The 63,848-nt window shown below is 44.2% G+C and overlaps 3 protein-coding genes, 2 long non-coding RNA genes and 1 pseudogene across 10 annotated transcripts in view; 3 read left to right on the plus strand and 3 right to left on the minus strand.

The window, feature by feature from the left end:
• The first annotated feature begins 1,968 nt into the window (after positions 1–1,968).
• Positions 1,969–3,219, plus strand: LOC310830203 (serine/threonine-protein phosphatase 6 catalytic subunit pseudogene; annotated as a pseudogene). Its single transcript has one exon. The product of its transcript is annotated as a serine/threonine-protein phosphatase 6 catalytic subunit pseudogene (transcript).
• A 2,076-nt stretch (positions 3,220–5,295) lies between these two features.
• Positions 5,296–8,604, minus strand: LOC310830291. Its single transcript, XR_014557548.1, has 3 exons — positions 8,465–8,604; positions 8,020–8,101; positions 5,296–5,998 (listed from the first exon to the last, which is right to left on the minus strand). It is a non-coding gene; the product is annotated as an uncharacterized lncRNA (long non-coding RNA).
• On the plus strand, positions 8,594–41,891 carry NFE2L1 (NFE2 like bZIP transcription factor 1). 5 transcript variants are annotated; one of them, XM_083709327.1, is made up of 7 exons: positions 8,594–9,069; positions 15,502–15,687; positions 15,995–16,506; positions 34,711–34,926; positions 36,883–36,972; positions 37,384–37,545; positions 38,651–41,891. In XM_083709327.1, exons 3-7 carry the CDS (start codon positions 15,997–15,999, stop codon positions 39,965–39,967), a joined length of 2,295 nt encoding a protein of 764 aa, XP_083565453.1. In that variant the 5' UTR covers positions 8,594–9,069; positions 15,502–15,687; positions 15,995–15,996; the 3' UTR covers positions 39,968–41,891. The 5 variants fall into 5 exon arrangements, with proteins under 5 accessions (XP_083565453.1, XP_083565455.1, XP_083565454.1 ...); XM_083709328.1 differs by lacking the exon at positions 8,594–9,069 and adding an exon at positions 12,943–13,055; XM_083709329.1 differs by lacking the exon at positions 34,711–34,926.
• Positions 41,892–42,183: 292 nt separating this feature from the next.
• CBX1 (chromobox 1) lies at positions 42,184–51,345 on the minus strand. The gene is made up of 5 exons (XM_083709960.1): positions 50,275–51,345; positions 47,504–47,674; positions 46,139–46,316; positions 44,301–44,395; positions 42,184–43,570 (listed from the first exon to the last, which is right to left on the minus strand). The coding sequence occupies exons 1-5, from the start codon at positions 50,280–50,282 to the stop codon at positions 43,426–43,428; spliced, it is 597 nt and encodes a 198-aa protein (XP_083566086.1). The 5' UTR covers positions 50,283–51,345; the 3' UTR covers positions 42,184–43,425.
• On the plus strand, positions 43,537–49,602 carry LOC310830343. The gene is made up of 3 exons (XR_014557605.1): positions 43,537–43,617; positions 47,143–48,935; positions 49,459–49,602. It is a non-coding gene; the product is annotated as an uncharacterized lncRNA (long non-coding RNA).
• A 6,763-nt stretch (positions 51,346–58,108) lies between the features above and the next one.
• The window catches only part of SKAP1 (src kinase associated phosphoprotein 1), a 344,210-nt gene continuing 338,470 nt past the window's right edge, over positions 58,109–63,848 (minus strand). Inside the window, exon 14 of the mRNA XM_083709712.1 lies at positions 58,109–58,251. The gene's annotated coding sequence lies outside the window, so the exon portion shown is untranslated. The remainder of the gene's footprint in view (positions 58,252–63,848) is intronic.

Genomic DNA, 63,848 nt, shown 5'->3' on the forward strand with positions numbered 1-63,848 from the left:
CTTCTGAGCATGTGCAGAAACCCCATCCTTGATTCTCAGTGCTCAGTGACTGCATCCAGGATCTGAACTTTGAATGTGAGGGTGTAGCTTTAACCTAAGTTTGATCTTTGGCACTTTTCTTTCTGTTTTGTAATGAATGACCTGATTTAGAGTTGAGTGAGGATCCAGGTGTTTTGAGGAGTGGCTGGAGAGGAGGGTTAAGGACTACGGCAGGTTGCTGGAGGCAGGAATGGTGAGTAAGGAAGGCACAGAAGATATGCAGAACCTTGAAGCATGAAGCTGTTATTTTATTAGAGTTTTTTTTTTGCTTAGCTCAATATTAGATACCTACCTGATGGGAGAAAGCAGTAGGGTTGCTGTATTTCAAAAAGTGAAAACCCTTTAAAAAAGTTTTTTAAAGTTGTTTGGGTTTTTTTGGGGGGGGGGGAGTTGTTGAGCTTTTTAAATTTTTGGCCAAAGTTGTTGATCTAAGAAAAGAAAGAAGTTATGAGCTATTTTAAAGAGATTTCGCCAGAATATACACTTGCAGCATGGATTGCCATATGCCCGATGTTTTCCTCCCGGACGTTGTTTACAAGGGCAGAATCCTGGCTATGTCCGGGAAATTCCGTATGTATGGCAACCCTATAGAGCAAATCCAATATGGGACAGGCATGGAGCCTCTTGTTGCACTCCATTAAGATCCACCCCCTCCTGAGTTTCATGTTTCTTTCTTCTTTTTAAGCAGTGTATTATGTGCCACTGTAATCCAGTTAGCAGCTTTATTGAGCAGGTCACACCCATGTTTATGCAGGGACTGTTTTATCCAACACACCTGTTCAGGCAACTGGCTTCCTCTCCCTCTCTCTCCCTTTCTAAAACCCAGCATCAAATTACCCTGATAAATAGATCTCGTGATGCAACAGCTTCCAAATGAATTCTGCAAGCGCTGCATATGGAATGTGGCAAGAGCTGGTCATTCTATCTCCTGCAACCAGGTCATTAATTGGGGGTGCCTGCGTGAGATGACTTATCGCAAGCTAGCTATCATTTAATATGCTTTTAGTGGCTATTTTAGGATGTCTCTCTCACTCTTCTCTTGATATGTCTTTAGTATTTGTACATACAGAAAAATGAAATCTGGATTGAAGTTCCAGAAGAGCCTTCTCTGGAACTTCAGAGTTCCCAAGGCTTTCTGGTGACTGCACTTGCGTCTCCAGAAACAAATTGGGAGTAACAAACAAGTGGGGTGTGTGGCAACCTTTTGAAACATCACCACGTCCGATAAACTGCCTGTCCCAAAACCAAGTGCTGAGGAGCCTCTACACCAGCAACAATTTTTTGCAGAACGGACTAGGATCTTGGAGACCATGGTTTAAATCTCCACTCAGTCCTTATGTACACTGAGTGACCCTGGGCCAGTTGCTCTTTTGGGGCAAGACAGTTGGCAGAGGGGGGGGGGGAGAGAGAGTGTCAACCACCATACCACCAGTTTTCAAAACCTTTAGTGGAGCTGACCAGCATTAACTGATCTTCACAGAATTGTCCTGTTTATGCTACAGTGGTACCTTGGTTCTCAAATTTAATCTGTTTGATTCCCAAAATGGTTTGAAAACCAAGGCGCAGCTTCAGATTGGCTGCAAGAGCTTCCTGCGCTCAATCGGAAGCCGCAGAAGCCACGTTGGACGTTCGGCTTCTGTAAAACATTCACAAACTGGAACACTCAAGCGCTTTTGTAACTACGTCTGTGACCTTCTTCTAGAACAGGGGTGGCCAAATTCCAAGAGACTGTGATCTATTCACAGAATTAAAAACTACCCCCCTTTTTAGGGGTTCAGGTCAAAGTTGTGGAGCTCTTTTTTGGGGGGGGGCCTGGCATTTTTACATTGTTTTGCGGTCAAAGAGGAACAGCAACTCACCAAAGGATCACTGGGATAAAAACAGCCTCGGTTTGTAAACTCCGCCTTCCATTCTCCAACAATGGAGGGCGCGGGAAGGGGGCCAGCAATCGACCAAAACCTCTCAGGGATCGACTAGTAGATCACGATCGACCTGTTGGACATCCCTGTTCTAGAAGAATCTAATGTGCAGCCAGTTTCTACACCAGTTACAGTCTGTGGTGACATACATGGACAGTTTTATGATTTATGTGAATTGTTCAGAACTGGAGGTCAGCTTCCTGACACAAACTATATATATTTATGGGTGACTTTGTAGACAGAGGCTATTATAGCCTTGAGACGTTTGCCTATCTTCTTGCCCTGAAAGCAAAATGGCCTGATTGCATCACACTTTTAAGTAGGAATCATGAGAGCAGACAGGTAACTCAAGTGGGTTTTATGACGAATGCCAAACCAAATATGGCAACGCTAATGCCTGGAGATATTGCATCAAAAGTTTTTGACATGCTCGCAGTAGCAGTGTAACTAGATGAGCAAATCTTCTGTATACATGGGGGCCTATCTCCAGACATAAAAACACTGGACCAGATTCAGACCATTAAGTGCAACCAAGAGATCCCACACAAAGCAGCTTTTTGTGACCTTGTTTGGTCTGATCCAGAAGATGTGGACACCTGGGCCTTAAGTCTCCGCGGATCAGGCTGGCTGTTTGGGGCAAAAGTCACAAATGAATTTGTCCATATCAACAACTTAAAGCTCATCTGCCAAGCCCACCAGCTGGTGCACAAAGGTTATAAATTCATGTTTGGTGAGAAGTTGGTCACAGTGTGGTCTGCTCCGAACTACTGCTATCAGTGTGGAAATATTGCCTCAATCATGGCATTTGAAGGTGCAAATACAAGGGAACCAAAGCTCTTCTGTGCAGTTCCAGACTCAAAACGTGTGCTTCCTCCAAGAACAACCACACTGTATTTCCTCTGAGATGTGGCTTTGCTGTCACATACCCTTTACTTTTGTGACGTACCTTTTTAGCACTTTGCTGCTGAAATGCTGCCTCTTGCCTTTTATATTTTTTAATTATCTAAATGTGTTGTATATGGTCAATAGGGATGCATCTTTCAATCTCTTTCTCTGTCTCTCCTCTTATCGCTACCCTACCTGTCTTGCCAGCTTTTGAAATGTCTCTGAACACCTACCTAGCTGTTTTGTAATACTTGTGATTTGTTTATTTTTAGTTCAGTTCTTTTTTTAAATAGGGACACTGCATTTCCCCTTTAAAGAAATAAATCCAAACAGCAAAACATCAGAACTAGTTGGATCTTCTTTCATCCAAGGGGTTGATTTTTTGGGGGGGGGGGCTGTTGTTTTTTTGAATAAGCTGTTAAAAAATTCCAGCAGCAAAGTTGTATTTGGTGTGCATAATGGGACTGTCCAAGCCCTGCTAGTGAGCACATTGCCAAGACGTATAAAAAATGTCCTGGTTTATATTTTGTTTTAATTCAGCATAAATACATGGTTTTAATGGCTGCCTCTGATCTCCCGTCACCCGTTGCTTTTATTATCTGTTTTATTTTTTAAGATTTAAACTAAAATGCAAAACCTTGTACAGGTATTTGGATTTGTACGTTGAAATAATGGTTCTGATTTTTCTCGGATACCTTGTCTTTTTAATAAAGTCATATCCTGAACTCAAGTCTCTAGGTTAAGCATTCAAAATAAAACCCTACATTGTTGATGTGGGAAAGATAATAATTCAGGATGGCTCCTCAAGGTTTCCAATGGAAGCTATTAAATCTGTGAGGAGGTAGAAGCAAAGGGGGCAAGCTGTATCTCAACAAGTTGTCCCATCTGAGTTTTTCCCCATTCCTCCAGTACCTGCAAGAGAGTTGACTTGAGAAGGGGATGTTCACTAATATACCTGTTCACAACTCATCAGATAGAAGCCAGTAACCCTGCACTGGGGACCATGCTCTGGATGTTTCAAGTGCTGCAAGGCTTTGCCCTCTGGTCTACCAGAACTACCCTGTTTAGTTCCCAGAATATTAGCTTCTCGAGAGCTGGCAATCCTGCACTTGCTTCCTACTCCACTACAGTGAAGCATGGGAGGGAGTAGGCTAGACCAGAACCTTTCTCCCTGCAGTTTCTGGGAGTTTTTTTTTTTACTTGCAGGTGGTATTTGTTATGTACTGAAGTTATCACCTTGGGCCAGCAGGGGGATACTGTAGATAGTTATGCAAATGAAGGATCGAAAAGTGACGTTCAGTGATTGGATAGTTTTAGTAGGCAAATGAAGGATCGAAAAGTGACGTTCTGTGATTGGATAGTTTTAGAATGTTGTTACAGTAACAAGGTACTGGAGCTCTATATAAGCAGGCTGACTGAGCCCCTCAGTTTAGTTCTGTTCTGACATCTGAATAAAGAAGAGCTGTTTGAAGAATGGCTGTGTCGTCTGCTATGTTCGCCCACAACTTAACAGTCTTTTATTGGTGTGGGTGCATTAAAATACGGCACCCTTGCAGCCGTGAAGTGCTACACTGCACTCTAATTATACAACATGCGTTGACCAGGCTGCATTCTCACAGAGCACCTGTTTTCATGTGACTAATATCAGCTTTCATTTGTTCCTGCTTGTCTTTGTTTTGTGAGCCTCTTCATTGCTCATGTACTGTCTCTGACCTGTCAGCCTGCCAAGCATTATCTAACATCTCTGTCCTTTTGAAACACGGAATGGTGTAATCTTAATTACTATTTATCATCGCTCAGATGATTGTGAACTTTGTACCCGTTCTCCTCTGGCCTAGCTCTGGCTGACACACCTTGGTACTGCGAGGCCTTGAAAATCCGCCCCAGAGTTGGTATCTCCACCCTCCACAAGAGAACTGTGAAGCCATTTATGCATGGTAGACAAGCAAGCTGAAATAGAACATCTTTCCGTCCGACTCTCTATCTCTGGCTTTATGATTCGAACAGATCCTTAGGGAGCGTTGTACAAGGCACCTCTCCTTTAATGGTCAAATTCAGGGCTTGATTTGAGGGGGGCTCAGCAGAACTCAAAGAATTATGTTCTGAGCATGTCACAATCTTGACTGGAAATCCCTACACATTTAGCATCAGGAAAACATCTTACCTGAAAAGAGGGTCTGATTTCCAGACAGGTTAGAGGCTCCTCTCATTTCATAACCTAAACTTAGCACAGTTTATACTCCTTAAATCAACAAAAATTGCATACTTGGCCATGAATTTTAAGGCTGCAGCCTCTTGCACTCTTACTTGGGAGGAGATTACATTGAGCAAACTTTGTTTTATTTACTTATTTTATTTTTCATCCTGCCTTCATCCAAGTTAAAGCCCCAGGTTTCTGAAAACAATAACTTTATTAAAGATTTTTCAGACTGTAACAATGGAATCATAACACAGAATTGGTAGAGTACATATTGTAAAATATCTGAACAACAACAACAGAATTATTCACTCATCATTGCACGTCTTCATGTGTCTATTGTAATAAACTGCAGGGAATATTCAGGCCACACCCAAATGCATAGCTCCTCCACAAATTAATCTGGGACAATCTGGCCTGCATTTGCTCTTTATTCCAGTTTTGAGAAGTTAAGAATGATATCCAAACAGCCTCTAACTGGTCATTTTTAGCATACTTAATCAGCTCCCAATTTATGTTAAACATTCAAGTAATGCCATTTCCCGAACATTATCCAGTCAGCCCTTTACCAGTTTTTGTAAGGATATGTTTGTACTGTTTCAACTACAAAAATAGAATAATAGAAAGATCATATACCTAAAAATAGAGAGTAATCGGCAATATCCCTCATCCAATAGCTCATAGCCATCTTATCCTGACAGGTTTCTCCATCAGGAGTGTCCAGAACAAGTGATATTTTTATAGGATTTTATGCCCAATGTGTTATGTACTGAAGTTCTCACCCTGGGCCAGCAGGGGGGATACTGTAGATAGTTTTCACTCAGGTCCACATATGCAAATAAGGGATTGAAAGTGACGTTCATTGATTGGATAGTTACAGAAAGTGGTTACTGTTGCATTGTAGTGGAGCTCTATATAAGCAGGCTGGCTGAACCCTTCAGTTCAGTTCTGTTCTGGCCTGTGAATAAACAAGAGCTGTTTGAAGAATCGCTGTGTCGTCTGATATGTTCACCCACAAATTAACACAATGCAAAAGCCATTACAAAAACCAATCGCTTGCAAAGTCGTGGCTTAATGCTTGTGCTTGTTTTGCTAGCTACTTTCATTGCACAACCTATTGGTATGCCATTCCATTATACTTCCTCCTTCCCCAGATTTCCAATTCTTCTCAACCACCTGCTTTACAAATTTTCCAGTGACTAGCTAACTCCAAATGAACAGCTGTGAGCAAAATAATTATTAGGTCTTGGTGAACTTATATTGGTGCTGCACTATTGCCAGTAGGGCCGAGGCCAGGTCAGGTGGGATTAATTGCCCTTTAATGTCTGGAATTTTGTAAATATCACTTCCCAAAAACCTTGAACATATACTATCACATATGGCCCATATGCACGGGTTTTGAGTTGTCCAAGGCAAGAGCTCTCCCTCACATTTTTTTTTTAAAGTAGGTTATCTTTCCCAAACTGCATAACCCCTCACCCCAGCTCATCTGACCTTCAGTATTCATACGTGGGCAGTGATTCCAACTAATATATAGAATGATGAAAGATAATGAGATAACATACATAATCTTAAACTTTTATTTTTCTTATTTGAGCGATGCATATCGTACCCCTCAATAAAATTCTTGACAGGTATTTTGGAGTGCTTTGGGACTAGTTTGACAGGTAAAATACACTTTATCTGTATTGTATATTAATTGCTGCTAGTCAGATTGACTATAGTGTTTCTAAACTGTTGTGACATATTTGACACCTAGCTAAATAAAAAAACAAGGGCACTATATTTGAGTTATGCTGGCTGAATGATCTTAGGAAGTGGCTAAGTGCTCTTAGCACTGCTTTGCCAGTCCAGATGGAATTACACCTCCAGCATGACACTTAAGCTGATGGAACTCTGCTGGTATGTTGGCAGAGATACTGCGCTGGCAAAGTGACAGTGGTAGATAGGACAGGTGCGGTGGGGAAAGCAGAATGGGATAGAATCATGGGTGTGCCCTGAGCAGGGCATAGTTACACCTCTTCATTTCCAAGACATGTCCATTTGACAGTGGAGCATTATGCCAGGTCTGAGGTTGGTGCAAGTAATTTTGCCTCCCATAGAAGTTAACAGGGAGGGGGGAATTACATATAAAAATAGCAGCCCTCCCACCTCCTTCCCCACTCACCTCAGAATGATAAGAGCATACAGGAGACAGCAAACCTTTTCAGCAGGGGGCCGGTCCACTGTCTCTCAGACCTTGTGGGGGGCCGGACTATATTTTTTGGGGGGAATGAACGAATTCCTACGCCCCACAAATAACCCAGAGATGCATATTAAATAAAAGAACACATTCTGCTCATGTAAAAGCATGCTGATTCCCGGACTGTCCATGGGCCGGATTTAGAAGGCAATTGAGCCAGATCTGGTCACCGGGCCTTAGTTTGCCTACCTATGGCATAGGATATGCCTTCCACTGGCATATCTGTAGCATGGTGTGAGTAGAGGACTGTTTTGCTTTGGTGTAATCCTGTACTCGCCTAGGAGTAAGCCCAGCTGAACTTAATGAGACTTCAGAATCGCTATGTATAGGATTGCAGTTTAAAATGTGTCTTTAGTGATAATTTCATCCTTGGTTGGGTGAACAACAAGATTTTAACAGAAGGATTTGCTTGTGCAGAGGGGCGAGGGCGCAGATTATAATAGTTTTAAAGCTTGATACGGAAGGGGGTTTAGCCGTAACAAGCGTAACATGTAAGCATTGTGTGATCCTGTTTTGAGATTCCAAGGTGTTTGAGAGGCTGTTCATGACCAATAAACAAATTTGTGTTTTTGAGTATTGTTTTAATGAAAGAAAGGTAAATAATTGTGACATAACTCAAAACCCTAAGTTTCTGATTTAACTATTTGGCTTTTGAAACTTCCAGGTTCTGGTAGGTAAAATTCAAAATTGTGGCATTTTGAAAATGGGCGTTTTGAAACAGAGTGCAGTATACTTACACAAATTCTTACATTTTGGCTCTAAAGCCTTTCTGTTACTTGATGTCATTTTCAGTTTCATACAATATCATGTTTGGAATACCTGCAAGTTTAAATTATTGAGTGAATTTAAATTATTGAGTGAATTTAAAGTTTTATTGGGTACGAGGAAACCGTGTACATTGTCAAATGTGTTTCCCAAATCCCTCTATTTTATCCTTCTCTAAACTGTAAATTACAAATCTGAAATTCACAAACTGAATGCTACATAAATTGTAAAACTTTTTTTTGAAGGATTGGAGAAAAGATTTTTCATCATTCCTATTTTAAAATCCAAAAGCTCCTTTCAGGTTTGAGTTCAACACTGGCGAAGTGAGAATTTAAAGTTTGGCAGCTGCCATTCCCACAGGTTCCCTCCCCTCCCCGGTCTCTGAGGTTTCGTCCTTGGTTGCCCGTAGCAACCCACCTAAGATGTCGCTCCCTCATAAGGTGAGACGCAGGCCGCTAAGAATGTACGGAGATTACGTATTGGGGTGGGAGGGGGAAGGGCTAAGGACCCGTTGCGGATGGCAACACCGTCCAAAGACAATGGGAACGACCGTAGTAGCTATTCGATCGGCGGTTGGTTGCTACCTCCGTCGCTCAAACCACATAGCGCGGGGGGGGGGAGCCTCGCGAGCGTTTAACGGATTGGCGAATTTGTGATGTCAGTCGGCGCTCAGTCCGGCCGGCCCACTACTATAGCGATTGGGACTTTCCCCTTATCAGGGTCTTTTTTTTTTTTTTTAATACCATCTACCGTTTTTTCCCCCCCTGAACGCGCTCCGATTGGCCGTTATGATGTCACTTGCTGGGAGGTTTGGAGCTGGGAGGCCTGCTTGTCCTCTGATTGGGCAAACGAGCTGTCGCTCGCCCCCGTCTTAGAGGAGGATTGGACGAGGCAGCGCGGCGGGCGGGGAAAAGAGTGGTGGTAGACGGGTGCTGCTGTTTGGGGCTCGGGACCGGCTCCGGGGCAAGGCCCGCCTGAAGGCAGCGGCGGGTGCTGAAACAACGGGAGCTGGGGAAGGGAAGGTATGAAACGAAGTGGGGTGGGCAGGAGGATAGGGCTATATGAGGGGAAGGGGGTGGAGTTAAACAAAACACGGGGAAGACTAAAAGGGGGGGAGGAAAGCATAAAGCGGAGGTGGGGGGGTGGCGAGGAGAAACTGAGAGAGCAATGGGGTCCGCGGTAGACAAGTGGGACCTCTAACTGGGCCGCTGGTGGAGAGCGAATTTAGGGGAGGGGGCTAAAGAAACGGTGGCCTTGAATAGGCCAGGTGGGAGGGAAGCGGGTAGGAGGAAACGTGGGCTGGGCGAGCAGCGGCGAGAGCAGGAGAAGGCGGCGGGGAAGACCGAGAGGAGCAGAAAGCTGAGGAGAAAGGAGCCGCGTGTGGTGCGCTGGTCAAGGGAGGCTGCGGAAGGTTAGGGGGCAAACTGAGGCCAGACCCTTGCAAGCGGCGGCTGGTGGGCTGAGGGAAGTGTGGGGGAAGGGCCTGGAAGCTGTGGCGTGGGGGGGGGGAGGTTTGAGTAGGGTGTATCGGGGGTCTCGAGAGCTAAAGGGCAACCACGTGGGCTAGAGGAGGAAAGGAAAGGGGTTGGTGGGCTTGGGCTGTGTGGAGGGGTTAAACGTTAAAAGTTGGCCTGGAGAAGTGAGGGCTGGGGGAACTCCCTTTTCTGGTTTCCCCGGTGTTGTTGGGAAACGAAGCAACCTGAAGCAGGGACTTGGTAAGGATGGTGCAGGTGGATGTGGGAGGGGTTACTCCACAATTCGGGGGGGGGGTAGTTCGGGAGCGGAGGGTCAGATTGGATGAAGGATTCTTGGAGTGGAGCGCGACTTTCATTGTAGGTTTGGGTTGTAAACCACATTCGGTACAGTAGGCTAGAGTGGTGGTATGCAAATTTTAAAAATCGAAAGAGCCTGTGAATTATAAGGGCTGTTTGGTGTTCTGAAGAAAAGTATAGGTATGCTTTATTATGCAACAGTGATTTGGGGAAAATATTGCCCTACCTTACAAGGTTGTTGTAAGAACTGCTGTGTAGTGTTTGAAGCTCCCATTGTTCTAGGAGCATTTTGCAACGGGGAATTTCATTAGTGCGAGCAGTTTCTGAGCTCTGGGTGCAGTACTGTGCCTAAGATTTTAGATTAAACTGCAGGGTGGGAGGAAAGGAAGATTTTTTTTCTGCCTCCCCACTTCCAGCTACTCTCTGAAGACTGGAGAAGAGACCCTCTTAAGAATATTGGGGGGTGGGCAGGGGAAGGACTAGACCGTGTGAAAAATGAACATAATACTTTAGCTGCAGTTCATTCTTTTTCAGCTTTGTATCCTTCTTATTAAAAAATTGTGCCTAGACATTCCATTGTTGCGTCCATAACCTAGGTTCAAAGTACCATTTAGCTTCTAGCATTTCATATCTCAGTTTCTAACATTGCTACTGTGATAAAGTATGTCAGCAGTCCCCAGTTTGGTCCCCTCCATATGTTTTTGACTGCAGCTCGCATCTTCCCTGATCACTGACCATGTTGTCTGGAACTGATAGATGTGGGCACCCAGAAAGAGCACTGTAGGAAAGCTAAGTAGTATCTATTTACAGGCTTCCCATAGGCACCTGGTTGTCTGCAGTGAGAACAGGATGTGGGACTTGACTGGCCTTTGATCTGATTCAGCTGAGCTCTTGTATTCTTAAATGGATGCATGGTGAAATGTAGATGGGGCTGTAAGCATCAGTGTACTTCACTATCTATTGAGTATAGTTCTGTTTCCCAGTAGAGTGCTAGAAGCCTGGAGGAAGATGGTAGTGGGTGTGGTATAGTTATGGTCAAGATGACCAAGAGCATAATGGGTAGTTTGGAGACTAGCAGATTATTGAGTGGGGAAAAGAGGTGATTAGAGAACCTTTGAATAGTATACAACTTTATTTATTTCATAAAATTTATACACTGTTTGATTGTAAACAAACAAACCTCAAATTAGACCCTCTTAAAAAGGATTAATTATGAAAAGTTCTTGCTTTCTGATCCCATGTTTGCAATCTTCAGAAAATGAATTGAAATCCCCATTTCAAAGAAGGTCTTTTAGGTTTTGTACACCATGTTTTAACTGGGTTTTTTTTGACTGCAGACGAATTCTGGAGGTTGAAGTCTTGTGCATATTTACCTGGGAGAAAGCCCCATTGAATGTAGTGAGACTCATCCTTAAGTAGACATGGATTGGATTGTGCTCTTAAATTGTGATAATGGATAATAATAATAATAATAATAATAATAATAATAATAATAATAATAATTTATTTGTACCCCGCCCATCAGGCTGGGCTTCCCCAGCCACTCTGGGCAGCTTCCAACAAAGATTAAAAGTACATTAAAATGTCACACATTAAAAACTTCCCTGAACAGGGCTGCCTTCAGATGTCTACTATGTGATTCAGGGGGTGCAACTTTTGAGTGGGCTATTAGGTAACTGGAACAAGAAAGTAATACTTTCTAGAAGGAGGAGACAGCAGGGAAATTAATGGCAAGGCACTGTTTTATGTGTGGCTAAGAGTGTGTGAACACCAAGTAGGGTAGATTGATTTAAATCAGGAAGAATAAAAGACAAATTTAAAATACTGATTTTAAATTGTTTCCCATTGATTCTACAAATTATTTCTAAAACTATGGTGTAAGACACCAATAAACTATGTTATTTACACGGTTTAATTCTTTCAACCAGGCTTTACACCTCTTTGTCATGTTGTATGTACATTTTGTATGCTCTCCTTTCTTACCAGTACAAAAAATGTCTTTAAAATATTCCCGTATGGGGCCTGTCATAATCAGGTTTCATGATTGTTTGGAGGTTAATAAGCATTTCTTCTCAGAAGTAAGTCCCATGGAGCTCAGTGAGACTTACTCCTAGAAAGAGAGTATAGAATTGGAACCTTAGCACGAGAATATTGGAACATGCAGACTGGACAGTTTGTCTTCTCTTCTTCCCAATGTTCTTCCCTGCTTCACCCTGCCTTTGCCCATCCCACCCTCACAAATAAAAGGAAAAATAAAATACACATGAATGATATGTCAAAGCAAGGCTTCATAGTTTGTAGGCAGACTAGAATAGATCTATTTTCTTCAGGTGAAAATGCATGTATATGTTTGGCAGATAGTGTAAATACTCATATTTGAGAAATTGTCAAATTGGCCTTTTATGTACAGAAGCCTCATTTAACTCAATGTATATGACACTGATTCTGTGGGGAGCTGGAGGACTAACCTGCCTTTATTAAGATTTTTTAATATTAACCTAAATTATTTGCAGTTTAAACAATATGTTTAAATATATGCATATATATATATATATATGCTTTCGTAGATTTTCACGGGTACAGGAATGCAGGTTTTGGTGTCCTCGGGTGTCTTCCCGTGTAAAAGTATATATATATTACCTTGCAAGTAGGAAATATTTCAAAAACTTGCAAGTAAGTCTAAATAGAAAAACTAAAGGGAATTGTTCTAGTATAATGTGAGGAGAAGATGACATTCTCAGTTGAGAAAAGTGTTTAAAGAGTTGAGCGTTGGGGATGGGGTTGGTTGGGGCTGTGGATTTCATAATGGAATTTAAAATTTTTGAAAGCTCAGAACTGTTAGAGATGTGCATCCTTGTGGGGCTGTATAAATAAGTACAGGCTCTCTGGTGGTCTGAAAAAGGATTTTATGGTAGTGACTGGCCTAGGGGGAATTCTCCAGGCTGTCTCCCATGTTATCTGGATGCATTTTGAGAAGGTTTAAAATGAGACTGAAATGCGAGCCCAGAAAGTCATAGTGACAGAGGTTAGGATTAAAGAGGGGGCAAGCATGCCGGAAAACATGTGTTGGGGGATTCTGGCTCTCCTAGATCTTTAAAAACAACAACAACAACAACAACAACTTTGAAATCACATGTCTCTGATGGAAAGGAAAAGAGAGGGAGACTGAAATGTGATAGTAGGCCAGAACAGAGATTGGGTTAGGATGAGTAGATGATTGCACTTAGCAAATCAAGGTATGGATTTTGAAATTTCTTGTCCCCCCCCCCCCCTTATTGCTGGTGGTGACAACTGATTGAACAAAGATTAAGAGTGGGTTACAACAAATGTTACAGGTTAAATGAGGCAAAAGTTGTGTTGAAATGCTACAGGAAGGCAAAAGTTGTGTTGAAATGCTACAGGAAGGCTATCATCTTTCTACTTAAGGCTCATATATAATTCTTATTTTAAAAAAATCAAGGATGCGTTATGGATATGTTATGATGTGCACACACATTTTCTCTCTCCTGCAGTTTTGTGATGGGCATGCTAAGCCTTCCCTATTTTCATGTGGCTTAATTGCAACTGTCAAAAGTGGGTTCGTAATAGTAATTTAATGCTGTACATGCAACCTCATGTCCTTGGGAGTTTGCTAACTAAGAACTTGCATGTGAGTCATGGGCATAGCTAGGATTTATGTTGGGGGGGGCAGGACCTTTGTTTTTTTTGGGGGGGGCAGAACTGAGCTATCTGCATCTCATATTATTAAGTATATTTATTTACCTGCACCCCCCCCGGCAATGCCCATGGTGTGAGTGTGAATGAGTGTGTGAGTGCTTTAGGGGCTGCTGTGTTACACTAAGTCAAATCATTAGCTCATTTAGCTCAGTATTATCAACACTGATGTATTATCAACATCTCTCCAGGTTTTAGACAGGATACTTTCCCAGCCCTATCAGGAGACACCAGGATTTGAACCTAGACTTTTTGTGTGCAAAACATGTGCTCTAGCCTTTCCCCTTTGAATTAAACTCTTAGGAACTTTGGCTCATTACTTCCTGTCCATCCGTCTCTCTACAGTTTCCATGGTTCCTTATAATCACCAGAGGGGTCAAGGTAGATTAAGGATAACAGGGAGTGGTCAGATTTTTCATACATAAGCTCAGGATGACACACATGAAATACCCTAAATCCTCCACAAGCTCTTTCGTGGCAGCTTACAAGAATGAAGAAGAAGAAAAAAATAACATTAGTATAACCTCTAAAAACATTAACAATGCATTTTGCAGAACAAAATGAGGACTTTAGACCAAATGAACCTTAAAGCTCAGCTACTCTGTAAGAATATTTACCTTCTGGATGTTAAATGACCCCTAATAGTTAAACACTCCCTGCCCCTTTGAAACACAATGCATGTGTATTCTGTAAGCATTATGATGCTATAAACGTGGTAGGTGCAACTTTGTGGGGAAATGTTGGGGGATTCTTTCAAACTGATGTGTATATACAGTAATTCAGAGTTCTGTAGCTAATAATTGAGGAAATATGAACATTCCAAAGTGGGGCAAGGCACCATGGAAAAGAAGTGAAAGAAGCTGGTGGGGTGGATAGTGAGGTTATTTGGCTTTCCCACAGTATCACAAATATACATGTTAGGTATCTGTGACTGGAATGGAAATCAGAGGATTTGGCAGTTTCTGGAGCAGGGACAAAATTAGGGGGAAGTGAACATGTTAAGCAAGAGCTTAATAGTATTTTTGGTTCTGCATTTGTTGGATAGATGTGGGTTTTGTTCTAAAGTGCCAGCAAGCTCTGTGTGTGAAGTAGGAGAAGTAGCTGCAGAGATGTATGTTGATGAATAGGTAAAGGTACCCCTGACGGTTAGGTCCAGTCACAGACGACTCTGGGGTTGTGCGCTCACCTCGCTCTATAGGCTGAGGGAGCGGGCATTTGTCCACAGACAGCTTCTGGGTCATGTGGCCAGCATGACTAAGCTGCTTCTGGCGAACCAGAGCAGCGCACAGAAATGCCATTTACCTTCCTGCCAGAGCCGTACCTATTTATCTACTAGCACTTTGACGTGCTTTTGAACTGCTAGGTGGGCAGGAGCAGGGACTGGGTAGCAACGGGAACTCACCCTGTTGCGGGGATTCGAACCACCGACCTTCCGATCGGCAAGCCCTAGGCTCTGTGGTTTAGATCACAGCACCACCCACATCCCCATGTTGATGAATAACACCCTTCTAAAACCTGAAAGCCAGGCTTCACACTTGTACTTAATGTAAATTGACCAGAAACTCATACTGAATAAAAGCATAATCAGCATACTTCAAAATCATTGGCTGTAAGCAGCTGGGATAGAGGATAAAGGGTGGTTGAAAAGCGAGTAGGGCACTAGTTTTATTTGCAAGGTTGTTATTATCAGTTGGTTCTTTGTTGTGTCTTGCTGAGGAGTCAAAGGGGAGTGGAGAGAAGTGAAAGATGATGTTGCTATAAAATGGAGGAAGATAAGCAAACCAGGGCAGTATTGACCTAAATATAACTTTGTGTGTGTCAAGATATACTTGCTGGTGAATTATGTAGACTCTGTGCACACTTTTTTCTTTGTGGCCCATAGGTAACAAAGTGTTTCAGTGTTGAGCAGTGTCCAAAGGGTGGTGTCTCTAGTGTTTTATCACCTTCATTTTTTTGGCTGTGTTTCAGTTTCTGACGAAACCCAAAGCAAGCAGCAGAAGAGTCTTTGAACATTTTCCTGCTCTGGAATCTTGGACTAGAGGAAGGAGGAGGGGAGAGTGAAGTTGCAGCTGTTCCAGAGGACTTGTCCCATCTTGTAGTCCGTGTGGGAAATTAAGACTCAAGGAAGTTGCTGCATGTGGACTCTTTGAGACAGTAAGTCACGTGGGTTTATATGCAACTACCTTGGCTTAGTTACAAAACAGTTTTTGTCTCTGGATAGGCAGAGAGGAGCAGAAACAGGAGTCCTCCTGCTGGGAGACAGCTTTCTCTCTTCGGGAGATCTTTAGAACTTTAACAACTCTCTTGGTGGTAATGATTGCTTTTAGGTTTTATTTTTTAAATGGGGTTTGAACATTTTTTAATTAGATTTTTTCTTTCTTTAAATAACTGTGGAGAGTTAGCTTGATAGTGTGAGTTTTAGTACATTTTCTGCTACATGCATTTGCTTTTCCTTTTCCAGAAATGCTTTCTCTGAAGAAATATTTCACTGAAGGACTCATCCAGTTCACCATTCTCCTCAGCTTAATAGGTGTGAGGGTGGATGTAGATACTTATCTGAACTCGCATCTTCCCCCTCTGCGAGAGATCTTTTTGGGCCAGAGTTCTGCTTACACCCAGACACAGTTCCACAACCTGCGGAACACTTTAGATGGCTATGTCATCCATCCAAAAAGTGTAGATCTGGACTATTATTTCACAGCTCGACGGCTTCTTAACCAGGTGAGGGCCCTGGACAGGTTCCAGGTGCCCACCACAGAAGTCAGTGCCTGGTTGGTACACCGAGATTCTGAAGGTTCTGTCTCTGGTGCCCAACCCAATACAGGCATTGCCCTTGAGAATGGCAGTGGCTTGCAAGATGGAACTATTCCAGACAATGAAGTGAGGGAAAATGGAGCAGAACAAGGATTTGGTGAAGAATTGGAAGACCTAGGTGCTGTGGCTCCTCCAATGAATGGTGATCTAACCAAAGAGGTAGGTTGTTACTCTCAGGCACAATCTGTGGGCTGATGTGGTGGGGAAAAGAGAACTATTTGAGTATTTATTTGTGACTTGCAGCTATAAAAATGCTACTTATTGTCAATAGCTTAATATTTCAGTGATTTGGGTAGGATACTGGGAAATTTCTCTTTTTGGTCAGATGTTTGTTGGTCTGAAATTAGAGCAGTTCTTTTGTTGCAGCTTTCATGAGGCATCTCAATAACACCACCTGCTTATTTTGCAGCATTAGGTAATAGTCTCAATGCACGTATCAAATGGATAGTGATTTACTCAGCTCCGGAGTACTTCCAGGAGATTTTTCTACTTGGTTTTCAAGGGAGCAATGAGTAAAGCAAGTCTCCTGCTCTGTCCTAGTTTCTAATTCCAGTGTACAATGACTGCCTAGTGCCTTCCTTTTCGCACCCCTTACTGTCTCATAAGGTTTTCTTTATGAAAGCCTGTTCTGGTTTGACCTGTTTGTATTGTGCCTTGCTTAGTGATGATTTGAATTAGCTGGCTTGTTTACTTGGATGCTCAAATCCCTCTCCCAAATACAGGGTGGAATGGTCATGGAGATTCTCTTCCAGACCACCCTTAATCCCTGATACTTTGTGTTGAAAATGGACAGTATTACTAGAGCCAGTGGCCAGGCTGGGAGTTGCTGAAACAGCTGCTGTGGCTGCCTACCGCTCTTGTCATGTTTTCTCATCCTTACAATTGGCAAAAATAGGCTGAAGGTTTCTGAGATCTTATCCTTGGAAACTAAAAGTGAAATATCTCAGTTTGCGGGGTTCCCCCTACAGAAGAAGTAGATAACTGAGAAATGGAGAATGACCCACTCAGATAGGAATGTGTGTGAGGGTGTGCATGTGCCTGTGGGGTGCTTGGAAGAGGAGATTGCAGCTAAAGAATTGAAGGTTTTTTGTTTTGTTCTGGTAAAGCAGGGGATACTAGGGGGGAGTCTTGTTTGCATCCTTAAATACATCTTTTGTGTTCTGGATTATTGTTACTGGAATGAGGAAGAAGATGGTTGTACTAGAATTTCTCATATTTTAAGACTGCTATCTTTAAAATATACATTTTAACTACCCATTATTGTAATTTTAAAAATGAGAATACTGCATTAAAAAGTTGAATAGCAGTTTTTTGTATACGGTATTTAAAAAGTTCTATAAATTGTGACTTGCTGAGATGTGCAAAGCAATTTGTAAGGGAAGTGTGAGGGTTGCTGATACACTGGTGCCCCGCAAGACGAATGCCTCGCAAAACGAAAAACGTGCAAGACGAAAGGGTTTTTCGGTTTTTGCGTCGCTTTGCAAGACGAATTTCCCTATGGGCTTGCTTTGCAAGACGAAAACGTCTTGCGAGTTTGTTCGCTTTTTTCCTAAAGCCGCTTGAAGAGACGCAGTTGCGACGGACCGTGCTTCGCAAGACGAAAAACATCGCAAGACGAAAAGACTCGCGGAACCAATTATTTTCGTCTTGCGAGGCACCACTGTACTTTCCTTTGTGTGTGTATGCACACATGTACTTTCTATTGCTAGGGTTACAATGTAAAAAACACAAATGTAAGACTAGGGGTTTTTGTGGACAAGGACAATCAGTAGGCTCTTCAACCATGAATCTGAAGACCAACATAATATAAAGGCCCCCAAAGGGTGAACAAGTTTTGTGTTGGTCTCATGGCAATGAAAAAGTGGGAGTTACTGAGGCGTGGCTGATTCTGACTTTGATCAAGGTGTGTGTGTGTGTGTGTAGGACAGGGATAGAAATTGTGCAATACAGAGAAGCTCCTATTCTGGAGCAGCCTTTAGGGTTAATTCATTTTGCTTCCTAACTTTTTGTGCTGGTCATGTGTGATCCGGGGCTGGAATGGACTTGCCATGGGTTCATTAGAAGTATATAATATTTCATACTGCACTTAAGTACTTGCAGCACTTCTTGTTCATAATGCTACAGCAATGCAAGGCACCAAGCCATTTTCCTATTCCATATTGTCAGTTGTGGACTGAGTAAAGTCTGATTTGTCTTAGTAAATTGATAGCTGAGACTATATTTGAATTGGGTTCTTTCCCATTCATGGCTCACTTTGTTAATCGCAATGTTAGACCAATTATGTGCTTTCACTACTGATGTGCAGATACTGATCATGCACAAAACTTCAGGGTCGTGGTGGGGATAGGGACATAGTCACTTTGCTTGTAATGAGGTAGTGAGTCACTCTCCTTTTTTTAGTTGTGCAGAGAACTTAAATTCAGACACAGGCTGCAATACACTCTGGATATGAGAGAGATGATACAAGCTTTGATGGTCCCCAGCGGCACTTGTTCCCTCCTAAATGGGAAGTCCCTGAACACAAAAGGAGGACAAAAAGGAAGGGTTTGGTAGACATGTAGAGTTGTATATATGCACAATCCCACTAAATGAACTCTTACGGTAGAGTGCTCAAACTGCCATATAAAGGCTACATATCTTCTCGTTATGCTAGTGGTTTACTGGGTGATGCACAGATTAGAAGTAGGCTTAGGGTTTGCTTTGGATGGACAATACAGGGTTTATTGGATATAGGTGGACAGGTATTATGTCTGTAGAGGAGCAGCTCAAGTGAAGATAATATGCTTCAGGAAAGGCATTGTGAAGGGAGGTTTGGCTCTGGTTTGTGTTTAAGCAATTGCTAGATGCAACGTGGATAGAATTTTCTGAGCTGTTTGCTATAGTGTTAAGCAGTTGTGACTGCTTAACAAAAACAACCTTAACATATTTATAACAAGGAAATAAGTTTTTCAGCTGAAGGACTTCCTAAATGATCAGGTTCTGGCCAAATGCCTAAAACACTGAAGTGTTATAGCAGTAGTGATTATTGCAAGGTCAATTGTGAATGCCATGGAGGATGACGAACAGAAGAAAGGGCTGCCATGAGCAGTTTTGTGCATTGTCCAAAGTTGTGAGCAATAGGTATGGGAAACCATGTTCAACTGATCACGCAGCTCTAAAGCTCATTGGGTGGCTTATGCAGGTCACCATCTCTTAGCCTGCCCACTGATTTTTGAGAAGCTAAAATGTTTGTCAGAGCTCTTTGGGAGAAAGGCAATATATCTTGTGATCAGGGTAGCAATGAGGTTCAGCTATTATGGCCCTCAGCCCTGTGATTAGAGACTTGTTTCTGGAAGAAACCGCAATTTGGACCATAGATTTACTGTACATCATTGGGCATATCTTGCTCTTTTCTACAAATAAAATGGGAATAGTTGCCTGTCTCACAGGGTGGCTATGAGGGTGAATATTATCGGGAATACAAAGCAATTGGTATGAGTTTTGGAGTCCCTCACTCCCTATAGAAAAGGAAGGAACAGCAGAAGTAGCAGTGGCTTGTGAGTTTGTTGAGAAAGGAGAGGCTTCAGCAACGTGAAGGTTTTTTATGTGTAAGTGAGCTGTGTAGGACTTTGGTTTATCCTATTGTATCTGCAGAAGTGGTTATAAATGCTTTGCGTATGAAAATAAGGGCCAGGTGTGAGTAGCATGAGACCACTTTTGTGTTGTGTAGGGCTTTCCTTTTTTGCATCATAAAATATCATGCAACTCCCTAATGCGTTGCTGAATTTGTTTTTTATTTTAAGCCCCATTTCTCAGCATATGTTCTTTGCTCACTGGATACAGTGAGTCTGTTAGGAACCCTAGCTGGCTTAGACTGGATCCACTGCCGGGAAGAATTTGGGCTAATCCAAATACCAGCTTGTGTGGGAGGTAAGCATTGCTGAAACCCTCAAAACACTTTACCTCCCTCACCCCCACGCATGCAAATACCACAAACTGCTTGCTATGGGGCTACACCTCCTCCTGCAGCAGCTGCACAGCCACTCCCTGCCCAGACAAGCAAATGTAGTATCCCCTGAGCAGATACATTATGTATTTTTTTAACTGTTTGTCTGGAGGTGATGTGAGAGCTGGGTTTGCTAAGATTCAGCATGGGACATATGAACTGGTAATGAAGAGCTTCTGACTCTTCATTTCACCATGTGATAACCACCAGTCAGGCTCTATCTGATTACCAAAGGAATTGTTTTATTTGTATTCTGTTAAAAACATACAAACTCTCAACATGGCTCTGAACATAAGAAAACATTAGGACCAATCAATAAAAGCAGTATAAAATTTTAAAATATGTCCAACCAATATAAAATGCATACCTTTCCTTTATGTGTGATCTTCAGTCACTTCTTTTTTTGAAATTATAATATGGGACAGCTTGTGAGGTGAGAGGACTACATGTCCTGCAGCTCTTCTGTTCTTGGTCCACAGGATAATGAATCACACAACAAAAGGCTAACTCTTCCGATGGGAATTTAGCCCTTTGCTGTCTGATCCACTCCTTGCTGACCAGAAGAATATTTCCTTTTCCTTATCCAATGACTATTCATTCAAAAGTAGTGAGTGATCCTTTGAAAGCAGGTGTCTGTACCAATCTAGCAGTTCTTAGTGGATGGGTTGGGGAAGATATAATTTCTCCTTGGGCCTAGTCAGTACAGTGGATGCTTCTGCTTTTCTCTGTTACTGAGTTGTGTATTTATCACTGAAATAAAAAGTTGCTTACCATATCCACCAGACCATTGTCTAGCTTCCATAACTGCAATAATGATTCTCCTAAGAACTACCCCCCCACCTGTATGCATATTCATGCACTTACCCAAAACTGCTTGCTTGTGATGTGATGTGATGTGTAATCTTAACTTCAGAGCAATATTTTGGCTTTGTTTTTCTTTCCTGAGTGACCTGAAGCACTTGCAGGGGATTTTGAGATGTTAAGGGGCTTTTTTGTGTTAATAGAGGTAATGTAGAAGGCATGCTGTCTGCCTTTGAGTAGTGTTGCATTAGTGGGAATTTTTCCCCATCTTCTGCCATCTACGTAGAAATACTGTGGCATTTTAAAAGTATCACAGGCACAAGACATGCTCCTAGGAGCTTTTCTATCCAGCCACAGCAATTTGATTTTCAAAGTTTATTGAGTGGGTAGAATAGACACTCTAATGCTTGGAGATTGATTCTGTGGATAAGTTATTTCCATACCTGGGAATTGGGAAGATGGCCTGTTCTGGACAGGCTTGTGCTTCCTCTGATGGAGTTGGGTGCATGGTGTGGGATGCTCTCGGATTCATCTCCATCACCGGAAGCACCTTTTTTGCTAGCTTGTTCCTGGAAAGAGAGCCTGACCACAGTGATCCATGCTCTGGTAACCTGTAGATTTGAATTCTATAATGTGCTCTGTATGAGGTGCTTTGGGAGCTGCAGCCAGCATTTGAAATTAGCCAGGCGCCAGTCTCATTTTGCAACTAGCAACCAGCTTTTTGCAACTGGATGGAGATATCCAGGTGCCACCTCTTGACTCCTAGCATCTCCACCTGCTTGGCTGCAGCCAGCTGGTCTGCTGGGCACCGCGGCAGCAAAATTCATGTCTTTTGGTGCCGTGCTACCCTGCAGACTACCCAATTTGCCTGGCAGCAAAAATAAGTAAAGTTAAAATATTTTTTTGCTGCTGGGTGAATCAGGTGGTCTGCAGGGTAGTGCGGCAGCAAAAGACACCCTTTTTAGCGGTGGCTCCCTGGCTTTGGAATTCCCTCCCTCTTGAAATCTGGTTGGCACCAACATTGGTAGGTGTTTGGCACTAGCTAAAAACTTATCTTTTTAAAAAGTGGATTCTTGATATATTAGGCAACTGACTTTTTTTGTACTGATAGGCCATATAATGTGTAGTTGTTTTTACTAGAATTGTTGTGTTGTTAGTTTGATGTACCCTGCCTTGAGATCACTTGTTTGATGAATAGCGGGTTAAAAATGACATGGATTCATTTATGTATTATAGCCACTGTTTGTTTAAAACTGGGGCAGATTTACTAAATAAGAATGTTTGTGTCTGTCTTCTGATGTGTAATCAAAGTATGGATTTTTCTTGTTACTCTATAATACAGCTTTTCCCTACTTCTCCTTGCTGTCCAAGGTTTGTGTTGTTTTACATGGGATATTGTCTTTAGATTCTGCCTAGTTTCTTATTTTAGCAGCTGCTACATGAATGACTTTATATTAGTCTTCACTTCCCACCTTTGTGGAAACACACAGCCTGTTGCTGTTAGCTAGAAGTGGCTCTAAAAATGTGAGTACTGGGGTTAAAGCTTGCCTAAAACTTGTCTGCTCTGGAGAGCTCTTCCTCTCTTCCTTGCTGTGTTTTGGGTCGGGGTTGATTATGAAATAGTGAAATAAAGGTACTCTGCACATGCTCAGAAGCAGTTTATAGATACTCCATGCTGAGCCTTGCCTCAAGGTAAGAACTTGTTTCTTACTGAATGCTGCCCATGACTGGGGCCAAAGGTTAAGAGGGGGGGCAATTCTAAAAGTATGAAGTATCTTTCCAAGTTCTTTGTGTACAATAATGTCTCGGTAATCCTTATATCAAGATGTCAGAATAATAACATTTGGCATTTCACAAGTAGGTTGCTGAGACTGAAAAGAAAGTGACTTGTTTGAAGCCGCTTAGAGGGCTCATAGTATAGAAAATGAACTGGGGACTTCCAACTCACTCTTTGTGTTCTTAATATTATGTCACACCAGATCAGTATGCTGAGATACACTTTTGTAGAAATACCTGGTATCCTGGAGCATCCTTGTTAGTCTAAGTAATGTAGTATTTTGATTCCATATTAATTTCAAGTATCTTGAAATAATTTTTTAAAGCATATGTGTTTGGGAAATCCACACTCCCAAGTGAGTCATAAGCTATGGATGAAAGAGATTGTGTAGATTACATTTATATGCTTTTTTGAACATCATCCACTTTGTCATCTGAGCTCCAGCATTGTTCCAGTGGATCAGAGTGCCAAGCCTTGTGCTTCAGATTGTTGAGTGGGGTAGCTCTTCAGCTGTAACAGCTTTCATACCAAACTTGTTCTTTCATCCCTGCAAGGCCGTATAAAGTTCTTACGGCTGTCTTGTATTATTGGCCTTGTCTGTCAGTGCTTGTTTTTCAACTTTGTCCTAGAATGGGGTGCTTTGGTTGCCCCACCTCATTAGCTGTGGATTTTGTAGATTGTAGACAAAAAACTTCATTGAAACTTGCATGTGGGGGACTATAGGAACATAGGAAACGACCTTACTGAATTAGGCCCTTGGTCCATCTAGCTCAGTATTGAGTACACGGACTGGCAGTGGCTCTCTGGGCAGTCTCTCAGGGCAGGCAGGGGTTTCTTCCCATTCTATGTGGAAATGCCAGGGATTTTACCTGAGACATTTGGCATGCAAAGCAGAATCTATGACCCCTCCCCAAATACTTGCATTCTGTCTGCCTGAAACTTTCCATTAAGCTTGCTGCCTCCTCAATTATCTGCCCTCTTGCCTGGCCTGGTCTCCTTGCACCTGATTTCATCAGACATGATCCTTCAAGATTGCTCCTGTTCATGCCCTGGCTAGTCTTGTTCAGTCATTTCCTATAAATGCAACATTGAGTGACCATAAGAGAGATGGGTAGCTGTGATGTCCCTGGTCTCTGGCAAGGTTTTGGAATTGGGTGAGAGCGAGGGATGCTTGTACAATGGTACCTCTAGTTGCGTGCACCTCTGGATACATATCCTTCGGGTTATGTATGCGGCAAACCCAGAAGTATTTTTGCATGTTTTGCCGTGCGCACATGCGCAGAACGGGCACCTCCAGTTGCGAAAACCTTGGGATCCGACCGGACTTCTGGAACGGATCCTGTCTGCAACCAGAGGTACCACTGTATTTAGGAGTCCAGAGTCTTGATGCCTGCTGTGCAAGGATTCAAGAACAGTGCTTGTAAAAGTGGCAGAGTTTGCTGTTAATTTCTCTAGTATTTTTCCTACTTTATGATTCTATAGGCTTGAGTTGTGTAGGCAGCTTGATCTTCTAGAAGGACTTGTTCTCTGGATTATGGTGCCCTTGTATTATATTTCCACAACAAGGGTATAAAAATAAATGCCCAGCTCAGGCAACATGTGATGAGAGCTGAGAGAGTTAGTATTATTCCATCGTGACCCACTCCCACCCCAAGCCTGTCTCTACTCTGGCAACATATGGAGAAGATCTCCTTACCCTTTGCTCTGTCTCCCCCCTCCCCTTGAATGCTGGGGTGGTGGGGAGAGAGTTGTCCCTTAAGCAATTCCTGTAAACATGGGCCAGTTGAGAACATACTGTTTTCCTCAAACCTTAAGAGGTGAAGGGAAGGGTTCCCCCTCCCCTTTCCAGACATGAGGGCTAATGGAGTTTACAGGAACTATTCTAGTATGTGCGCAGATATTTTTCAGTGTGATACTAGACTGCTGGCCTTCTGAACCTGGGCACTCTAGAACAAGACTGGACTGTTCAGAGCAGACTTGCATAAAGTAGGCACTGCAAAACAGGCACAGGACTTCAAAGCTGCTGAGCAGCATTCTTATTAGGACACAGCAGACTCCTGTAAGATTATACATTGCTTCTGAAAATGGCTGCTGTCTGCTAGTAAGAATGCAGCTCAGCACCCTTTAGCCTTGTCTCTGTGCTTCATTGCATATTTTAGCATTGCCCTTGCTGCTTTTCCAGGCTGGTTTTAGGTTATCTTCATTGGGCAGCTACTGTGCCCCAAGGTACTTAATGAGAGGCTTACTTATTAACTCCTAACTTGCCCTAGTGCCACCTCTCCCTGTTTCTGGCTCACTGTGATATTATGATTATCATGTAATTATAATAATTTCTGTCTCACCATTTCTACAGCCTGGGACTCAAAGCGGCGCTTACACAGATAAAATAGAACAAGCTAAAAACATAGAAAAGACAATAATTAAAATGTAATTAAACACTAATTGGGTGCATCCACCCTTTAGCATGCACCACCAATAGTGGGAGCATTTTCTGCTATGATTTGCTTGCCACCAAGCAAGCGGGGAGTGATGCCTGATAGGAACAGCAGCTGCCACTGCTTACTTGCCTGCCTTTTCCCACTTACGATGGCAGCAGCAAGCAGTGACCACTGCTGCACTGCCTACTCACTGGCTGGTACGTGGAGGGGGGAGGAAGAAGAAGCCACTGTCCATTATGGTGACCTACCTCGTGGAGGCGGAGTGGGTGAGCAGGGTCATCTCACCAAATGGTTTGCTATCAATAGTCCCTCAAAGGCTGGAGCCTGCCCCAAATGTCTTTTCTTGCTATTCAAAGTGTTAGGATTTGGGCTTGATTCATGTTACCTTGGTCTGCATCTCTGATCCATCTGAGCCTTTTGTTCTCTGTACTTTTAGTTCAGGCATAGGCAAACTTAGCCCTCCAGATCTTTTGGGACCACAACTCCCATCATCCCTAGCTAACAGGACCAGTGGTCAGGGATGATGGGAGTTGTAATCCCAAAACATCCGGAGGGCCGAGTTTGCCTATGCCTGTTTTAGTTCAAGTTCTATCTTTAATACTGCTATAAGCCTCTTTCCCACCCCCACCCCTCAAAAAGTGATTTATTACTTAGTCTGGACCAGAGGCTTAAGGTGAACTATAGTATTCACATACAAATCTCAAATCCATAAGATCCAGCTCTTCAGGGAAATGTTTCTCCCCTGCCTCCTAGACCTCCTCCCCATATTGTTGGCAGTGGCAGAAACAAAAATAGTGTTGACATGATATTGGAGTGGACACCCTGTTGGGGATGCAAATTGTCCCCTTCCCAATCATCCAACTGGCCACTTGAGGTGGGAGGGGGTAGTTAGATCTTCATGGCTCAGCTGAAGGGCAGAGCACTGTGTCTTGTACATGGGTTTGCCCTGTGTGTAGGTTGTGGTGAAAAGTGTGGTGTTACCATTGGTGTGCAGACCTTGGAGATCTCACCAAGGGTGAATGTGGGTCTTGGACCAAGAAAGTTTAGCTACCTCTGGCCTAAAATATTTGTAGGTATGTCACACAAGTCTGTTTCTCTCTCAAAAAATATTGATACCAGCTCTGTATAGGAAAGTCAAGTATTGCACAATAACTTAAGATTAAAGTGCACAGATATTTTGTTACATGTTTATGCATGCGTGTTAAGATAGCAGGAATAGGGCCCCTGAGTATGTGTTTGCAGAAGTGGCCCCTAGAGGAATTGGCAGTAGATGAGAGGTTTGGGACAGACATGGTCCAGGGGCAGACATAACTAGGGTATGGGCATTTAGTCTCAGAAAGCTGGGGAGCAGGGAGGCTCGAGCTGTTCTGCTTTCTTGAAAAGAAATTAAGGACTGTTTGTAGAAAACTGGCTGGTTGAAAAACACAACTTGCCCGCAAACTCTGACACTTTTATGCCCACTTCTTATTGCTTCCAGCACAACTTCTTCCTTTCCTTGAGAAGCTGCAGCTATTCTCCAGTCTCGCACTTCTGTTTGTACTCAGGGCCCCCTAAACCTGGGCTCATTTGTGTGAAAGTAGGACCCTTTGCAACCTTTAGGATTAGGAGGGTTTGAAGAGGTTCCGCCCTGTCAAATTAAAGGAACAAAATGCTTGAGCTGTGTTTATTTTTAACTGTAGCAGAGTATGTTGCTGTTGTTTTTAGTAAGCTTGTCTTTCCTGGAATTACAACATGAATGCACTGGGACTAGATCCATACACATTAGTTTGGCCTGAACCCTTGGGAAATAGCCTGACTATAAATGCTATCGCCCATCGTTCACCACCACCCTGTTTCCTGGCCAATCTTGTTTGCCTTGACATGGCTACCAAAAAGCTAACTTTTGTTGGAGATTAGGCCCCAGAGTCCTGGAGCTCTTCAAACACCATTTAAAGCAGTAAATGCTGCTTCAACAGAACATACTTTAAAAAGGGGTGAGTCTTATAACATCGTCAGTTTTCTTAAGCTGTCATGTTTATCGCCCACATACTGGGTGTTCGCCTGTGCTTACCTTCATCGTGATTACGTGTTTATATATGGATGGCAAACTGGGGTGTAGAAGATCTAAGAGTTGCCAAAGTTTTCTTCGGAAATTGTGATGCAATGCATGCAATACAGTTTTTGGCTTTTGATGTCATACTTTGACCTCAGTTTTGTAATGGGGTGACTTAGGATGCAGCACCCTTGGAGTCCACTGAATGCCAACTTTTTATTCATGGTTATATATCTATATATCTATCTCTGTTCTATACTCTATTTACTCTTTCTGCATCTTGCTTTCCTCCCCTGTTCATTTTGAATTAGATATATACATAGCAGGATGCCATTCCTTCATCTTCTTTCCCCAAGACCTGCTTTTATTTCTCATCACACTCAACCATAAACTTTTCCCGCCTGCTCCCAGGGTGATCAGGGTGGATTTAAAAAAATAATCATTTTTTTTAAGCGACTAGAAGTTTATCTTAAAGAACAACTAGGTTGATCTGCATGTTAGCACTATAGTATGCCTTTCTAATGATTTAATTTTTACCTGCTAGCATTGGGGCTTGCCTATATCTATATCTATGTCTGAAGATCCAATTTGATCAAGTATGAATATTTGCATTCAGCCTACCAAAGTATTTGGTATTTATTTACCTAATGAAAATAACCCAGTAACTAGCAAACCTTACTTCCATCTTTGTTACTTTGTTTTTGTGAGGGCGAGGTTGGGCCGAAGCAGAGAGGAGGAATGCTGTAAATAAGACAACAAATTTACCCAGTGGTCAGATTCCTATATTTTTATGCGTAACCTCACAAACTCTCATGGCTATTGGTTGTAAGCAAACCCTAAAGGGGAATATTTTAAAGGCATTCCCTATATAGCTAAAGAAAAACCTACAAACCTTGCTACAAAATGTATACAATGCAAGATGCAGGACATGGTTGTAAGAATCAAAACAGAATAAACAATACTCTATTTAGACAGGAACCATAGAATACGTTGGAGCCTCATCTCTGCAGAAACACCCAGTGTCCTGGCCCTGCCAGGGGGCTGTCAGGCAAGGAATGTCCAGAGTGAGGAGGTAACTCTTTATTGTCAAAAGTACACTTACAAGTAGGGAAAAGGCATGTCTATCAGTACTACATTGCTCAGCTACTCCAAGGTGTGCACCCGATGAGGCAGTTGCAGTGACAGAGGCCTGGCCCCTGACCTCAACTTATGTATCTTCCCCATCTGCATGTAACCTGCTTCTGCTCCTCCCTCTTCAATCCTTGCTTGGTCCTGGGAGACAGTGGAGCAGGAGAGATGGGGCAAGAGGAGGAGGTGTGGAAGCCCTTGACCAGGGGTCAGCAAACTTTTTCAGCAGGGGGCCGGTCCCCTGTCCCTCAGACCTTGTGGGAGGCCAGACTATAAGCCCCCCCCCATCCCTTCTCCACAGTACTGGACGAGCCCTGGTGGCTGCTTACCTGTGTCTTGCGAGCGGCAGGACAATGAGCAGCACACGAAAGGGCTCCAGAGAGGGGCTGCTTAAAATGGTGGCTGCTTGAGCGCTGCTGACCCTGGCACCAACAAAGCCCAGCCCCCTTCCTCGTCTAGGCAGGGCAGGGAGAAGCCAGGAGGAGGGAGGGAGGGAGGAGGCGCCAGCGCTGGAGCTGCCGTGTGAGGGAGAGGGAAAGAATGCATGTGCTGGCAATCCATGCAGTGATTCCCAGACCATCTGCGGGCCAGATCCAGAAGGCAATTGGGCCTGATCTGGCCCATGCTCCTTAGTTTGCCTACCAATGCTCTTGACTCTCCACCAGCCTGGCCTCTCCCTCCTCCTCAACCTGTTCTTCACTCTCTAATCCTGCAGCTTATCTTGCCTGATTCTTGTCTCCTGTCTGTTACAGGCTCCCCCAGATCGCTGTTCCCTTCTTCCAAGTTAGTCTCTAACCCCCCTTCTCCCTATGGTGCCCACTCCTCAGTATCCAACCACCACTCCTCAGTGCCCAGCCAGCTCCTGTCACAACATCAGGTTTGGGTTTGAAGAATTCCCAGCTTTCCTGGCCACCCAACCTGTTCCCAAACCTGGGAGAGATTTCAACTAGCTCAGGATGTTTCATAAATCACTCCTTCTAAATCCCCTTCTTTTATTCCCAATGACAGGGAAATAGTTTTATGTATTTTTTTAAAGAGAAAATTCCAGAGTGAGTGCAAGTTAAAGCAGTTCAATCACCTTTGGTTCCCTTCCTCTTTGGATTGCAGCATAAACTGTAAATGAATATGGTTTCATGATCAAATGTGCACCATTCTTTAGGAACTATATGAAGAAATAATAATCATTTATTTTAAATCAGCTTGATTTAAATCAAACCACCGTATTGGTGATTGCAGGCTTGTTTGGGAAAAGTCTAGGTGGAAATGGGTGGCAATATATTTTGAGGTCAGGGTTTTAAAAATTCCCACATAGTGGCTCTAGGCTCTGACTACACAGTGAGCTGAGCACACATTGTTGACTGACTGTCTGGCCTCTATGTTGACTACTTTTAGTTAGAGCTGTCATGAGGTTTTTGTAAGTAATTTTGGTATATGCTTTCACTCTTGTCATTTATAATGTAGAATGGGGGAAGTGGAACATGTGTTTGTAGTGTCAGCTACTCTGTCTTAAAGAAGAAGATGGGTAATAAACTATTTACAGTGTAATTTTGTACATGTCTACTTAGAAGTAAGTCCCACTGAATGTAGTGAATAAGTGAATGTAGGATTACAGACTTAAGTTCCCATGTGCCAGTAAAAAATAAAAAATCATATATGTTCAAAGGTCCTGGGATTTTTTCAATTCCTACTTGAACTATATTCTGCAAAATACAATGGAGACAATTGAAACCACCAGGTTCAGCTGGATTGAACAGTTAGAACTTCCACAGCTAACAGAAGATAGAATCAACAAGAGAGCATTGAAACATGCAACTTGGGATGGCCTATAATATATAATATTTTGTGGCATTAAGATGCTGCTCTGTTCCAAGTACTTGCTGTGAATCTTTGACCTTTAGCCCATTGCTGTCTTAACTCATTTCAGAACACAATGTAGACAGAATCCTACCTTATTAATTTCACTGTATAGGATGTAAATGTGTAAGTAATAGAATGGCAGATAAGGTTAGACTGGACTGTTTGTGGGGGGGGGGGGGGAACAGACATAGAAGTCACTGGTAACTGTCCTGATCCAAAGGGATGGTATAAATATTTCTGAGAGAAAAGGAGCCCTGTCGGATCAGACCAGTAAAGGTCCATGGTAGCCTCCAGGGAGGCTACAAGTCTCCCCTGTTTCTTCCTCAGCAGCTGCTTATGTATGTAGAGGTTCCATTTTACTGTCATGGTTATTGGGTTTATTAATGGCCATCTTCTATTAACCTGTCCAATCCCTTTTTAAAGCTTTCTAAAGCAGTAGCCAGCACATAATAAATATAAACATAAATATCCCTTCCATCTGACTGGGTTGCCCCAGCCACTCTTGTTGCGGCGAATTCCTTAAATTGTGTTCTGTGATAAAGTGATTTTTAAAAATCTACTCATTGAGTTATTTGTTACATCAGTAGAGGAAAATATTTCCTCTTCGCTTTCTCCACACTTTGAATAATTAAAAAAGTTACTGTCATGTCCCTTGATCTTCCTTTTCTAAACTGCCAGTGAAATCCTATGCATGTAAATACAATTGATTAAGATGGGACTTTTCCTGAGATAAGAGTGCATATTAGAATCACAGGTTTAAAAGTCTCAAATGCTTTAGCATTGGGGAACATATGTGAAGTGGCTACGGAAAGGGGTGTATAAATATTTTGTGTTTTATTATTTGTAGAATGCTGCTGATTGCTTGTGTGAGTGGATGTGGTAGTAGTAGAATCACAGAATCATTGTAGAGTTGGAAGGGACCCCGAGGGGCATCTAGTCCAACTCCCTGCAGTGCAGGAATCCTGGCCACAGCCAGGTGGGCTCAATCCACCAGCCTTCTGGTTAACAGCAAGACGCACTGACCCTCCTCTGTCCTGGCACTCTGTCTGTGTCTGTTAACGCTGCTGTGTAAGAACCCATAGACCCTGCCCCTCACCATATTTGTAAATGCTCGTTCCTAGGGCTTTGCGTAGTTTGAAGTGTAGTGCAGCAAAATCTCAGCAGCCGGAGTGGGCTTCAGCAGAGCTTTTCTGGCGGTTGAGGGGCTTCCATACCCTTCCGTGCGGCCATAAGACATAAGTGTGGGGGTGGGGATGAAATCTGTGTTGATACGGAAGAGGGAACTTTTGGTAATCTCCGGCAGGCTGGGGAAAACATTCTAGGCAAGGGTGCTGCCTAGCAGGACTGATTTTGGTAGGTGATATGCAAGAGCGAAGGAATGTTGTCGGCATTTTATTCTTTTCGGTGTTCCCCGAACCGCTGTGAGCATCACTGCCTGGCTTGGGTGGGGCATCTTGGCGTGGGAGCTTCTCAAGGAGACAGAGGCCCAAACACTGCTGCAGCTCCCAGGGCGACCTGGGCGGGGTGGAAAAGAGGAGCAGCAATTGGCTCTCCTCTTCGCATTCTAGGTGACGAGTGCGAGGAGGAGCCCTTTCCTCTGCATCCTCAGCAGGGACCTGAGGCCTGGGATTGGTTCTTTCTGCAGCCTAGGTAACCAGCACAGGGCGGAGCCTGGCTCCCTCTGCATCCTCCGCGGTGACCTGGGGGAGGGGATTGGCTCCGGCTGCAGCCTAGGTAACGGGTGTGTGTGGTGGGGGGGTGTTGTCTCAGTCTCGCTGCAGCCTCAGCCCGGCACATGGGGTGGGGATTCCATATCTGCAGCCTGGGCATTGAGCAGGGGGTGGGGATTCGCCGGAACTCCTCTAAGCAACAAGAGGAGGAGCGCTGAGGATTGGATCTCATGCTGGGGCGGAGGGAGGAGGGCTGGCGATAGCACAGCACCTGTGGGTCACATGCTGGCAAAGGAGGGGGGCTTCTAAACAACTCGGGGGCGGCTGGCAAGCTTGCCAAAAAAGAAAAGAAAAAAAGAGCAACTGTTAACTGAAACCAGAGATGTCTGTCCAGCACCCTGCCTGGGTCACCCAGCTCTGCCTGCCCGGAATTTGCGCTCTACATAGACCATGATCTGGGTGGACAGCTCTGGGAGCGGCAGCTGGGGACATGAGAAAGGTATCCCTTTTAACCCTTTTCTTGCCCCTCCTTCAAGCCTGCTATTAGATTGTGGCTAGAGCAGGCCAGATCTCTTCCCACCAGGCACCTTGGAGCTAATAAATCTGTAGGGGGGAAAGGATGTGTTATATCGACTGGAGGAGGGAGAGGCTCTGAGAACAAGAGGAAATGGGTTGTGTGAGAAATGAATGTCCTGAAGTGGGGGAGGGTGAGCGGAGTCTTGGAATGGGGGGGGGGTACATCTGGGAAGAAGCAGATGGTCAAAATGAGGGTGAGGGGGTACAGACCAAAGACGCCTTTGACCCATATGGGTATCCTGGCCTGTTTACTGAAAGGTGCAGGTGGGGGGGCAGAGATGGGTACCTACTGGCATATCTCTTTGCCCACACCATCTGATCGCCCCGAGACCTGAGAAATCTTCTGTGTGTAACTGGACAAGGCATCCATCCAGATTGTATTATTTAATTTGAACGGGTTTTTCATGTTAAGGAGCACACTGCAGGAGAATAACAAAGTTGGGTTTGGTCAAGGTACCCATTTTGTGAGATGGGGAAGAGAGTTGTCTAAACTTGTTTTAGTTAATTTGGGGTGAATTCAAGAAGTGGGGGGCGGGGGAAGGTGATCCAAATAGTGCCTCCGACAAATTAGGCCCTGAAAGAGCATTTGATTCTGCTGGGGTGGGGATAGTGAGAGTCCATAGCAGAACAGGACTGGCAATTACAGAAGAGACTGATTTGTAAGGAGGTCCTGAAATATTTGACCAGTGATTGAAGGTGATACCAGAATTTGCATATTCAAGTTAGAGCTATTATTGACAGGAGGAAAATTCTGAATAGTGTTGCAACACAGAGCAACCTTATGCTCTGACATTGGGGGTCGGAAGGTAAGGGGAAATCACGACACTTTTCTGTTTTCTTTTTGGTAGTGCTGTGAAAAAAGAGGGCACTTTACTCTGCTGAGTTCTTGTCTGGAAGAAAGAAACAGCAACTTAAAAATTTGTGTCTCTGGCAGCCTGAATTCTGGATCCATATGTAACCTCTGTACATAGTAGAATAGTAGTTTGGGGTGGGTGGGTATCTGTTTTCCTTAGGAAATAGGTTTGTGGAGGGTGGGGCCAGAAGTGCTGGCTGACAGTGGCGCTTAAAAAACTGCATATGCCTTGTAACGAAAAAGAACAACCGCCTGTGCCACAGGGTGGGGAGGTACCTCTGTGTGGTTGGCAGTTCTAGGGCTGGGCCTGGATGAAAGGAACACACTCCTGCAGTGCGTGAATAAATATAGCCTGCCTGTGGGGGGTGGCTTAGCCTTGGGAGAGGCCTGTCCTGCAGAGGAAGAATTTTCAGGATATTGTGGGGGAAGGGAGAGGGCATTCCAAAGGAGAAGCATGTCTAGAGTCTGGTCTGGATGAGGGCTGATCACTGCTTTGCGGTTGGAAGAAGGCAGTGTGTTTTGGATGCGTTCAGCAGGGCAATTTGCTTTCAGTTTGAAGGGCTGGTTAAGGTAGGCAGCTCTGCTGTCTGGAGCAGAGGGAGCTGGCCAGGCAGAGCACGCATGGCAAAGCCGGGTTCTTGAGTTGCATCAGGTGGCTGAAAATGCAGAGAATCCCCACCCCTTTATGCAAATAGCCAGAATGGCACCACAGGCTGATGCAAGCCCGCTATGGAGCAGCAATCCAGAATGACAATTGGCCCTCCCTTCCCTCCCTCCTTCCTCCCCTCCCTCCTGCCAGCCAGCCAGCCGTCTGAGCGGTTAAAGCTGCAGACTCCCTGCTGCCTGGACAGAGCGAGCACTGCTGCGTAGCATGGGCAGCGACAAGGAGACAGCTCTGTTGCTGTTCATGGAGTTCCCGGTCTGTGCCCCGGAGCAGCCTCGTTGCAGAGCCGCTCTTGGCCAGCTCCCAGTGCAGAATGGCTGTAGGTGGGGGGAAGGTATCTGGAGCCCCACGACATCAGGGATGGTCCAGAAAAGGAGCAGGAAAGGTGGGGCTGCACCACATTCAGAATGAAGGGCGGCACTTGGAGGTGAGTAGGGTCAAATGGTGGTGGATGCAGTACGTCACAATGGAGGCTGAAGTTGCAGGGGAGGGCATCTCCAGAGAAAAGAGGGCGGCAAGGAAGGAAGAAGCCTTATTAAGAGTTTTTAAAGTCCCCCCCCCTTGTTTTTCTTTTGTTTTTAGGACATTGATTTAATTGACATCCTGTGGAGACAGGATATCGACCTTGGAGCTGGGCGTGAGATTTTTGACTACAGCCACCGCCAGAAGGAGAACGAAGTGGACAAAGAACCAAATAATGGGGAGGAGTGTGGGGATGGCTGGAGGAGCAGAGGGGGCGATGTCGCTGACAGGGCCTTGCTAGTGGATGGCGAGACAGGGGAAAGCTTTCCTGCGCAGGTAAAAAAACAAGAAGTCGTCAACTCCCTAGTTGGGTAGGACAGTTTTCTTATCCACCATCCTGGGATTGTTCTTTGTAGCTGTTCAGTAGAGGAAAATCTGCTGCTCCCTCTCACTGCATGCTTGGGTAGGCCTTGGGAAGAAAATAGCTGTGATGCTAGAAAATGTCCTCCCCTTTTCAAGTTCAGACACAAATCTTAAAAGGGAATTAGTTCTGAAACACTGATGTTCAGTGTTGCTGATCCTGCCCAGGAAGCAGGCAGGGCTGCTTCTCTGTTTGCGTTGTTGGGTTTGAGTGCATAGATATTCATTACCTTTCCGTGCTTGGTTCAAGGCCTTGGTCTGTGCTCTGTTGCTTTGTGGTAGTCCTCAACATACACCCCTTGCTTCTTCCTAGGCTTCACACCACCACCTTCTGATCCTTCTCTCAGCATCCTGGCTTCTTCTCACCTCTGATCTGTGAGAATTGGGCCTTCTCCCATGTCTTATTTTTGGTTGCAACTGTTAAGAGTATGTTATTTAGTAAGAATTTTTAAATCTCTCTCTATAAATCTCATTAGTTTGGTCCTAGCCAGTCTCCTTCCAAATGGGGCTAGGATTTATCAGAGAATCCTGCTAGCAGATGCTGTGGGGAGGCCATTTCCCCTTATTTCTCTTTATAACACCTCACACACTGCTCTGGAGCCAATTTTGTGGGGGCAAAGGGGACAGCAGGGGGAATAGGTAGAATCACCATGAGATTCCCCCCAACATGGCAGGAGCATCTTGTGAGTCGGATTCTACTTGGGGTTGCTCTTGCTTGGCATCCTAGTCTATATCTCTAATTTGGTGAATCCATCCTGAGTCTTCAGAGTAGGACTGTGATATCCTATCAAAGCCAGTTAATAAACTCTTGACTCTGGATGGCTTTGAGAACAGTTGTTACTGGGCACATCAGATCTCCAGATTCAGTTCAGTCAGTACCCACTTATAAGACTTCAGGAATGCAGAGTAGGTGACAGCCTCTGGAAAGGCTCACCCGTTAGAATATCCTCTGGAAGCAGGGCTTCCCTTCTTGGGGGCTACATCTAATTCTGCACCAAGAGAATTTGCATTTGATTAAATTTTACTGTGTGACATAAACCGTTTCTTGACTTGAGCATTTGAAATTTTGTCAGAATGCAGGGTGTTTGAGAAGAGACTCAGGGGTGTCATTGGAATAAGTAGTGGGGTGGTTGTGGAGGGGTTGTGGGACAGGGAACTGGGTGTGGTATTGGAAACTGTGCCAGATAGACAACCATGTAGCTATTGGCCGTTGAGGTGAGTTTTTAGGAAACTATGTCTCTTGGTCAGGACTACCTGGTTCTGAGCATTTAGCCCTGTCCCAGGCTGTGCACTGGACTACATCACTGGGTTTCGTCTGTGTCTGAGACGGGTGTCACCTCAGCATTAATTACATTTATCTAAGTTCAAGAGAAGAATAAAAGTGAGTGGGGCGAGGAGGAAAGATAAAGGTTAGTTTAGATTATTCAGCTAATAGATTGCTTTACACAGCCAAAAGAAAAGGAAGTCTTTGTGTGAATTACATAGACAGTAACACATAAAATACAATACTTTTAAAAGCAATGCAGATGCACTATAATGTGCATCTACAACATCAGCAGCAACATAAAATAACCACCCCATCCACATAAAAATGTATACACACAAGCACACACAAACACAGCCACTATTAATGCCGCTGAAACGTCAAGGGGAATAAAAATGTGTGCCTGGTGCTGGAAGGATGACAGAAAAGGGCTATTTTCTCATTGCCACCCTCCAGATATCTCTTAAAGGAGGCACACAAAGAATAGGAGAATGTACAGGCTTTTTAAAAAAAGTATATTGCCGGTGGAGGTTGGTCTGAAAAAGTTGAAGGGCACGGGTATAGATGATCTTACAGTAAAATGACACTTGAATTATTTGCTCTTCCAGGTGCCTGGTGTTGAGGACCAGACAGCCTTGTCCTTGGAGGAGTGCCTTAGGCTGCTGGAGGCCACGTTTCCCTTTGGGGAGAATTCGGAGGTGGGTCAATGATGGCCCTTGGGAAAGGGAAGACTTAACTGCTTAGTAGTAACAGCATATGGCATTTCTATAGACGCATTCAGTGTAAAAAATGGACTTGGACAATCTTTATCTCATGCCCTTGCCATAACCTTGTGAGGCTGTGAATTCTTCCAAATGAAGAGAAAAGCTTGTTCTTGTTCCAGGCACAAGGCCAGGTAGATTAGCAGGAAAGAAGTGGCGAGAATGCCACCCCTCCCTGCCCCTGCAAATGCTTTAAAGCCCCCAATACTGTGGTTGCAGGGAACCTTGGGAGTGGGGGGTGGCTGTTACAGTCTGCATCAGAAGTTCATGCAGAGAGGAAGCGGGAGTAATGATTTGTTGCTGACATGACGCTTCACTGCCACATACTGAAAGGTGTTTTGCTTTCAGTTTCCAGCTGCAGATGCCCCCAGCCTAACTGAAGTTCTGCCGAGTGAGAGCGGGCCTTCCACTGTGCCAGACGGGCTTCTGTCTCCCCTACTAACAGGGACAGAGTTGCCCTTCGACCTGGAGCAGCAGTGGCAGGACCTCATGTCTATAATGGAAACGCAGGTGAGGAAGGCTGGCTTCTACCCTTGTTTATTTTTCTAGGTCCTCCTCTGCTTTCTCTTCAGGTGGGTGTACCATGCTACTGTTTAGTGTTTTGCTAGGTTTCAGGCAAATGTGAAGGTTGTTAACATCTCTGTTTTGTGAATTTCTCCTTCTGTAGAAGAATGATCTTTCTGCTGCTGCTGCAACCATCTTTCCTATAACAATAGGCAGGAGCCTAGAAGAATTTGCAGCAAGTGGGAAACCAGAGCTGCAGTTAGGTGACCATCTAGTTCAAGAGTCGTCAAAAGCAGTGTACACACTGTACCAAGTGACTGCCTACAACGTAGCAGGGCAGCGATCCCCTGGGAAGGGCCAAACAAAAGACACCTCTCTCTTCAGGGTCATAATAAGCCACTACAACTTGGGGACAGTTCTTTCCCACCCTTAAAACAATATAGCATCTCTGTCACAGGATGCATGCAGCCTATTCATTATCCTTGCTGGGAAAATGTTTTGCCTCTGCATACCAGGTATTGATTTTTTTAAAAATAAATTCCTCCACAAATTGCACAGCCACTGCTCCCGACCCTGGTTTTTTCACCTCTGGGCTGCCAGATTGGTGGTCAGATGACACTCTTCAGGTGGCCTGATTTTGTCTAAGAACAATCAGTTTCTGAATGTTTGTCTGCTGTCTGCTTCCTATACTAGACAAAAAGATTTATCAGTGGCGTGTCTCAGATAGGAGCCATTTCTGCCCCCCCCCCGGACCCACCCCAATAACTAGGTAGCTAGCTACAGAGGAGTATTGAGTAATGCAGGATGCAGACCTGGCTTTGGTAGATAGGGCACAGTTGCTAGCAAGCATGCTGCATTGTTATGCAAGTTCCTGATTTGTTGCAAACAGAGACCCGTGTCCCAGTTCTCCACACGTGCAAGTGGAAGGGAAGTGAGTTCCCTTCATGCTAACATACTTAAAACTTCGGAATGATTGGGTCTTTGGTTTTCTTTGCTCTCTCACAGGGTCCTCTTTGGAGGACTTGTTTTGTGTACCTGTTTATTCAAGTTGTGTTCTAGGAGGAAAATAGAGACACCTAGAGTCTGAAAAGTTTATCTTTCCCCTTTTCAGGGTATGGAGGTGAACAGCACAGCAGCTACAGGGACCCTGTACGATAGCACAGGTGGAGACATTCTGAATGCCAACTACAGCCTTGCTCCATCCACCCCAATCAACCAGAATGTCAGCCTGCATCAGGCGTCACTGGGCAGCTGTACACAAGACTTTGCTTCCTTGTTCAGCTCTGAGATGGAGAGCCTCTCAGTAGCTGGCAGCTCAGCTTTGTTGCAGCTGGTTCCTGACAACTCCACTGGCTTCAACACCACATTTGGCTCTACCAACCTGAGTGGGATCTTCTTCCCTCCCCAGTTAAATGGCACTGTAAACGAAACATCTGGGCCTGAGCTGCCAGATCCTCTTGGGGGACTCCTTGATGAAGCCATGCTAGATGAGATTAGCTTGATGGACTTGGCCACTGAAGAAGGCTTCAACCCAGTGCAGGCTTCCCGCCTGGAGGAAGAATTTGATTCAGACTCGGGGCTCTCCTTGGACTCGAGCCACAGCCCTGCTTCTCTCAGCAGCTCAGAAGCATCGTCGTCATCATCTTCAGCTTCCTCCTCCTTTTCTGAGGAAGGTGCTGTGGGCTACAACTCGGACTCTGAAAATGTGGACGTTGAAGATGCAGAAGGGGCAGTTGGGTACCAGCCAGAGTACAGCAAGTTTTGTCGTATGAGCTACCAGAACCCTTCTCAGCTGCAATATCTGCCTTATCTGGAGCATGTAGGTCACAATCACACCTACAACATGGCCCCCAGGACCTTAGACACTGACGAGCCCCAGCCAGCCACCATGGGGAAGAAGAGTGCCAAGGATAAACAGGCAGACTTCTTGGATAAGCAGATGAGCCGAGATGAGCACCGGGCCCGAGCCATGAAGATCCCTTTCCCCAATGAGAAGATCATCAACTTGCCTGTAGAAGAATTCAATGAACTCCTGTCCAAGTACCAACTGAGTGAGGCCCAGCTGAGCTTAATACGGGACATCCGGAGACGGGGCAAGAACAAGATGGCTGCCCAGAACTGTCGTAAGAGAAAGCTGGACACTATCCTCAACTTGGAACGGGATGTAGAGGATTTGCAGAGAGACAAGTCAAAGCTGCTCAGGGAGAAGGTGGAGTTTCTCAGGTCCATTCGTCAGATGAAGCAAAAGGTGCAGAACCTCTATCAGGAGGTATTTGGCCGCCTGCGTGATGAGAATGGCCAGCCCTACTCCCCGAATCAGTATGCCCTACAGTACGCCAGTAATGGTAGTGTTATCCTAATACCACGCTCCTTGGCTGACCAGCAGGGCAGACGTCAAGAGAGGAAACAGAAAGACAGGAGGAAGTGAGAGGTGATGAATGTTGGCAGGAGAGTGCAAAACTTGCAGAAACTGCATCCTGGAGAATGGGCTGAGCCCTGAAGAATTTGAAGGAACTTTCACGCCTTCTTATCCAATATATCTTCTCAAACCATGATAGCTGCCAGTCAGTGTATAGGAACAGACTGCTGGGCGGGGGCCTACAAGTCTTGAGAGGCAGAATGGCAAAGCATGTAGGGAAAGACCTGTGCCCCCAGCAGCCTGGAACCCATTATTGAACGTTGAGGGAGGGGGGACAAGCTGGCATAATGTGTGTGGGGAGGGGGGTGAGTCTTGGCAGAGGATAGAAAATCTGAATTGTTAAAGCTGGATATTTTTTTTTAAGGAAAAAAAGGTTAAGTGGACAGACTGAGCAGGCTTAAAGTCCCCCCCGCCTTCAAACTTCGATATTTCAGATAGCTGGTTTTGTTTTTTTCGAACCAGTTTTGGCATCAGTTGTGCGCGATTTGACAACATGACTGAATCCCATGACATAGCCGCCATCCCTTCCTACATCTGTATGTATATGTAAGTGCAGGTGGAACACATTTAAGTTGTGTTTGTTTAGGGGAGAAGGGTGATTTTTCTTAACCCTTTTCAGTTCAGGGGAATGGAGAGATCTCCACGCAAGGAGTTACCGAGTACAGCCTTTTGGGTAGACTCTTGAGTTAATCTGCCATAAAGGTTGGAATGGTAGGAGTGGAAAGGGTTAATAGAATTACTATGGTGATGCATCTTTCCACCACCCCTCTCTTCTATTCAAAACTCACTAAGCATGTCACTGCCCACAGTGAGGAGCCAGTGTTATACTGGGCTACCATCAAGGTACATTACAAGATGGCGCATGGTAACTGCATGCTACAGTGCTGACATTTCTCACTGATTTGGCTTGAAGAGATTCATTTTGTGGACAAAAGGGGGTGTGAGGGCCAGGTGTGAAGGCTGCACTTTCATTTAGCGGAGGCTGCAAGGTGGAGGGGTCTGGTGTGTGTGATCACCACTTGGTCTACAGCACAATGGGTTTTGCCCCCATAAAGTGGGCATGTTGTGTAGAGCAAATAGCCATCTATGGCAAGCCCCTTTCTTAATGGGCACTTTGGTTTTAATTTATTTCTGTAGGACTTGTGTGCGCCTGTGTTTCCCCATTCCCATAGGGCTGTAAAATGGATTTGTGGTATGCAGGAAGAAGAGAAGGGAGATGTTTTCCCCCAGATGATCAAAGCTGCTGAAAGGTATTTCTGCCATTAAGATTCGGTGTGTTAAACTGTGATTCCACAGCTGGTTTCTTTTCTGTCCTTGGGTGGTGTCATTCCAACTTCCCCCTTTCCCCCTCCTTAAAAAAAATAAGGCAAAGGGTGAGGGTAGTGCCTTGAACACAGCTGGCCTCAAGCTCCGAGGCAATCCTCGAAGCTGTTTAATTTGCAGTATAGCACAGCTGGGAGTATTATTGACTTTACCAGCATCTGATGAGCTAAATGGCTTTGGTTTTCCCCAGTCAGTCCTGTGTATGTGATGGTGTGTGAGGACGTAGCACTGAAATGGGCATCCTCCAGAGAACTGTGGGGGTATGAAGCACTGTATGTAATAGAGGCAACTTCTGCAGCCATATGTTCTATATGATCTTGTTTTTCTCAAGGCCATGATTTCTTACAAGGAAAATATAAAAGGTGAGAGGGGAAGTAAACTATCGGTGAGTCTCTCCCACCTTCTCAGGCTTCTGATTTGACAGCTTGAACTTGAAGCACAAAATGTGTTGGAACTGTGGCTGGGTTGCTGGAGGATAGAGCCCTGATGTGTGCATGTGTTAATTTATTTTTTTCTGTAGAGGTTTTATTTTGAATGGTTTCTATGACCTGTTGGGGTGAGGAGCGAGAGCGTATGAGCACAGGACAAAAATAAAATGGCTTATTCACTATTTGAGGATTTGTTTGGTGTCTTTAATTTTCTGCACTTTTTTTGGTAGCCCTGTATTGTGATAAAAGGTAGGCTCACCAAATTCAGCATTACAATGACCGAGGGAATGTGCCTTCTCTTGACTTTATGTACTGGCCATGCTCCCCCATAATATACTGCATTTCCCCTGCAATACTTCTCAGTTCAGCATATCACTTATTCCTGCAATATTTTCTAGTTGCAATTCGGTACTTTGTATTGTAGAATATTTTCAAGGAAGGCCTGGACCAGATGAAGAAGAAAAAGAGCAGGACTATAAATCTAAAGTTTTATTGAGACAAAAAGACAGTTCAGTATGAAGTTAAAATCCAAACACTTGAGTTTTAGACAACATTTTCACAGAAACCTAACCATGCTTTGTTTTTTTAAAAAAAGGTTTGTACACTTCTACGTACATACCACCCCCCCACACACAAAGGATGAATGGGGGGTCAGTGGCTTGTGGGGTGTTTGAATGTCAGAGGTAAAATTGTCCTTTGGAAGAACAAAGTATCGTTAGCTTAAAAATGAAATTAGAGCAAGGGAAGCAATCATAAATGCCCGTCTGAACAGAAGATAGTTGTTTACAGAATATTCTGAAACCTACTACTACCTTGTGCTGTAGGGGGTAGATTTCACCCCTACTTTCCTTCCCCTTAATTAAAAGGATGCCTAAAATGCCACATACATACAAGAGCGGGGGGGGGGGGGAGGCTAAAAACCCTCAGTTTCTGGTTGGTTAGAAGTAAAAAGATGCAGAGGTACTAAAAAAAAATTGTCACATGGTTTGGGGGCAGAGTGCCCTCACTATGACTAGAGGGCAAAATATGAAGAAGCTGCCTCCTTTTCAATTCCCGCAGTAATAATTCTGGAAGGTGACTGTATTCATGGTTGCAATCAAATTTTAACTTTTAACACTTAGACACATAAGCTCCAGCCTCGCAGGAGTCATCAATTCCACTTGCAGCAGGAGGCATGTATTTTGTAAGAATTGCAATTCTGGATACAGATACCATGAACTGGCCCTCCCCAAATCAATCAGAATGCACCCTCCCTTCCCACCCCAACGATACACCAATAATAGCAAAAAGGAAGAAAGAAAAACTACACGCATGCTAATCTGTAAAAATGCAATTAACACTATTGGGGAGTAAGGCTGTAGATCACAGAGATGGTCTCTGAAGAACACACAGCCTCTGCCTGCTATCCCTTTTGGCAGCCTGTTCCAACTCTATTATTTTTAGTTATTTTTGCTTCACCCCCCCCCCAAAGCAAAGAACAGCTGGGAACTCACCAATTCTCTCCTCTTTCCTCATGTATAATATGATGAGAAAGGAAGAAAGGGGACAGCATGTTGTCACACCTAGTTGTCAGGGGCATAGAAATTGTCCGGTTTCTACAGAGAGCATCTTCCACAGCCGCCTCTTCACTTTCTCACTCATGTTCAAACCCACAGTTTGATGATTTAATACAAAAGTGTCGGCCAGAGGAAGGATGGGGACAGAAGGGGAGGCAGGTTAGTTCTTCTCATCCTTCTTGTCATCATCTTCTGATGGATAGGAGTGCCATGTCAGCCTTTCCTCATAGAACGAGATGACCACCTGCGGGCACTTGATATTTGCTTCCTTGGCAGGGACCAGATCAGCTTCGTCCGAGTTCTTCCTGTACAACCAAGAGGTGGGAAATTTGGGATTGATCCCAAACAGAAGGTATGAAGCTATCATTCTAGCATTGACATTTCTGCCAAATGTGTGTGCATATGGCTGAGTCTGGGGTCATGTGATCTTAAAGCTCTGGATAATACTGTGAATTTAATGCATGGCTTTGCTATAGATGCATAAGCACACCGAAGATTATTGTCCAGAAGGATAATACAAATCTGGGGTACCTTAACACTTGCCAGTTCATAGAATCATTGGCCACAAATCCTCATGCCTATAATGCAAAATACGATTTATAAACATACATCTACCTGCCTGATCCACACAATGCTTCCTCAAGGCATGGAAGGATTGTGGGAATGGGTTGCAAGAGCTAGTTATTTCCAGTTATGACCTCAGAATGCTTGCAAGTAAAAGACAGTTGAACCTTACACAACAGAGAAAGCAGATTCCAAGTTTCATATAAATCACTTGCAAGGAACTAGAAAGCTGCAGATCAAAATGCAAGAGGTCATCAAAGTGATGAGGCTGTATATTAACAGCATTCTGCAGCTAAGATAATTAGCCCCCTCCTAAACTTTTAAAAATGTTAGAGAACCACTGGTCTTACCACCTGATGTCATTACAGACACTCATACCATTAAGTAGCTGTGTTCCCAAAAATTCAACATCTGGATTCTAATCTCTGATGGAGGATACACAAGCGAGGAAAGACAAAGGAACAGGCTTACCATTTCATCAGGAACATGAGCTCTCCGCTGGAGTCTGTGGCACCAATAATCCGCTCTGGTTCAAACCCTCTTGCAAAGCCTCGAGGCTTCTCAGCCTGATGAAAGAATTGGAAAGGTTTCTGATTATTGCCTTTAAAGGGTGACAGAGAAAACAGACATTGAACTTTATTTGGTGTTATGCTGAGGCAAAACAACTGCCAGAAAATGCCTTTCCAGTGACCTACTTTGGGGGAGGGGGGTATCCAAGTCAAGAGTGATATGATGTAGATGCTTTGTCCATGCATAATGATACTATGAGATTTGAACTCGTTTTAAAGCTGTTTGAGCTACTGCAATTCCTAAGAATCCCATTAATTCTACATCTGTGAAAGTGTTAGATCTCCAGCAAGAATTCTTAGCATACTCACAAAAATATTATTCAAGCTTCTCTGGTATATGCTACCAGTTTAATCAGTTTCAAGCTCTTTATAATATGGCACTGCTCTACAGTGCATATTAAACAAGGAGGTTTTAAGACATAAAAGGTTTCTTATTTGACATTGCAGTTTTAAACAACTCATTCCAAACAAAGTAAGACCACACCCATCACCTTCCAAAATCTTTCCCACTTTTAATCTACCATAAAATATTTGTGTGGCACTACTGAAGCAACTGCCTTGCTTGCTAGAGCAAGAACTTAGCTGGCAGGGGAGGGAGAAACAGACATCAGAGTATGCTAGTGAGGCAGAGAACCTGCTCTTGTTGCATTCTGGTTTCTTCCTCGGCTGAGGAGAGGTGTTGGGCTCAACCATTCCTGGAAATAATTTGCTGAGAATGTTCTTCCTATTACTATGAAGTATCTTCCAGAACAAAGCTCCGGCATTGAAAGATTTCTGAGCTACATTTTGGTAAGCCCTAGCTTAATTATGTTATGTTTTCAAGGCAGGATGTGGAGAAAAGGGCTGGAGAGGAGCAGCTGAAAATGGGAGGGTGTGAAGCAAAGACAGGAAAAAACTTATAAAATCAAAGAAATCAGAAATGAAGAGGAAAGAAAAGAGGAAGAGTTGTGTGCTAACAGGAAAATGCAACAATATAAAAGGGATGGAAGTGCTAAGCATTAACCAATAAATAAAGGGAAGATGAACAAACAGACAAAGGGTAAATAACGCAAACAATGGGGAGTGGGGAAGAGAACTTTTGAGAACCTACACATATAAAATATTGGAATGGTCTGGCTGTTTTTACTTAACCACACAAAACTATCAGAAGTCTTTTGTCTTGAAATAAAAAGGAGGGATAATGTGGCTAGAAAGAGTTTAGAGCAGAATGAAAAAAGGCTGTGTTCAACAGAATGCAAGGCAAGACACAGGGCAGACTCTACAAAGAGAAATACATGAGAAAACAGAAGCCCACCACCAGCCAAGTCACCAGATCCAACTTTTTTAATGCACTAGTGCTGTATGCAAGAACAACACAATCAAGACCATAACACGTTGCTTCCAGCATACTAACACAGCAAATGGAGTCTTCCCACTGTAGCAGGTGCAGCCCCAAAATTGAAAGAACACACAGCCACATTCTCTGATGGAGAGGTAACTGGGCTGGAGGCAGAGATTCTGCTGAGAAACACCACTAGTGGTACCACAGACTAATGAATGTCAACCATATTCCCAAAGACACTTGCAGCTGAGGCACTACACTACAGTTATGTAGCTCACTTTAAGAAGGCAATAAAGGTCACTGCTGTTAGCTAGTGTTTTACCCTTTCAGAAACATCAATCAGTCCTTTTTCATTTGTCTTTAACTGTAAAGCATAAAGCAGCCCTCATTGGGCCACAGATGGAGAGAATCTGCCTTACCTCCTCTTTCTTTTTCTTTGGTCTGCTTTCCTCCCCCCTATCCTCTGAATCAGATTCTGCCTTGCGCTTGCTTCCCTCTGACTTGTCACTCTCATGTGCAGTTTTCTGGGATTGCAGGAACTCCGCAATGAGGTCAGGGCAGTCGAGGTTCTCCTCTGGCTCCCACGTGTTATCTTCGCTGAAACCATATAACTATTATCAGCTGGACAGGACTGCAAAATACCATATTTTGTAACTAGAGTTTATTTTGCAAAATAGCCCCTTTAAGAAATTTATCTCCCTCGTTATGGGACCTTGGCACAAAATCTATAAAAATGACTTTTCTAGGAATGGGGAAGACTTAGAATCTACAGATTTTTGCAATGATAGGCAATTTCTGCCAGAATCCTGACATGGTGGGTTGAGGTTCCTGAAAAGTTTTCTGGAAATGCAAAGAAGACACCCTCAAGTTGTAAACTTGAGAATGTGACTTAGTGTGACTTAAAGCTGATGGACTGCTGTAAGGCAGAATAGGGAGTGATAAGGGCAGAGTAAAGCTACCAGATTTTCAGCTGTTATTCTTGACTGGGTTCTGACTTAATGAGATGGACCCCAGATTTGCATTATTTAGGAGAAGGAAAAAGTTAAGTGCAGACCTGGAAGCCTTCTGCAGAAATTGCAACTTCTCTACAAGCACATCAGATTTTCAGCTTCAACACTAAACAGGCAGATAAATACTTTTAGGCATGGTTGCTTTCTCCTACATATAACTAGCAGTCTTAGATACTTTCCCCCTCAAGCACCCCTTACAGCAGAACTGAGGACTGCTTATTTGCCCAGAAGCACACCATCAGTTTGAGGCTCACCTGTACTCTGAACACATACAAGCATCCACACACGTGAAAACATTCATTTGCTCACAAACTGCAGCCAAACTGGGCCTCAAACAGAATTTTCAAGGTAGAAAGTACTTTTGGGAAGGAAAAAACCACACCTGTTTCTCAAACATGTTTTCCCTCCTGCAGGAACAGAATTAAACCCCACACATATCTGGAAGAATTCCAAAAGAAGATTTCAAGAACATGAATTAACCAGAAATGGGATGGGGAAACTGGGCTGGTTTTTAAGACGCAGGTATTCAGCAGCCCTGGCCCATCACCCTAGCCTAGAGCAAGATAAAAAAGGCCTAAAGCAGGCTTCTTAACAGCTCCTGGGTGACAAGGCAAGCAAGGCTTTGAAAACCAGAAGAGATGTTCCCCTCTCTCAACACCAGTGTGCAAAGAGATTAACCACAAGTATATGTGGACCAAGAGGCTACTGATTTTATGGGCTACTAACCTTTAAAGATTAGTTTGCAAAGCTGAAATAAAGGGAAAGCAGCCTTACTCTGAGAAGCCTTTCCACTTGAGCAGGTACTCCACTTTCCCTTTCACCACCCGTCGGTCAAGGACCTTCTCCACCACATACTCCTCCTCCTCTTCTTCTAGGACCTCCTCCACTTTCTTCTTGTTCTGCTTTTTTCCCATTGTGCTCGCCAGCTTTGCAGTTTTAAGGAGGCTGTTAAGAGATAATGCAGATATATAGCTTTAGAAACTGCAATTGTCAACACCAGAGATCCATGACACTTAGAATTTTTGTCTGTCTTGTCATATTATTTTTTAATATGAAAACATTTTAATCTAAAAATACACAGGGAAATGTAGTGTAGGAAAAATGTTCCAGAAGCTGCAAAGTGACACAAATAAAAGAGATACAATATGAAGTCACAAAAGCACAGTGAAACGCTGAAGCCCATCAATATCAATGGGACCCGCATAAACCCAAACCTTGCTGTACAACATCTATCCACATATACTGATTATTAAAAAGTAGGTGCAGCACTTCATGGTGAACACTTTCTTATGACAGCTGATCAGGTTCTGCCTTTTTCTGCAACAGGACATACATGGCTCCTTTTCTGGAATTTATGTTAAGACTTTCCCCTTGCCTCAACATGCAATTGCATAAAAACTAATGCTTTCCCCAACTCTAGGTACTTTAAAATATGGCATACGAATCACAACTGTGCTCAACATGTTCCATCTGCCAAACCTACGATTTGTTTGTTGCCCAAGCAACTTATGACAGTGTTAACCTATACTGAACACTTGGACCAACTGTAGGAAGCTCCGTAAAACTAACATTTTTCTTCCAAAAGGAGCAGGCTCTGCAGGAGACAGAATCACGGTGTCTCTGCAGAACTCTGAAGTTCTTCAGGCCAGGCCTTTCTGCTTGCAGCAGGAAAAATTCCCACCATATCCTCCCTCCACCCCTTTCAGAAACAACAGGACTATGCTTGTGACTATACCGCAAGCACGGCAGTGCTGGGGAGAGAAGGCATCCATGAGTGGTGGAGGCACCACAAGGGTACCCAGCAAGCATAGAAGATTAAACAGCTTGCTTTTTCTGGAAATGAAAAGTTACAGTCTACTGGAAAAAGAAAGCTATGCTGGGCTCCTGCAGGCAAAGCATCTCTCAGCAGGAGGATGCACTTGTCTCAGTCGGGGTCTGATAAAACATAGGCAAAAGGGGCCGTCAAGCACAGCTAGGTTTTAGAGGAAATGGGTCTCGTTTGCAGTGAAGGATGGCTGGCTGGGGAAAGAGACCCACAAACAGCAGCTGAATGGGGAGGAAGGAAGATTTTTAGAGAACACAATTTCACGAAGCTTAAACTAGTCCTGTCTCCTTCACAAATGCTGGGATCTTGGCACACTCATGAAGTCACTGTTTCCAAAATTATTTTACGGAAGAAAACCATATTATAACTAGTTTAAAACCAGTTTACATTGTGTAGACATTTTCCTCCTTCCAACCAGGAGGGGAATAACATGCGATCTGCACAGCTTGGTGTTAGTCGTATACAGTGCCAAAGCTCAGAATTTTTGAAAGTGTATCTCAGGAACAGTAAAGTAGTTGGGAAGAAACATCATTTTTTTACTCTGAGGTATGGAGGGGAGTAGCTGGGCATCTTCAAGTACAAGGAATTTTATTCTTAACCAGCATGACCTGGAAGCCCTGGGACTTCATATTCCTCATGGGCTTCAATACAATTATCAAGTGTTTCAGTGAGATCTCTATGGGCTTCACACAATGTTTCAAAGGTGCCTGTGGTCTATAAAACAGACTCCATCTTGTATACCCCATGACTAAGAAATTGAAAGTGAGCTATATTTCAATTACTTTGACCCGCTTTGTTATCCACACTGATGCCTACATACATGCACAAAGTTTGAGGGTTGTTTTTTTTTTGGGGGGGGGGAATATTTGGGAACTATTTTTAAGGTAAATCACAAAAAACTCAGGTTGCCATACGTCCGGATTTTCCCAGACGTTTAATGTTGTGTTTCTTGGCTTCCCACTGTCTGGCAACCCTACCCAATACAACACAATTCAGATTCCAGAACCTTTAACTTTGGTTCCTTTATTATGAGGAGAAAAGGGTTTCAAGTGACCTTAAATTTTCGTTCAGTTCAGTCCTCAGAATTCCCACCACCTTTGATCAGAAGTGGTGTAGCTCCTTTTACAGGCCCCTTGAGCCAAACTCAAAGTGGATTGTCTTGAGAGGCAAAGGAGTGTCTCCAGCAAAGTCAAACCGCTGCATTGGCGGCACAAGCCTAGACAGTGTGTATGGAGATCCTGGGCTGCCCAGATGACAAAACCCCACCCCATGGCCTCGCTGGTGTGGTCCCAAATGAAAGCAGAGCAATACATTTGGCACCAGGTTGGCTGCAGAAGTTGCCGAAAGGAGACATACAAGATGTCTTAGGGACTCCACTCTGAATTTGTGTAGGGATTACTCCTTAGCCTTTTCTTCTCCCGAAGATGTCCCACAAGACACTGGAGGTGTAGGATCAGAGTCTTCCTAGATGGGCTAACTTCCCAGGTTGACAAACCTCCAAAGCATGAGACAGCGGCCACACCCCAGGAAATGGCTTTGACTGGCTGGTTAAACCAGGTGAGGGTCGCTGCGCCCGCTGTCTCATACTGAGAGCTTCTAGGAGCTGCAGTGGAGAGCTGAGTGCAGGTGGGGACCCAAAGCTGGACAAAGTACCCTAGGAGCACGACATGTCATTCACCATAGGTACTACCCCTCCCCTAACACCCCAAACCAAAGCTACCTCTGCATGAATAGGCGTTATCGTCAGTGTGCTTTGTTAATACTTTCAGCTGGAGGGCTGTTTTCCCTTTCAGGGACCTTATGCCAATGGTGGGTGAAGCCAGATGGAAAAGTTAGCAGAACTATTGATGCAAATTTTGCCTTTACCTATACAGTACACTAGTTCCTACATATACTCCTCTGTCCTCCAGTCAGCCTTGCAAACACACTTGAGAAGGGTATGAATCAAGTAGCAAGTGAAAAATGCAACCTAGGAGACCTGAAGTTTATATGCTTTTGAAACTCATCTATGCATAGCCCCACTGCTTCTACACTAATCACTTTTCTACCTTCAAAATGGCTTTTCCAGCATTTTCCATTAAAAACACCTTTCTAGCATTGTAGCTATAAACATCCCAATGCATCCTCCTATGTGCTGTTCCCATGTTGTTTGATAGGGTAGTCCAATTAGTCTGACTGGGAAAACTGAAGATAAAGTAGTTACTAGCTATTTAATAGTAAAACACCCCAATGGATGAATGCATGACACCTGTGGTATCAAAGCTGTAAAATAAATGAACTATTGTGATGTATGATGAATGAAAAATAACTTCATTTAGTTTGTTCGGCACAAAGAAAAGGAGCCTTGCGTAAAAGGATCAGACACTTAGTTTTAAGAGATCATGCTTACCTTAAGCAAGGAAAGTGGGGAAATTCTGATATATCTGGCTAGCAAAAATTATACTTTTCAATCAAGGGAAATGTCTAGAGCAGGGAGGTCCAACACATGGCCCTTGAGGCCTTTTTGGGTGGCTCTCAGCAACATCTGACCTGCCCCCCAGCAGCCCATGAGCTGCCTTCCCAAAACCTAGGTGCTGGGCTTTGGGAAGGAGGCATGAAGGCTCTTGGACCCTGCCAGAGCCTTGCTTATCTGACTTTGGGAAGGCAGCATGATGGCTGGGGCAGGGGCATCAATTTTGGGCCTTGCTTCCCCACCCAGCCCAGGGTTCTATGTTGAAGTACTCTTGTGGCCCACTTGGTATGAAAAGTTGGACCACCCTCATCTACAGCCTTTAATCCTCCACTTAGTGGTAAGTGTAAGCCACTCTAGGAATATGAATTAGGAAAGAAAGAAGTACTTACTATCAGCAGTTGCAAAATAAGAACTGAGTAAGGCTTTATATACTGCTTGTCTCTTAATACCAGTTGCTGGCAAACAGCAACAGGAGAGGGCTATTGCGCTTATGTTGTGTTTCTTGGCTTCCCACATATATTGAGTTAAGCTACTTAACTGTGGGAAAAGGGAACTGGGCTAGGTAGGCTTTAGGCTGATCTCACAGGGCCCTTATTATTTTTATTACTTTCCATGACAGCCTTTTAAAAAAAGTCATTGGGTCTACATGCTTATGTCTTGAACATACGTCAGGGTGGCATAGGGAATAAAGTGCTGGACATGGGACTAGGGAAATCTAAGTTCATTTCTACATAGTCATAAGTCTCACAATGTGATCTTAAGCTAGTTAGTACCCCTCAGTCTAACTTACCACAGGGAGGATAAAAATGGGGCAAACCCTGAGCTCCTTAGAAGAAACATGGGGCATAAATGTAATAAATAGATACATCTCTCTCATCAAATGCAACACTATTTGCCAATGTGAGCCATCATACAATACCATTGCTTAGATACATTCGAAATAGCACCCCATTATGAGGTCCTTTCACTCTAACAAACAGATCCACATCGACTAAAATTCACATATCATAAATTTCCTAGTTATTTCCCTGCAGTACACCCCAGTTCTTTTTATCTTTTAAATATTAAACCTGTTCACCTACACGACTTGGTTATCTATTAGCACTCTTCGAATCAGCAGTGATCATTATGGCTGTTTCCCAAGTCAATTAGCACCCTCACCACTACTCTTATCTTCTTCTATCCAATCACCACTACATACCAGACTGCCTAGCTGTATGGTCCCATTTTCCTTCCTCCAATACTGCACTATGATTATTGGTTTGGAGGTGCAAATTTATAAAAACTCTCACCTACCTACCTAAAAATTTTAATTTCACCCTTCCTAGCCACATTAGTCGTTACACAATCTGTATACAATCAATTTATGTTTTTCCCTCATTTTAGCCCAGCTACACTCCAATACAGACTCTGAAACACTTCTGTCTCCTTCACAGGAACAGCCTCAATCCCAGCACCCCAGTCAATGTTCTTGTTACACTAAAGGAGTGACCAACTTCACAAGCACTACCACCTTGGGCAGATGATCCCCTTCCTTGGAAAAAGTCGCTACAGCTTTATTTTCATAGTTAGTTTCTCGAAGAATTATTCCCCCCCAATATCCTATCCTTATTAACTGTCTAACAGAGGAAAGTCCTCTTAACTAGCCATCTCGGCTCCACGTAAACCCACCCCTATTATCCCTTTTCTGCACATTTCCTCCCACTTTCGGGGGCGGGGAAGGACGGACGGGACCTATACCCACACTTCTTTCTGCAACCATCCCCCCCTTAGTATTTTTTACATCCATTCTTCCACACACCACCCCCTTCGTCATCTTTGGAGCAGCTTCCTCGAACACCTATTAAAAATGCGCGGGCGCGCACACACACAGGCTCCTCCACCGGTCCTTGCATTTGGACATCCCTGTTTATGATACCGCTACCGCTTCTTTTAGGAAACCGTTCTCCACCTTCCTGTACGCGTTCATTAACCCCCCCTCCCCCCCCGGACCGTTATTTTCTACCAACGCCTTCTCGATTTCCCCGTTCCCACATGAAACCACGCTGCCCAGCAAATGCCGCACCTTAGGTACACGGGGGTTCATTTTGTGGGTCCCCCCTCCCCATTGCACCCCTCCATCTGCTCTGCCCACTCCACGTCTCCCCCTTTTGAAATAGCACCCCCTCCCCCCATAGCCACCCCACTTTTCGGACCCCACACCCACAGGCGCACTTAGGAAGAGCCATAGCCGTCTCCACTCCCAACTCACGTATTTCGCCTCCCTCCTCAGAAAGCACTGTGCCTATTTCCTCTTTGCCCAGAAAAGCCCTCCCCCGCCTATTTTTAAATACTGTACCTCCCTTCCCACCCCGCTCACCCAGGAATATCCCCCCTCCCTCAGCACCCCCCAATATGGCCGTCCAGCCCGCGCGCGCGATGTTGGCCCCCTGCGCGCGCCCCAACCCCGCGCTGCCCGTTTTACCTTCTTCAGCCCCGCCAACAACGCACGAGGGGAAATAAAAACAAACGGGCGGGAGAGAGAAGGACGGCGCGAGCGGCGCACGGAGCGAGCCGGTCTCGTTTCAAAGCAGAACAGAGCGACGGTTGGACAACGGGCCTCCCGCGTTTGCTCCACCTCCGCCAAACAAAAGAGCGCTGCAACCCCTTCGGCCCGCCGAGACGTACTGCGCATGCGCCTGCTTCTCCTCCTACGCCCCTCTTTCTAATTCCCTCCAAGACCTCCTCTCGCCCGCGGCATTTTGGGACCGGATGTTGTCTTTTTCCTTCCTCTACCCGTAGACGTAGGATGTAGACTCGCGTACGTCGCTTACTTGCGAGTCTTTTCACGCAAGTAGCCATTGAGAGCGCAGCACCGCCGCGATGGACAGCAAAGCAGCCTGCACAGACACAAACACAACACACACACGCCGCGAAAACAAAAGCTTCCTCTTCTCTTTTCTAATCATGTGGTTTTTTGAAAGCGGTTCCAAGCAAAATCCTATAGGCGTCTTCTCCTCAGAAGTTAGACCCACTGAGTTCATTGAGGCTTACTCTCAAGAAGGTGGTTACATATAATGATGGAAGACTGGGAAAGGATGTGGTAGAAAGGGGTCAAGTTTACTGCATGCACGGTATTAAAAGAAAACATTATGAAAATGATGTATAGGTGGTACTTAACCTCAGAAAAATTAGCAAAGATTTATCATACGAATGATAACTTATGCTGGAAGTGTAAAGAAGAAGAAGGTACTTTTTATCATATGTGGTGGACGTCCTAAGGTTAAGGACTTCTGGGAAAAGATTTATAATGAGTTGGAAAAAATGTTGAAAAATACATTTGTTAAGAAACCAGAAGCCTTTTTACTTGGAATAATAGGATTGGAATTGCCCAAAAAGATGTTAGACTATTTTTGTATGCCACTACAGCGGCAAGACTGCTATTAGCCAAAAATGGGAAATCTCAAGAAATACCAACGGTAGAAGAATGGCAGATGAAGATGTTGGAGTTTTGGAGCTGACCGACCTGAAGAATGCGTGATCAGAAAGAAGAGGAGCATCAAGAAGATTGGAAGAAATTCAAAGATTATCTAGCTAAATATTGTAATATAAGATAATTAGAAGGTACTTGAAAGTATCAAATAGGCCTAGGATTAGAAAAGAGATGAAGATAGTAAATTGAAGGAGTAAATTGTAGTAGAAAGATGATTTTGTAGAACTGTTACAAGGTGATACAATGAAATTCAGTTAGGGGGATTTGAGGAAGTCAGTTAATAATGGAATTTAAAATGAACTTCAGAAGGAATATGTGTTTTTATTTTTGTTTTCTTTTTTCTTTTAGTATTGTAATGTTCTTTCTTTTGTATGTTTTATATGTTATATCTGTTAAAATCAATAAAAAAACTGAAGAAAAAAAGAAAGTGGTTACAGAATTGCAGCTTTTAACAAGCACAGCTTAGTTGCATGCAAGCCAATGAAACACAAAGCTTGTGTTACAACTGAGTGCAGGATTTGGCTTGCAAGGTAAGCCACCCCCATTCTGCAGTATGTGAAGCAGGTACAGTATTTCATTGACACAGGGCAGGTTTCTTTTAATGCCTGAAAAGTTTAAAGGACAGTTCTTCACACGAAATATCAGAAAAGCCCTAATTTTTGTCTTTGTGGCTGCTACCTTTTTAGTGGACACACTGGTATTCAATCACAGCAGCGCAAAAATCCTGGGTTTCTCCATTGTTTCCAATGAATAGGCACGAAGAGGGGCATGGTAAAGGAACCCAGAAGTTTCGTTTCCGGACTTCCTACACTGTCCAAAGGCTTTCCTTTTGCTACCTATCTGACTCGACATTAACTTTCAGTCTAACAACACTACACCCCTGTAGCACTTAGCACCCAAGAATGGGCGCTCGCAAACAGGAGGTTGCTGTGCCTCCTGGGAGTTGTAGTCTCATGGCAGACAATACCCAGGAACATACTGTAGTTCTTTTTGTTCTGAATTTGTGTGCTGAAGTGGATTACAATACTCAGTACTGTACATCCCAAATACCGTAATAGGAAGGAGCTATTTTTGACTCAACGGAATGTGAGCAGAAGAAAATATGATTCCCACACTCAGGGGAGCTTTGCAGGATCAATTTCCTCCGGGGAAGACAGCACTAAAGACTTTCTCTGTTTACTGATTAAAATATACAGGTTGAACAGGTGGGAAGCAAGTAGGCACACAAGCTGTAAAAACAGCAGCTTCAGAATCAACAGCAGCCCCCAAGACAAAGCATCTTCTGATCTGGCTTTAAGCAGCACCCTGCTGGATCAAACCTGACCAAAGGCCTATAAAATCCAGTATCTTGTTTCTCAGCGCCACCAACCATTGTCTCCTGGATTAAGGTACTTTCCAGATGGACTTTTAGATTAAAAACAAACAAACTAACATGATAGGCCACTGACGGAAAAGCAACACCTGCTGTTAAACCATCAACTTGAAGGCTATATTAGGAGAACTTAGGATATATCTTCATTTGTACAGCAGAATAGGATGGTCCATAACAATATATTCTGACTTTCCCCCACAATCCTTTTATGATTTCGAAATTTCAATTATTTTTCTCAAGAAGAGAGATTGAGTGGCTTACAATAAATGATGCAGCATAATGCATCAGGGACAGAATCTTAGCACATATAGTGATGAATAGAGGCTTGAAATTCTTAATGTTTTTGCATTTGGGGGAATTAAAACTTGTGTGACAAATGAAAATGTGCAATCATAGTCTTTCAAAGAGCATTTGATGTGAAGTATTTAGGCCACATGGAAGTGAAGCCACCTGTACCACTGACAGCGCAATCCTATCTATACAGGATAGCTCAGTCTTGTGGAGATCATTCCAAGGGCTGCAGCCTCAAAAGGAATTTTACATCTGTTTTCACCCCAAGAAACAAACTCAGAAAGGGACTGTGGAAATAGAAGTAGGTTAGAGTTACGGGGAGCAAGGGACATTTTAGCTCCTATCCTGAAGGCAGTCCCTATTGCAACCCCTTCTTTCGTCCTTCATGTGGATGATTGCTATTCATTCATAGTGGGGAAAGTACAGTACTGAACTTGAGGACATGGCTTCAGTGAAGGCAACCTTTCTTCCATTCATGACACTGGATGACTCAGCTCTCAGTGACAGAAATGTAACATGTGTTGAATCTCCCATCATAGCAACAGGCACCTTCTTAACACAGAATAAATCTGGGGACATTATTTGGTTCAGTGAAATGCGTTCTTTCACTTGGAATGTGTTTAAAGTAGCTTAGTGGTAATCTAAACCTTCAGGGAGGAAATTGTCCTGTTTGGGACTTTGCCACTTCAGAATATACACGTGTGCTAGAGGGAATTGAAAAGTTTGAACGCTTCCCTAGGAAGTGTTAGAATCACAGGCAGAAGAATTCCAGCCTAGCCTTTCCCCTGCCTAATGGATCCAGTCTCTTCCCTAGCACACACTGTGTCTATTCATGTGTTGCATGAATTCTAATAGACTGACCATATGCATGTTTATTCAGAAGCAATTTGAACTATGTAAGCACAAAAGATTGCAGCATAACTTCACCATCTTAATTATGTTTAAGGCTGCATTCTCATACAGGGAGGAAGGCCCATTGAACCCAGTAACTTACTTCCGAGTAGACATACATAGGATTGTGTTGCAAAAGTCAGTTAAAAGGAAACTGAGGGCTGTATCTAATCCTACTCAAAGTAGACATGATTAACCCCAAGTCATTAATTTCAATGGGTCTACTCTAAATAGAACTTCTTCAAAACAACCCTCACTCCGACGATCCTATATAATTCAGCGGGATTTACTTTCGAGTAAGCATGTTTAAGATAGTGCTATGCAATAAGGTACCGATCAGAACATGCAGTTACATTTGTTTGGGATGAATTAATCCGGAGGAAACGTTTGCATTTATACAGGATGCAAATTGCAAACCACGGTCTTTAAGCAGAACGCACAGCTGAAATATCGTCCTTTCGGGCTATTAATTCTTGTTGCGGTTCGAAACTGCATTTCCCATCAGCCAGCACGGCTCACGCAGCCGAGAAAAAAAGGTCACGTGGGAAAGAAAATCCCGCCCCCCTTTTAAAGCTGAAGCGCTCGGGCTCGGGCTCGGGCTCGGACATTCTTAAAGGGGCCGCGGCAACAACAGCAGCTTAGGCGGGTCGTTGCAAGAAAACAAAACAAGACAGTAAGCGGAAAGCGGGGTGCAGCTGGAGAGAAGGTGTGAAAGACGAGGAGGCACCAGAGCCGCGCCCTTTTTAAACATTTTATTTTAAAAAGAGATAGCGTGCAGTGTTCAATAAGCGAGGAGGGAGGGTGGGAAGTGAGACATGGGGGGGGGGGAATTAACGGAGAGGACTTCGGCACGTTGAAGGAAGTACAGAGCAACGATTGCAGAAAGGAGGGGCGCGGGTGGCGGTCGTAGGTCGCCTAGGCTGGTGCTGGGATCGTGTGCATGGGCTGGGCGTGGAAACGGGGGTGCCTGTTAAGCACAGAAACAGGACTGCATGTTGGCGTGGACAGGGGTGTCGGGAGGAGGACTGTGGCGTCAAGCAGCAGCGAAGAGTCGGGAGGACAAACATACGTACCTTGGCCAGGCAGGGCGCTTTGCTGGCAGACGGTCCTGTTGCCCCCCGAGGGCGCGCGATGCATCTAGGCAGGTCGGGGCTGGTCAGGCGGAATCCCGTGTCTACTGCCTGCAGCTTCATTATGGGAGTAAGGTGGTATAAGCGGACTGAAGGAAATAGGCAGATCAAGCTGTAAGGATCTTGAGGGTAGCGGGGCTAGGAAACGCATCTGTTTTAGATCATGGACAATAGTCGCCAGTTGGGATACTTGAATGCTTGAATTAAGCACCTGGTAAATTTCCGATGTAAACTTAACTGAGCACGGCCCAAGATCTCCAGCCCTCTTAAGATCTACTCAGCGGCTACCCGTTGAAACTTGTTACTTATGTCTATTACTTATTTCATAAAATTTATGAGATAATTTTTCATACCCTCGCTAGCCTCGAAGTGGCTTACAAAGAGGGGAAAAACAACTAATATAAAAATAGAAACAGCAATAAACTAAATACCGCTCAAAGCACTCACAAACAGCAGAACACAAGTGCCTGCCTGATGCCACTAGGTAGAGAGTTCAAAAGTGTAGCATTGGTTTCCATGGGCCTACTCTGAGTAAGGTTAGCATTGGACACCACCCCCTCGAGTTATTTCCTGAGACACCTGTCCCTCCCATTACTGTAATAGGCCTGTTGGCATTTGATAACTTCTGCATAGTTTCCCCTTGCCTGTCTGCAAACTAGCAAAGTGCTTGTGTTACACACACACACCCTGCTCCTAAGCATGGTGTGCAAACCAGATGCACTGAAACACACAGGAACATACAGTGGTACCTTGGGTTACATACGCTTCAGGTTACATACTCCGCTAACCCAGAAATAGTGCTTCAGGTTAAGAACTTTGCTTCAGGATGAGAACAGAAATCGTGCTCCAGCGGCGTGGCAGCAGCAGGAGGCCCCATTAGCTAAAGTGGTGCTTCAGGTTAAGAACAGTTTCAGGTTAAGAACGGATCTCTGGAACGAATTAAGTACTTAACGCAAGGTACCACTGTACTAGACCTGCCCCCTCACCACTTCCCCTGTGCCCTTCCTCCTCCTGCCTGCTTGTGGGGCTGAGAAGACCTATTATTGGAGGAAGCAGGAGGAAAGTGCTTCTTGGGTCAAGTCTGTGGGAGAAGTGGCATGGGGATGCAACATTTTCTCTCCAGAAAATCTTGATCCTGCTCATTTATTTTTAAAGCTAACACTACTAATGGTTAGAGATTCTGAGTAGCTACTACCTTGAGGCAACTGAAGTGAGGATTTCGACACCCAACAGAAAAGCAGGCCGGGTTTATGTCTCTACGTGGAATAATCAGCAGGCACCAGGCTCAATTAGGCTCTTCTTTTATCTTCTAGTAGCTGAGGATTGCAGCATGGGATAACACTAATGCTTGGTACTTATGTAGTGCATCCAGGATGCAGAGCACCTGCAGCATTAAGGGGTTGCTATAAGGGTTAGTGATGAAGCTGAGTCAGTGCTGTTAATCCCCATGTTATTGACTGCCTGTGGGAGGTCTGGTATTGCCTTGGTGGCACCTGCTTTCTCTAATGGTAACCAAATCACAAACTTGGAAAGGCACCTCAAAGGTCATCTAGTCAAACCCCCCACCCCCGATGCAGGAAACCCACTACCAGACATTCCTGATAAGAATAAATTGGGATTATGTATGACTTGTCTACCTGTTAAAGGTCAAAGATGTATGGGCCAGGAACAGAGGGAAGTGTTTGGGCTGTAGCCTATTTAAAAGCCATGATCCCTGACCTGGAATCATACACATGCTAGAATTCTTGCGTGTTTCTGCAAGACTAGGAATGGAATCTGAGGCTAAGTCCTGGTAAAGGGAAGGGCTGCTGAAGCAGGTCCTGAATAATAATTTTAAAAGGTTATTTGCATACTGAGCTTCTGTTTCCAAGATACTGGAGTGAGCAAAAACACATATAAACAGATTTGAGGACTTGTATTGGCACTTAGACACCCTGGGCTTACTGTTCAAAAAGAGGAAGAAGTATATGCATGTGTATGCATTTTTTTTGAGCAGTAAAATGGAAGTGCATTGCCTAAGCTTGGTTCTCATCTCAGACTGTCCCATACAGTGCTGGGATAGTGTTATCAGAAGGTTCAGGGGTGGCTGCCATAGCCCCAAACACTGCTCTGTGTGTGTGTGTGTGTGTGTGTGTGTGTGTGTGTGTTCTCAACTGTTTACCCTTTCCTGCTGATGATATTCATAGCTGACATTGACACTTGAGGGCTTGTGCTTTCCTTCCCTTGGTCTTTCCATTTTTGGACTTTCTCTCTCTCCCTATTTTCTGCATACTTGCTGTGTCCCTACTGTGTTCTTCCCTCTATGTGGCCCTGCATTCACTGCCATACAAGTTGGCACTTCACTGGGTAGTAGGCCCAAACCACCAACAGCCAGACACACTGACCCATTGCACCACAGGATGGCAGGGAATAATAACTGTGGATCTCAAAAGGCAGAGTCTCCTGAGCAAGGATATATTTGATACAGGATAGACGAAAGCTTATTTGTGGGGTTTAAGGACATATAAACCTTAGATGGTGTTGTTACAAGTTTTCTGATTGAGCTGGGTGTTTTGAACTTCCTAGCAAATAAGGAACCAACAACTAGTTAATCAACTGTGCAGCACCACATCAGCCTCCTGCTGATAATATCCTTCTTTAATGACATTTTCCTTAGAGGAAGCTTTCTGTTTATTTAAAGGTAGGGAAGATGTCTGTCATTTTGAGCCCTAGGCATGGCAGTGACAGTGGCAAGTCAGAGGTGGGGGAAAACATTCTGCATGTGCCCAGACACAGTATTCCCCAGGTTCCAGGATTGAATATTTTTGAGTCATAGCTGAATTGAGACCTAAATCATACTCATTTTTCCTGTGATCCTCAGAGCTCCTTTTGTTTCGATTTTGTAGGCTTTTCAAATCCAGCCCAGTGAATACTTCTAGTTCCTCAACTTTGGTTGCAGATCCGTTCCTAAATTCTGGAGGACTTGGAACCTGTTCAATGGAAAGGGGGTGAATGTGTTTGCCACCCTGAGGTAAAACAATTTTCAGATAGCCTCTTGCAGCAAAAAAATACAAATGAGTTTCCTAGTACATACTTTAAAGACTTGAAACATTCTGTATACTTGACTTGACACCTAACCACCAACTACAAACCTAACCTTGGTGCTGTCGACGGTGACCCTTTGCTGGCGGAGGAGCTTAACTTCTTCTTTGCTCGCTTCGAGAAGGAGCCACCTGAGACGCCGGTATTACAGCCACCAGCCCATAGGGGCCCCTCATTCACTGTAGAGGAGCATGAGGTGAGACAGGTATTGAGGATGGTGAATCCGAGGAAGGCTGCTGGACCTGATGGCATCACGGGAAAGGTGTTGAAGGGCTGTGCGGATCAGCTGGCGAGGGTCTTTACTAAGATCTTCAACAAGTCCTTACACCAGTCTATTGTCCCACCCTGCCTGAAGTCGTCAACTATTGTTCCTCTGTCTAAAAAATCCACAATCAGTAGTCTGAACGACTACAGACCAGTTGCACTGACTCCAATCATCATGAAGTGTTTTGAGAAACTGGTGCGCCGTCACATTATTTCCTGTCTTCCATCAACTTTTGACAACTACCAGTTTGCATACAGGGCAAATAGATCCACGGAAGACGCTATCACTACCACTCTCCATGCTGCTCTGTTCCATCTGGAGCAGCCGGCGAGTTATGTGAGGCTGCTGTTTGTGGATTTTAGCTCTGCTTTTAACACTATCCTCCCCCATAGACTGGTGTCCAAGCTAGAGGCGATTGGACTCTCCAACTCCACCTGTCTCTGGGTTTTGGACTTTTTGTCAGAACGTTCTCAGAGAGTTAGAGTAGGGTCACATATGTCCACAGCCCTTAGCCTTAACACCGGCTCACCACAGGGTTGTGTGTTGAGTCCCCTGCTCTATACTCTCTATACGTATGATTGTACAGCCATTTATTCCAGCAACAAAATCATCAAGTTTGCTGATGACACTACGGTGGTGGGGCTCATTTCAGGAGGGGATGAGTCCGCCTATCGGGACGAGGTGGAGCGGCTTTGTGCTTGGTGTGGAGAGAACAATCTGGCTCTTAATACGACTAAGACCAAGGAATTGGTGGTGGATTACAGGAAAAAAAAGGCGGACATTCAGCCCTTGTATATCAACGGGGAACGGGCGGAGAGGGTGGCGGAATTCAGGTTTTTGGGAGTGACTATCGATCAGGGCATGACTTGGAGCGCAAATACCACTGCTCTGGTGAAGAAGGCCCAGCAGAGAATTTATTTCCTCAGACTTTTAAAGAAGAACAATCTGAGTGAGAGACTGCTGGTGTCCTTCTACCGAGGCTCCATAGAGAGCATTCTCACATACTGTATTTGTGCCTGGTTCTCCAGCTGTACAGCTAGGAAGAGGAAGGTGCTCCAGAAGGTCATAACCACAGCCCAAAGGATTATTGGTCATCCCCTCCCATCTTTGGAAGAACTGTACGGTTCCCGTTGTCTTAGGAAAGCAAACAATATCCTGCAGGATGCATCTCACCCGGGACACAGTCTGTTTGTACTACTGCCTTCTGGCAGGAGATACAGAAACATCAAGTCAAGGACAAATAGACTGAAAAATAGTTTCTATCCAAGAGCTGTGGCCTTCTTAAATGCAGTAACTCGATAGTGTGACCTGGGAGTTTGATGGGTGTGGGTGTGGCTGGAATGTGGTTTGTTTGGTTGTTGTTGTTGTTTTGCTTTTGTTGTTTTTAAGGGATGGCATCCAATTTCGTTGCACTTGTGCAATGTTGCACTTGTGTAATGACAATAAAGAATCTATCTATCTATCTATCTATCTATCTATCTATCTATCTATCTATTCATGTCCATCACAATATCCCTCCTAATGGCATTTTAAGGAGCAGATTGGGGAATCTTTGGAGATGGAAATGGAATCAATGCTGTCCAACTTGACAATGCTGTGTAGAGATCAGATAAGGGTTGTAGAGTGTTTTGCAAGTCAATGAAAGTGCTACAGAAAACCATAGCAAGCCAGATTAGCCTAACTGATACTGTGGTTTGCTTAAATTACCATTCTTGTCCAATAGAAAGGGAGAAGCTAATGATTCCCCTTTAGCAAGTCTTCCCAGCTCCCCATCTGCATTACTTTGGTTATTGAAAATTGTGTCTTTGTAGGGCCCAGTATTTAAAGTTGGTAATTTCAGGCATGTGCTGAGATCCAGGCCTCAATAAAGGGTCACTACCAACCCCTCTGCTATCTCGGCCTTTTCACTGTAAGCCACTGAGCTGCAAAAGGAGTAGCAGAACTAGCCTCCTCTGCTCATCTTGCCATCTCCTTCTGGAAGCTGTATGATTGGGTCAGAGGAGAGAGCTAGAAATGGGCAGTGGTCACAGCAATGAGGAGGAAGGGGGTTTGCTAAGGGCATCTTGCCTGCCATTTCCCAAGATAGTACCTCCACAAAGTCTATTAGAGTTGGCATTATCATGTTATCTCCACAAGGAAGGAGATTCCAGGTGATGAAACTGCTGTGTGAAAAACTAGCCATGGTTTTAACAGCAATGGTATGCTGAATACTGGTTGTGCTTTGGAGTAGTAAAGTGTTTCCAATACTTTGATTGTTACTCTCTCAAAAACCCTGTAAAATACATCACTTGGCAGAACTGAGGGCAGGGGTAACCTCCTGTATGTGCTTAGATGATCCTT

Source organism: Podarcis gaigeae (assembly GCF_964106915.1).
Source record: "Podarcis gaigeae genome assembly, chromosome: 13".
Lineage (NCBI taxonomy): Eukaryota > Metazoa > Chordata > Lepidosauria > Squamata > Lacertidae > Podarcis > Podarcis gaigeae.

Bases quoted from the DNA above. Each gene is read 5' to 3' on its own strand.
- NFE2L1 (XM_083709327.1), top strand. From the start codon at position 15,997: ATGCTTTCTCTGAAGAAATATTTCACTGAAGGACTCATCCAGTTCACC. The intron at 16,507-34,710 runs GTAGGTTGTTAC...TTTTGTTTTTAG, and splicing joins ATGGTGATCTAACCAAAGAG to GACATTGATTTAATTGACAT. The intron at 36,973-37,383 runs GTGGGTCAATGA...TTTTGCTTTCAG, and splicing joins CCTTTGGGGAGAATTCGGAG to TTTCCAGCTGCAGATGCCCC.
- CBX1 (XM_083709960.1), bottom strand. The intron at 44,396-46,138 runs GTAAGGCAGATT...TTCTTTCATCAG, and splicing joins CAAAGAAAAAGAAAGAGGAG to GCTGAGAAGCCTCGAGGCTT. The intron at 43,571-44,300 runs GTAAGCCTGTTC...TTGGTTGTACAG, and splicing joins CTCATGTTCCTGATGAAATG to GAAGAACTCGGACGAAGCTG.